The 72089-nt window shown below is 38.7% G+C and overlaps 2 pseudogenes; both read left to right on the top strand.

Moving 5' to 3' along the window:
* Window positions 1–753: 753 nt before the first annotated feature.
* LOC143586850 (fasciclin-like arabinogalactan protein 7 pseudogene) lies at window positions 754–1547 on the top strand (annotated as a pseudogene).
* A 951-nt stretch (window positions 1548–2498) lies between these two features.
* LOC143586851 (fasciclin-like arabinogalactan protein 7 pseudogene) lies at window positions 2499–54102 on the top strand (annotated as a pseudogene).
* The last annotated feature ends 17987 nt before the right edge of the window (window positions 54103–72089 follow it).

A 72089-nucleotide genomic window follows, 5' to 3' on the forward strand; every position in this document is an offset into this window, starting at 1 on the left:
GGAATCTCGGCAAGAAAAGAGGCTCCTGTGAATTTCTTGTCGGATCCACGTGAAGGAAGGTCTACTCTCCGACCAAAGGACATTCTTGTGTTTGGATGGGCGGGGGGGGGGGGGGGACATGCTTGTGTGGACCTTACTGGGGTGTCCTCTCTTGTCGGGCTTAGGGACACCGGGTTTGTTGCTAGGCATGCCGTGCTAAAGGCAGAAACAGGAAAAATTGCTAAGCACGAGAAGACGTGTGTGGATAATCAACACGCCTTCATTCCTTTTGCTTTTGACACATTTGGGTCTCTTGCCCTCGATGCTGTTGCGTTTCTAAAAAGAGTTCAGCGGGTCGTGCACAGTAACTCATCGCACAGTAACTTTGTTATTTTCTATATCAAAATTTAGTTGAAAATGGCTACTTTTTTAAACCAACTCGTGGACCAAAAGTCATTCTAATCTTAAACTGTTTTGGCATGAACAATGTTTGATACTTTAATCGGTTAAAGAAACCCACCCGTTTCGTATTGGTTACTTATAAAAATTTAATATTAATAACTAATGCAATATATTTCATATTAAACAAATTAACATATTTATGATGGTATTAATTCTTTTAAATTAAGATGTTATTATTGAAAATTGAAAATGGAATATTAAAAAGAAAAATGTATTTAATATGAGAGAAGGGAGGGAAAATTTTGTAAGGATTAACATGGTGATGACATGTGGCATAAGAAAACCTTTATTTATTAATTAGTATAGATTGAAGACAATCCACTCTCAAAGATGAACAACGTCAAGATTTTTACAACTTGTGCATTCTTGCTTTTATGTTGCACATTAGTGCATGCTCAAGCAGGATATGGCGCAACATCCAATTCTGCATACGGTTCAGCACTACTAGTTCTTTTATCCCCAGCCACTGAAGAACCGCTACCCCCCACACCAGCACCCGCACTTGTACCCGAATATGTTAACCTAACCGAACTCCTAACCTTCGGGGGCCATTCTCCACCTTGTTACACTACCTAAAGTCCACCAAACTCATTGAAACACTACAAACACAAGCCAACGACACCGAAGAAGGCATCACACTTTTTGTACCAAAAAACAAAGCCTTTTCCAACCTTAAAAAACCATCACTTTCAAACCTTACATCGGACCAACTAAAACAGTTATGTCTTTTTCATGTCTTGCCACATTATTATTCCGTATCCGATTTAAAAAACCTTAGTGGGTCTGGTCCCGTTAACACGTTGGCTGGTGGAACATATACGTTAAACTTTACTGATGATTCGGGTACGGTTCGGATTGGGTCGGGTTGGACGAATACCGTGGTTAGTAGTAGTGTCCATGCTAAGAACCCGGTGGCGATTTATCAGGTGAATAAAGTGTTACTTCCGGAAGCAATATTTGGGAGTGATGTTGCTTCGGTGGCTGATGGTCCGGATGGTGATGGTGGGAAAGGTAAAGGGAAAAGTGTGGGTTCGGATACGGCAATATCCTCGACTCAGTCGGGTTCTTATCGGGTTAACGGTTGGAGGAGAGTGGTGATGGACTGATGGTGGTGGTTTCCGGTGCATCCGTGGTGGGGTTGTTGTCTTATTAGATGGTTATGTATTTTCGAATTTGAAGGATTGTTTGTTAGTTTATGATTATTTTTTAATTTTGATGTTTATTGTGTTTGTCTGGATTTGAATAGAAGAAATAATAGACAACGGAGCTTACAAGGGTATTCGTAGTGGTTGTGAAAAACGTCCCACCACGTTACTACATAGTCATTGGGGCGTATGCGTAGTGATATGAGTTCAAATTGTTGTAATAGTTAAATAACATTTGAATTTGTTACATGATCAAAGTTTTAAGAAACTGGAAATATGTGATCGGCTTATATAATTCATTACAAAGCTTGCAAAATTTTGATTGGCCCTCACATATGGGCAACATCGTCATAGAGAAAACGTCGGGAATAAAAAAAAAGAGAAAGCCAAAAGCGTCCCATCCGTAGCGATGTTGGGGGCATTTTGAAGACAAAAATTGGTTAGCAGTGTCCCATTATGGATGCTTTAATGTTGTTTAGGAAAAGATATCGATTGACTTTGATAATTGATATTGATTCCTTTATCAAAATGATCGAGTTTTGATCTAAACATTAATTAGATATTGAAGACTTGTTAGAGGTAATGGAATGGGAGAAGGAATGGAATGAACAAATAAATGAAATGGATCATTACCATTCATTTGTCTTGTTTGGTTAACCTATGGGAATGAAATGAATAATTACTTTATTTTGTTTGTTATCAAAAAAAAAATTGTATGAATGGCATATAAATAATAAAAACACTTTTCTCAAAGTAAGTTTTTTTACCAAAAAAAATGCAATTGCGACGGTGATGGTGTGGTAGCTCCGGCGACAAAAATGGTGGTGGTAGTGGCGGCCAGGCGTCAAGGGCGGTGGTTGTGGTGGTGGTGGGAGGGGTAGCGGTGGTCAAGCGATAGTAGCATTGGTAGTGATGGCGATGGTAGGGTGGTGGCGACGATGGTCAGAAGGTGACAATGGTTGCAGTGGTTACAGTGACAATGGTTGTGGTGGTTACGGTGACAATGGTGGCGACGTCGGCGGTGGTAGAGTTAGTGGTAAGGTGGTGGTGGCGGCGGTGGTGGTGGTGGCGGCAGGTGGTAGTGGCTATGGTAGTGGTGGTTGATGTTGTTAGGTGGTAATGTTGTTGAGAAAGTTTGATGAAGGAGGAATGGAATGAAAAAAAAGAAGCTGGTGGGAAGAAATGGTTTTGATGGAATGAGATTCCATGTGTAATGGATGATTCAATTCCATTGAGCAACCAAACATCATTTTTTTCATTCTCAAGCAATGAATCATTCCATTCCTTATGTGAATACTGCATACCAAACACTACCTTAGTTTATCACACATATATCAGGTGTATGGGCTAATTTGGGTGTGTCTTGGGTTAAACCTAATCAAATCCAAAATTTGATTGTTTGATTTTAATAAATCCATATTCATAACTTAACTTCTAAATTTAAGAAAAAAAATCAAATTATACATGAAATAAATTGTTAAAGAATAAAAATGAAATTTTAATGATGACCAATAAAATGATGTCAGGCGCTAAAATAATTAAATTGAAAACTTGGTGACCTTAAGTTCTCACACTAACTGGGTTGTGAAAGGAAACATGTCATACCCCGACCAAAGGCGGCGGAACACGTCGAGGCACAACGGATTGATCAAGAACACAATGACACTATTAAAGTAACAATATTTACTCAACTCATTTATTTCATTGAATAACTCAAATACAACTTTTTCAAAGATTAAATCCAAACAATAACTAACTCATTAAAGTATCTTAGACATATAATCTAAGTGATAAGTCCTCAATCTTTATAAGCATCCTAAAATTAAACATGTAGCATACATAAAAATAGATTTGATCAACACGAATGTTGGTGAGCAATACACTAGTTTTTGTAATATGTATATAATGAGGCAAAAATCACAATTTATATGTGTAAATAGAAAATAACAACAACCATTATAAATGTAAATAACTGAGGATCCTTTCTATTTGGTAACAACCAAAATACTCGGATAATGAGACCCTATTCTACGAGTACAAGGCTAAAGTAGTTAGGGGTGCGTATGATCATACTTATTGAGGCTCAACAACAACATTAAAATAAACACTCGTGCACATAATCAACTTGAGGCATACAAAAGATCAAGCAAATATTCATATAAACACAAAATGTTGAATTGTGGATTTAGTAATAAGGTCTTAAAAGTTAAAACATGTAAGTTTAAATATCGTACGCATGCCACCCCCAAAAGTATAAAAACGTAAAAAGGGGTAGTGTGATTACTCACTTGGAATAAGTGACTTTGGTGAAGAGTTTTTTCAAGAGAAAGCTTTGGGAAAACGAGCTCAACAAGTTAGCGTGCGAGTTCTAGGTTAAAAGGTCCTTAAGTTAGTAGGATATCTTGAGGAAACTTAAAGTAAAATAAAATGATAAACAAAATAAGTAAACAAAGTTTTGGGGTTTAAAGTGTAAAAGTTTAAGTAATTAAAGTGATGGTTTAAAAAGTAAGTTAACCCAAAATCGAGTCTCGGTGTTCTATCCATATGTTTTACTTAACCTTTGTTAAGCATATATGAGGAGATTGGTTTAATGTAATAGTGCACGACCCTTTGATAGATAAATACCACAACAGAATTTTAACGAGTGCCCAGTTTAGTCGGTTTGGGTCTTGATAAGTTGTCAAGTCCGAACCCGACATTCCAAAGTGATAAATATCATGAGATAACTCATTAAAAACAGAAACTTAACTAAGTTAGAAACTTCTATTAGGAATAACTCCAAACGTCAATGTTAAGCGAGTGTTCGGTTTTGTCGGTCCAAGTTCCGACATTCCAAGTATTTTGAGAAAAAATTTATAATCGGTTTATAATAAAAAGACCTTAAAAGAAAATATGAGATTCGGTTGCTCGAAACACAACTAGTGTGTTTTAAGCGAGTGAACTCGGTTTAGTTTGGTTTGTTTGGTTCGGTTGGTTCAAGACTTTGTATATGACCAAGTTTGGATCCAAAAAATCCATATCATAATAACAAGTACAAAAGGTAAATAAAAGAACTTAAACATTTGAATCTTACATACAACTTATTTTAAAACAATCAAATAAAGAGTTAAACGAGAGTTTGGTTTCGGTCTGGTCCATGACTAGGTATGAGATCGAGGTTGGTTGCCGCATGCCCAAAACTATGGAAATAATATAAAATCTTAAGACTCGGATCTTAAACAAAAACATAAAGTTTAAATAAATCAAAATGGTGAAAATGGACTAAAATAGCCTTTCATATAAATTTGCCTTATGATGGCATAAACACCTAATTCAACCATTGTTGAAGAAGGGAAACAAAGAAGAATGGTATTATAACATAAAGAAATTGGAAATACAAGACTTAATTACCAAATACAGATTCAAATCAACGATTAGATTCTGTTTGACTTCAAAACGTCAAATTGTCAAGAACAATGGAAAGAAGCTTATAACTCTAATTTGAGAGAGTTTTGAAGTGATAGCAGCTGAAAATGGGTGAGAATGGGTTGGTATTTATAATTAAATGGTTAGGGGGTTGCCACCAAGTCTCACCAATAGGATTACATGCATTAAAGATGGTTGGCTGGGGTTGAATGAAGTTATAACATAAAAACGAATTTGAAAACCGGTGCAGGTAGCTGGCCGCCACGCGTGACCAGCTTGCTTTCCTTGTCCGCGCGGCGTGGCGTGTCTGGGGGGTAGGTCAAGTCCCGACCGGTAAACAAACCCGAACTAAACGAATAAATCTCGTTTATTAATAATAAGAAAATATAACTCTAAAAACTGATTACAACTCTCAGACCCTAACTCGGTTTGACTCTTGATGAACCCTAACTCGGTTACATCTCGTTCACCCTCTATAATGCCTAACCATAACTCGGTTTATATAGACTAACCTAACTTGCTAGCCAATACATTACCTATTATAATCGTAATACAATTAGGAAACATAACGTAATTAGGAAACACAACCAACTATGACCAGCTTGTCAACATTGGTCCCTCAAGTTCACCGACTTGTGACTTGGAGTCTGAAATTACGTCCAACAAACACCCCCTAATTTCTGACTCAGAATAGGTTATTCTTCAATTTCGAGCATGTCTCTTTTGCCCTGTTTGATTTGACCCATGAACTTGAGCATCTCGGCTTTCACAACAGTCTTGGTCCTTTTCAACTAGGTCTTGACCTCCCCGGAACTTCTCTTGATCCATAGATGTGTTCTTCGGCTCCCCCGAACTCTACTACCTCTGTGACCCTGTCCCCGACCATTCACTCGGCCGTATGAAAATGCATAACCACTCCTTTGGCTGCAATCCCGGTCATCTAATCGAGCGAACAACAATCTTCCTTGATCTTCTTTTGTTCCCGAATCAAAACACAATGACATCATTCAAATCAACACCTTGGTAAGAAACATAACTCGTTCAAACCTTATAAAAACGAACACTGAATTGAACCGGCTTGTTCAATCCAAATAAAACCCAACGATAATTGTTAAACCTTATTTAACCAATTATTATACCAAATTGATGATTAAACCTACTTGTATAATCAATTAATATTGAACCAAATTATTAATTCCCTTTTCTTTGAATGCTCTTGAAAAACAAAAACGAAGTATTTGCAAAAACAATATTGCAAAAATAATTATTCCTTGTTTTTTTTCCTGTGCAAGCCTTAGTAATCAAAAGAACATACGTTGACAATTGTGACCCCTTTTTCACATAACCATATAACCACCGAAATCACTTTCGATCAATAAACTTACACGAAACTCCGATCAGAAACTTTGATTTGGAAACCCAACTTGTTTCCGATACGTGCACGTGATAGCTCCTCCTCAAGCCACCGCTCACACCGATCTCCGTTTACTCAATTATCGATTTCTTGAACTTGGCTTTGATACCAATTCTAGCCCCTATCGATAAACAAACACGAACTAAACGAATAACTTTCGTTTATATTAATCAGAAAATATAACTCTAAAAACTGATTACAACTCTCAAACCCTAACTCGGTTTGACTCTTGATGAAACCTAACTCGGTTACATCTCGTTCACCCTCTATAATGCCTAACCATAACTCGGTTTATATAGACTAACCTAACTTGTTAGCCAATACATTACCTATTATAATCGCAATACAATTAGGAAACATAACGTAATTAGGAAACACAACCAACTATGACCAGATTGTCAACATTGGTCCCTCAAGTTCACCGACTTGTGACTTGGAGTCTGAAATTATGTCCAACAGTGGGTTGGTTCCCAACTTTGGTTCTCTGGCGAGTTAGGTCCTTGAAGTTCGTTTTAAGTCGTTTTTAGCCATAAAAGGTTGTTTTAAAATCCCGTAAATGGTGTTATCGCGATCCAACAAGTGTGAAGCAAGTTTGTAACATAAAAACCACTATTTTATTAATATCAAAGGATCTGGAAAACAAAACGGGTCGGGTTCACCGTATAAATACAAATATGAATTAAACCGAAAATGACGAATGTCACAAAACACCTCTTCTTCTTCTTCTTCAATTTTGAAAATCGACTCAAATGAAGGGTCAACAATGCAGATAATAAATCGATTGTTTTAGGTCAGGTTTTAATTAAAATACTTATGTAACACACAATCACAAATTGGGTATATAAACGAACCTCCCGCTGAACGGTTCACGAACATGTCACTAAACATTCAGTCCATTTACAGGTTTAGGCATGAAGCAATGCTTATGTTTTTAAACAATGTAGTTCACATTGTGCTTATCAATGTAAAGATACTCAGACTTTCGACATGTATCTTGTCTACTTTTACAAGCTTGAATATATCTGGCCGTAAATGTCATAGATGAGTATCGATTTTGAAAAATTAATCGTTTTCTTTCCCAATATGAGGTGGATTAGTTGCCATAGTGGAAGCCTCAAAACTTGTACAAGAAAAAGAAAAATAATTACAATTATGAAGCATTTTTATAGTTTGGAGATATCTTATTATAAAAATATTTTGTAAAGAAGTTGTTTTGGGGACTGAAATGACGTGATACCAGGGGACAAATTAAGGACTGAGCTTTATTGTATTGAAGACTGACCGTTTGTCCTTGTCGATGCCATACAACAGGGACAATTTTTAGTTACTAAAACCACTATCTAGGACTAAGCATATGTTACTGGTTGGGGACTGACAAATCAACCCACAATAACCATTAGATACTGATTAGGGAGTATTAGAGACTAAAATATTTCCAGTCCCAAATACCAATGTTTTTTTGTAGTGCCTCTAGTTTTATGTATCTATTGCTTAGAATTAGATACACGAACGAGATAATAAAATGTATCATAACTCGGTTTAAAACTCTTGGTTCGGTCATTTTCTATTGTCCTCTTAAATTTAGCTCTAGACTTATGCCATACTAAAAAACAGATTGATATATAAAATCATATGATTTCAGACTTTCAGTATCTTCCAACAACTACTTTTATTATTTAGTTGAAACAAGGTTGATATTGCACCTTTCTGATCTGCATGTTCTATTGTTCTTAATGAAAGTATTAACTAACCATTAAGATTAATTAATTATGTTTTAGACCCCAATCTTCAATGCATTTGCACATGCCTAATTTTTATATTATTTATTTACTATTTAACTTAAATAATTGATTGTCTTCCTGATTATTTTAATTTCTTAATACTAAACATAGATGATGGTTTATGGGATAAGAAAATAAACAAGTTAGTTGAACACAGTGGAAACGAAGGACTGCATTAGAACACAGTGAAAAATATAAGGATCCACCTTCATAGTTTATAGAAACTATAGGTGACAAATTGACAAGTTAGTTGAAGATGATGGGTTAACATAAACAAATAAAGTACTTTTTTGAGAATCGGAACATAAACATTTTTTCTAGAGCCGAAAGATATCTATTTTTTTTATGTTGTGTTATTGTTATAAATTTTACGAATTTTTAAGAGAAAAATACACTTGGTGATACTAAAAAGAAATTCAAGTGTATTTACAAAAAATATATATATATATATACCAAAGATCATACTCCCCGTATGTTCCTCATACAAAAGATGACAAAGTTCTTGTTCCTAGTTCATATCTCCATGATCTCCATCTTCGTTGAGTCCATCCTCGCCTAGAAAGGGGGTTTGGGGGTCCCTATATATATGAATAGGTGGATTTCGTGTAGTCTTTGTTGATCAGTTCTTCATGTAAATAATATAAAACATGATAAATATTAAATCTATGAACTTGTTACAGCATGAAGAGTAGTAATCGCAACAGAAAAGGATATAGACGACATGGTTGTCAGCTTGGTCGAGTTCCCCTTTAGGATGTATAGTTAAGAATGGTGTTAGGGTTCTTGAGAGGAACCCGGTTTAGGAGAGAGAAGGCACACAATATTGTTATGTGTGTGTGATTAGGTTATGATGTTAATTTATTCTCTCTATATATACACCCAAGGGGAAACCCTTTATTAGCCATTAAGAGTAATATGGCCCATCAACAATTACCAAGCTAATATATAATAAGGTATAATTAATTATTTTAATCTATTATTATATAAATGATAATGATGGTCATATAAATAAATATATAAAATATATTTATTCTTACATTCTCCCACTTGGCCGAGTAATAATTTATTATAAGTATTAGATAAGCCTAATCAGGAGTTAACACTCATTTTAGCTTTAAACTTAAACTGCAGCAGAGAAATACAGTCATTGAATTGAACATCAGCTCAAGACCCCCATTAATCATACTGCAGTCCTTATTTAAAAACATAAGTAGTTATGATCAAAATTTTCAAGTAAGCCCTTCAGAACGTTTGATTTGTATATTTAATTCATCTATATGTCATTATGCATGCAGAACATATTAAGAGACGTACAAAATCCAAATTGATGAGGAAATTTAATAGTTAATCATTCATAGTACGATATGCAGTTGTACGTGGTCATTAATAAACCCCTCATGATTATAAGCGCTTTCATAATTCTTATGGGTAATAGACCTTTAGTTATAGGATCCTTAAGCATATCATGAATGTATTCGATATGAAAATTTATATTCCTCAATTCATTCATAAATGAATAATTAATTTCATATCAAAATTTAATGCAGCACCTATCAAACTGTTACTGTTTGAGAAAACATGGTAGCTGACGTTATCACAATTAGTCTTCAATATATAAGTTATTTGGAGTTTAATTACACTTATGAGTCCACTAATAAATATTCAACAACATTTATTGACAACAACGTTGTAATTAATCAACATATTATGTTGTTATGACTTAGGTTGTTGTTATCAGTTCGTTATGACTCCTCCATGAGATAGATTTATCTACAATATATCCCGAAAATTACATTTTCTTATCTCTGAAGATGACAAAGTTTAGAGTAATCTACCGGTTTGAATTCTCACTTCTTCTTTTAAATTAAGTCTTTCGTTTCTTTTAAAGATATCTTAGTACTCGTTTAGATGCTTCACATTAATCTAGACATATCTAGTGTGTTGCAATTTTGAGTAATATCTAAACGAGTATAGAGTTGAACTTATATAAGGCTTCTACTTAATGAAGCATAAGGAAATAATCTATGTGTTCCTATTATCCTCTAAAGTAGAGAAGTATTATTTGTTACATGTGTAAGGTATATCTCTGAGATCTATAATATCAAAGTGTGTGAACAATGCTTTGACTTATGTAACATATACTTGTCAGAAGAATGTCATCTATATAAGGACAAGTTTGTTTTTAGTTGCTCCCACTCATCTTGAGGTAGGTGCATTAATCCACTTGATTTTTGATAAAAATAATGGTAAGATTCCATCACATTTTGATGTTTTTATTAACCCATATATGGATTTTATTGACTTATAGAGTAAATGTTCTTTGACCTTTAGTTTATAACTTTTAGGTTGTTTTATGAACATATAAATATGTAAGCCAATTGTTAGGGAAAGTTGTTTTAATGTTCATCTAATGTAGCTCTTAACTATTGTAAGCTACTAGAACAATAATGATCCTTAAGAAATCTTTTGTAATATAGGTACGAAGATTCTTTGATAATTGGTTTATCCTTGAATATAACCTTTAACAATCAATCGTGCTTCTTATTGTCTTAACGTTTCGTATTGGGATTTAGTTTAGTTATGAACACTCTAAGGTGATTCAACCAAATCTCAAAAAGTTATCCTGACTTATGGAGTCAATTATGATTGATGCTAATGGTTTAATTATAAAGGGTAGAATCATTAAACTTTCCAACATCCATTTCAACTTTAGTTAGGGAGGTTACATAATCATCAATATTAGTAGGTTTTAAAACCTAGATGGCCTCCTGAGTTGATTATTGGGTAATTTTAAAAGTCTCGGTTTTATGGATTAGCTCTTGGTTAGGTTGCTATCAGTTTAGGATTCTAATTATATAAGAGTTGGTGCAGTATGGTGTACAAGAGGTGTAATTGGAGTTTAAATATGGAGTAAAATTTAATGACTCTCTTCCCCCTCCTTTTGTACTTCTTACAAGTCATTATAAAAACTTTTACTAGCTCTCACTGACCTTAGAAGCCTTTAGGAAAATTTGCATGCTTAGGGTCAATATTTAAAGACCAATATATTCTAATAGAGAAACAAGTTAATAATATAAGTTGTAGTTTCTCTTGGTAAGGATTAGTTTATTAAGAAATCTGAATATGCCCACGTTTAAGTAACAATTAAACTTTTGTAAGAGGAGTAGTAGTAAATTCTAAAGAGATAAGTTTTGATAAAATAGTGTTGTGATGGAGCAGTGCCTTGTACAAGAGGTGCAATTGAGATAATATCAAGTTTTCACTCCCCCACCTCTTGCAAATCTTGTAAGTTATGATTGAGACACTTAAGGCTCCCAATAATATTCGATATCTCTAGGAAAAACTACATGAGAAGTTTCAATGATGTACGTGATGTGGGAATTTGTCATACATATGTCAGACTTAATTTGATTTCCTTTATGTGTCATAAGAAACTTAGGGACATATTTAGAAGAAATCATATTAACTATATATGAATGGATCTCTTTAAGACAATGAATGATAGAACACAGACTAGATACAAGTAAATATCCTTTTAAATGATAAAATAATTATGTCTGAATATTCCGTTTGAATAAGTTCCACGAATGTACGTGAAATATAACTTCTGGTGGACCCATACTTATTTCTTAAACCAAACAATGTTTAGGGCATCTAACACATGATTTAAAATCACTGAGAATGAGATTATATGAAAAATCACCTTCATTAACCATGTCATGATTTCTCATGAAATTTGGTTTAAAGGATGAATTTTATATGTCTCATTTGTCTTTTGTTACATTTTTATTTGCATGATAACAAAAGTTGTGAAAGTATATAATATTATCTAGTTCTATTTTATAAATGTTTCAATCCAGATATTGATAACAAATCATATGAGAGTTTAAGGTAATAGTGACTTTATGTTGGCTATGCAAACCTTATAACTGTCATAATGTAGCTTAAGTATTGATACTAAATTCTGATTAATCTCCAGAATATTTAAGGTATCATAAAGCATAATTTGAAGACAGTTTATCATGGTTCTAATAACCTTAACATTTAAAATTGTCACTAACCCTCATGTTAGTTATTTGTTGATTTTTGGGTAAACATATAGAACTAGACTCAACCAATCATGTGTTAATGAGAATATTAGGTTAGCAGACTTAAATATCATTAATATATAAGTATCAATTTTAGCCAGTTGTTCTTTTGAATTATGGATAATCTTGTAATGCCTATGCCTAATCTAATGGCATATTTTTGCAATGAGACTTTCCCTTAGAGAACTTAAAGCTGGAAGTAATACTTGTATTTTGTCTATGAACCTTAGAATATTCCTCTTTAGGTTTTAGTGGTAGTGAGTTGAATAACATCTTATTTTCCAGTACCGGATGCTTCTTTTCTTGTACATATGTTGCTGATCAACACACTCATTTTCCTTTGGTACTTCTGAGTATTATAGTTGATTTTTAAGACATCAAATTGTACTATTGAAAATTTGAGTATGCAATGTACTAGAATACTGTACTTAATATCATGTGTGAGCCCTTAATTTTATGGGTCATGTTTATACATTATGATATATTTAATAATACCATCTAACCTTATAGTTAGAATTTTTAAGGAATGCATGAATCTTGGGAGTTATTTTGATTAGTCTTAGGAAAAAATCTAGAATAACTCTAGTGACAACATTTATTTATATAAGTTCTTGATTATCATTATTGTAATTGTAACACCCCGACCAATGGCGGATTATACATCGGGGCGCTACGAATTGTTTCATTACTCGCGACACTCAAGCCTTCTCGCGCTAGACACTTAAGTCTTTTCTCCAGTTTAAACCAGCCTGTATGCTTTTGAAATATCTTATCTTCTGTGTTATACCTGCCAAGGTATGGGCACAGTAGGCCAGATCTGACATCTGTCCGAAAAGTCACTTTCGGCGCAGCTTGCTTACCAACCCTCTTGGTTGTCAGAAAAAGTAACTGGCATAATCTTTTAAAATCTTCTTTTCCAGGTCTTGAACAGTACTTTGTCTGACCCCTCCCATGCTTTGAACAGTAACCTGTCAGCCTTCCCCATCCCCTGCAGCTGCCACCATATCTTTTGCTTGTGATATCTTTTGCTTTTGATATCTTTTGCCTTGATTTGATAAGATCTTTTTTCCCCAATTCGAGGGATGTGTTCCCTAGGGTTTTCCTATAAATAAAACTAATTTCTTTGATAATTAAACACTTCACTCAAACACTTAAACACTCCCCAAAATCTTTCTCCCTTACTCTCAGCCGGAGATCCTCAGCGACGCCTCCACTCCCCTCTTTGCATCCGTCTTCTCTTCCTTTCTGCCCAGAAATCTCGGTAAATTTATAATATATAATTTTCTTTTTTTTTATATAATTTGTTTAAGTGACTTGCATATATTCAAGACATAAAAACCAATCGTTAAACCAATAACCTCTTATTTATAGGTTAACTTTCGCTTGTTTAAAAGTTGGTTCTTGCATTATCTTTCAACGCACCCTTTTACAGGTGAGTAATCTCGTACCTAATCCCCTTTTATTTTTAACGTTTTGGGATGTTCATGTGTTCGTACAACTTGAGTCTTAAACTTGTTTATGAAATTTTGTGCGCAAAACCCATGTGTTATGGACGTTTACTAGTGTTGTATATTTGTATGTGTGGATCATTAACCGCTTTGATCGGCCTATTCCGAAGTTTTCATGGATCCATTAGATGAACACGGGAGACCTATTGTTACGATTTTCTTGATTTGTTTGCACATACACGAATGATTATTTGTTTTTGCTCGATTTGGAGCACGCTATGAACTATGAGCTATGATCTATTTAGGCTTGATCACAATCTGTTTACACACTATGTTGAACACCAGTTATACACATGTTGCGCGCAGTGCTTTGTTATTATCTATTTATATCTATTAAACTTGATTTCTCACCGACACGCAAGTGTTGACGTTTTATTTTAACACATGTTCAGGTTTGCTGTAGCTGCTTTTGGAAACTCGAGGACACGTAGGATGTTTTCTTTTACTTTGGACCTAGTTTAAAATATAACAAGACAAATTTATGTATTTGAATATTATGAGTTATGATATGTGATTTGTTACTTTATGGTGTGTTATGCGCATGCGCAATGAAATGTATTTATTAAATATTGACACCCAAATATAACACAACATCGTCCCACTCTTAGGCTATCCCACATCGGCCGTGGACAAGAGAGATCACTGGTTCATAAGTAATGTCCTGCCTCTTAACATCACCAACGCGTTTTGGGAAACCAAAAACAAATCCGTGAGTTCTTCGTGGGCAGAGCGGACAATATTGGTGGTGCGAGGGGCCGGATGTTACAGTTGGTATCAAAGCCACTCTTGTGCCGTTCGGGATGTTGGGACACGCCTCATCGAGGACGATGAGTACAAAGGGGGGTTGTCTGTAACACCCTTGGCAAACACAACATCGTCCCACTCTTAGGCTATCCCACATCGGCCGTGGACAAGAGAGATCACTGGTTCATAAGTAATGTCCTGCCTCTTAACATCACCAACGCGTTTTGGGAAACCAAAAACAAATCCGTGAGTTTTTCGTGGGCAGAGCGGACAATATTGGTGGTGCGAAGGGCCGGATGTTACAGTAATAGACATTATGATTGACTCATTCCATTTGTTAGGCTCTAGTTTTTAATGGAATAATTGTTATTAGAAAGAGCAGTAGGATAATCATATCATGTCTTAATGGATAATTAAAACTGAGAAGAGCTAAATGTTATTAAAACTTTTTATGAGACAAAATTCAATTGTGTTTTGAGATTAGAGTGGATGATTTGAATGAGATAGCTATTTATAGGAGAAAATTATAGTGAGTAATGTTATGGGATATTAAGATAATACATATTAAAATTTATGATCATTAGATTAATGAAGGATCATTAATGTGAGGATCATTATATTTTATTGAAGATGTGATATGTCTATTATTAACATCAAACTAATAGACTATAATTAAAAGTTCTACTTAAACAAAAAACAAATCATCTATGGGCAGAATTAAATTTTATTTAAGTATGTGTGCAAAACAATTGTAACACATCATCTTTGGGCAGAAGTGAGACAATTATTTTAATTATGCACTGGCTAGTTTTGCTAAATAAAAATGTAACAAATTGATGTGTGAAAATGTATAATATAAATAAAGAACGAATCACAATTAAGCTTTAAATTTATAGAAACGAAAATCCTATAGAAACCACACAAAACCGGCAAGTGTACCGATCATAAATAGTATAGCATCAAGGAAGTCCGGATGTCGAACTCAAAGACACGTGGAAACGTTTATGATTAAGAAAACTCTAACCAAGACTTACCAAAATAATATTTATTTAATTTTTAAGATTTTATTTAACTACTTAAATTAATTTAACTAAACGAAAACGTTTGACAAAACACTTTTAGAAAACTTTGATTTAAATTCAATATGTAAAAACGTCTACCTAGGAATGAATCATGTTGAAAGAAATAACAAGACAACGGATTGAAAATATTCAAGACACCGGTTATAAAAGATGACACAACCAAAACTTGTTTAAGAAAGTCAAATTACCTCTCAGTCTCTCTAACAAACTTTAACTTATTTTAGTTGATTTTAAAGAACAAACCGGAAAAACAATTATTAACGTGTTCAAATATCGACTCACCTCTCGGTCTCCTCGACACACTATCCTAATGGAGACGAATACTATGCAACCAAGAATAGAGGAACAATTTAACTCAACCCAAATTAAACCAACTAATTGCACATAAACACTCAAACTTGACAAGACAAAACCCGCTCTCGCGCGGTTTTAATTCTAACAAGTAAAAGCAACGAGACAATGTTACTTCTTATCACCTCTCGGTCTCAAAGAAGGTGTATTTTAACTGATTTTAGATGATATATTACCCACTTATCCCTACGGTTGCGCATCCCGCAAATAAACCCAAAACACCAAGTAAAGAGCTTAACAAGCAATCAATTAATCAAAACCGATTCAATTAACTAATGCAAGAGGATTATAAGTAATTAGAAATAAAACACAGCCATCACACACAATCTAATTCATGGTTTAGTTAAACTTTACATCAATAATTTAAGTCTTGAACATTAACAATCCATTAAACAAGTTAAAACTATTCAACAATCATCTATCCTAGGTAGAACAAACAAGTTTAGCCTAACATAACTTTTGGACAGCCATGCACACTTAATAAAAACATCACAAACATCATCATAAACATTATAAAACTCATTCAAGATCCAAACTCAATCAATTATAACTCAAACTATCAAACAATTGCAAAACAATTCAAATCAAAAGACCAAATCAAGATAGTTAGGGTTCTTGAACAATAACTAAAGTTTAAAGATGTATACTCAAGGTTTATGGCTGAGATTTGTGAGTGTTTGAAGCCCCTAGCTGCAGCCCCAAGGTCCCTTGATGTTCTCCTTCTTCCTCAGCCGTCACAACAGCCCCTGGCCGCCTCCTTTCTTCTTTTTTCTCTTCTTTTTCTTCCTGCCGGCAGCGATCGCAAGGGGTGTTTGGGATTAGGGTTTTGATGATTTCGGGTTATTGGCTGGAATAATGACTGAATAATTATTATTTTAACTTAATATAATATTATATTAGGCTCCTAACTTGTGGGCTTGGACCGGGCCTTGATTAAATTTTGAAACTTTGACAATTAAGCCCTCCAAGTTCTCTTTTTCTTGCCTTTTTTTCCACATCTTTCCATAACCTACACAAAACATTTCAACTTTGTAAAACTTTGCACTTAACCCTCTAAACTTACATAAATTTGATATTAAATCATTAAAACATCAAAAAATTGTAAGGAAATATAAGTGTGTTATTCAACACATCAAACATCCCCACACTTAAGACTTTTTCGTCCCTGAAAAAGATTTTACTGCCGTTGGATCAGAATCGGAAAATCAAAGTCAAATCAAACATATAGGTTAGATTTTAAAGCTTAGAAAAACGCAAAAACCGCGATCATCGATATTGTTGTTCACCTAAACCCATGCCTTAATCTTTACCGGGACAAATAAGATCCGACAATATTACTCAGTGGTTTACACAATTAAGACCCGCTTATTTTCTGCTTTTACCGGACCAGACCACCCCAACTTGACTTAAACCTCAAAATTAGCAGAATTAAAACTTTGTTGCTCAACATTTATGAATAGTTAAGACGATCAAGGGTATTGTTTATCCACCTAAGCTTAAGCATCAAAGTCTACCAAGCAGCCATTAGATATGATTAAGGTTCAATTATTTATAGCCAGTGCTCCCCACAACATGACATACCCCCGTTATCAAGCAATACCCCAAATCCATAACCACAGGTGAGTATGCAAAATTTTATCTGTAGGGCTTACATGTAGCGTGTCCCTTGTGGTCCGTTTCTTAATGGTAATGAGACGCGAGCAAGGGGACCCCACATGACTAACAGCGTGGATGATCAAGTCTGTAGTGTATTTGTACTTTCGTACTGTTGTGATCGGGTTTGCTCTTTGGCTTTATTTTAAATATTCACAACCCCACTTAGGAATTGTGAATACCCAGCTAAATAGATTGCATACAGACCCATGGTCTCCGGACCCGAAGCATCCCATCAATACAGGATTTAAGGTTATAAAACCATACGCCGATGAGGTGTAAAACACTAAACTATCATTTTAAGATTTATATCACAGGCTACACGGCATACTCTAACGTTAAACCTACCCAAGCATCATATGATAACGTATTCAGATTTTTAAAAACTCATGATATTTCCACTCTTTCATACCAAAATTTGAGGTTTGAGTATGGCCCGACCTTTCATTGCTTATTTTCCACGGACAAAACGCTTTACCCACAAAAGATTTCCGTTTAACCGTTTTATCACATTTGCCCTTTCATTTTCAAGGCTGAGCCTACCGACACATCCCAAGTTAAGTGCGTTTTCTTTTATTTATCTCATATTATTAATAGTTTGAAAAACCGATTTCCGAATAAAATCATCATCTCCCACTTTAACGCAAAAGAAACTAAAAACAAGGGACATTTTTTCTTTTGTTTTTTTTAAACATGATACGAAAACGAAAAATAAGTGAAAAATTTTTATTATTATTTTTTATTTTTTAAAAAAAATTTTTTTTCTACAACTAAGTAAAATAAATTCCCATCCCCACACTTAGAACGAAATCGTTCTCGATGAGAACAAGGAAAAGAAATAAAAATAAAAATAAAACGTAAAGCATAAAATTAAAACTTTAAAGAACAGAAATTAAAATAGAGAACGGGTTACTCCCCTGGTTTAGATGCAAATTCTTCATCAGCTGTGTATGCCTCAAACGAACGACCGTATAGCATTTCATTCGCGGCCGCAACCTCGGGTGAACCAGTTCCAAAACGCCATCAGAGCTACCATGCGCATAATAAAACCTGTAACAACTCAAACTCGCTCGCATGTAGCGGCGTACAAAACAGAAAACAGAAACATAAGAAATAAACATATTTTTGTGTTTTTGAATTTTTTTAATTTTTTTTTTATTTTTATTAAATATTTATTTATTTTTTTTTGTATTTTTATAAATATAAATGAAAACAAATAAAAACAGAAAGTGAAGTGAATCATAATACAAACTCTACAACTCGGGCTGTCTCCCGAGTGATGCATCCATCACGACTAATCCTCGGTGAATGAGTCAAGGTAGAACACCTCGACTGTCTGATCAGTTATCGGCTCTCCAATGTAGTGCTTCAGTCTATGGCCGTTCACCTTAAACTTCCCGCTTCGATCTTGTATCTCAATAGTGCCATACGGGAAAACCTCAGTGACCGTGAACGGTCCCGACCATCGGGATTTCAACTTTCCCGGGAATAACCTCAACCGGGAGTTATACAATAAAACCTTATCCCCACACTTGAACTGCTTAGTACCCTTCAGCTTTCTATCATGCAGTTCTTTCGTCCGCTCCTTATACCGAAATGATTGTGCTTATGCGTGATCCCGGAGCTCCTCCAACTCGTGCAACTGATGGAAACGTGTACTCTCAGCGACGGATAAATCAAGATTAACCCTCTGAAGGGCCCATGAAGCACGATGCTCTAACTCAACTGGAAGATGACAAGCCTTCCCATAGATCATCCGAAATGGTGTGGAACCAGTCGGAGTCTTGTAAGCTGTACGGAAGGCCCACAGAGCGTCATCTAATTTGTTGGACCAATCCCGACGATTCGAACCAACTGTTTTCTCAAGAATACGTTTTATTCCACGATTACTCACTTCCACTTGCCCACTGGTCTGTGGGTGGTAGGCGGTCGCAAGACGGTGGGTGACCCCATAGCGCTGCAACGCCTTCTCCATCGGCGCATTGCAGAAGTGAGTACCTCGATCACTGATCAAGGCCTTCGGGACTCCAAAACGGGAAAACAAACATTTTAAAAATCTCACTACAACTCGGGCGTCGTTAGTGGGCAATGCTTTGGCCTCGACCCACTTGGAAACGTAATCAACAGCCACAAGAATGTACTTGTTCCCTCTAGACGACGGGAACGGGCCCATAAAATCGATACCCCAAATGTCAAAAACCTCGCATACCTGAATCGCATTTTGGGGCATCTCATTCCGGGATGAAATATTACCAACACGTTGACATCGGTCACAATTTTTAACAAACTCATGTGCGTCTTTGAAAATAGAAGGCCAATAGAATCCAGAATCAAATACCTTCTTCGCTGTCGAACTCGCACCGTGGTGACCTCCTGTCGGTCCCACATGACAATGGCTCAAAATCTGCCATCCCTCCATTGCATCTACACATCTCCTAATTAACTGATCAGCACCAACACGGAAAAGATACGAGTCGTCCCATAGGTAGAACTTAACATCAGCAAAGAATTTCTTCTTTTGCTGGTAAGACATCTTCGGGAGGAATCCATCAGCAAGATAGTTTGCGAAGTCAGCGAACCATGGAAAACCCTCCTCCTGTGCCTTAACGAACATGAGACTTTCCGTCGGAAAACGGTCGTTGATCATGCCCCCCGAATCTCTTAACTCAGCACCTTCTAGACGTGAAAGATGATCGGCCGCAACATTCTCGGCCCCCTTTTTGTCACGGATCTCAATATCAAACTCTTGAAGCAACAGGATCCAACGGATAAGACGAGGTTTGGCATCCTGCTTTCTGAAGAGATAACGAATAGCAGCATGATCCGTATAAACAATCGTTTTGGACAAAACCAGATAGGACCTAAATTTGTCGAAAGCGAACACCACAGCTAAAAGCTCCTTTTCGGTGGTGGTATAGCTTTCCTGTGCGCCGTTTAAGGTCCGGCTCGCATAGTAGATCGGATGGAAATATTTATCCTTCCGTTGTCCAAGAACTGCTCCGACTGTGAAGTCGCTCGCGTCACACATCAACTCGAATGGTGACGACCAGTCGGGAGCCACCATGATCGGGGGATTAACGAGTTTGTCTTTTAGAAGATCAAACGCCTCGATACACTGTTCGGAAAAAACAAATGGAGTATCCTTCTCCAAAAGTTTGGTCATGGGTCTCGCGATTTTTGAGAAATCTTTAATGAACCGGCGGTAGAACCCGACATGACCTAGAAAACTACGAATAGCCCTCACAGAAGTAGGCGGGGGAAGATTAGAAATGGTCTCGACCTTCGCTTTATCAACCTCTATCCCCGCACTCGAGATCCGATGTCCTAGAACAATGCCCTCACGAACCATAAAATGACACTTCTCTCAGTTAAGGACTAAGTTGGTATCAACGCAACGGGACATCATCCTCTCAAGATTAGATAAACAATGATCGAAGGAACTCCCAAATACGGAAAAATCGTCCATGAATACCTCCATGGAGTCCTCGATCATATCATGGAAAATGGCCACCATACACCTCTGGAATGTGGCCGGAGCGTTACAAAGTCCGAACGGCATACGTTTGTAAGCAAACGTACCGTAAGGGCAGGTGAAAGTGGTTTTCTCCTGGTCATCGGGAGCTATGGGAATCTGAAAATACCCGGAGAAACCATCCAAGAAGCAGTAGTACTGCTGACCCGCTAAACGCTCCAACATTTGATCAATGAAGGGTAAAGGAAAGTGGTCTTTCCTGGTGGCATCATTCAGTCTGCGATAGTCGATGCAGACTCGCCATCCCGTCACAGTCCTCGTGGGAATAAGCTCGTTCCGCTCGTTGGTGATGACAGTCATGCCACCGGTGACACAACAAGAGCAGCAGGTATAGCTTGAGGTGCCCCTGCCTGTTGTGGTGCCGGGTCCCTAAACTCGTCCCCACGAGCAGGCACATACCCCGGGTTGATCAAGTACCCAAAAAGTGGAGTATGCCGAGGACGGAGCTCAGGTTTGCTCCTCGCACTCGAAGATCTGCATTGGGTGAAGATTCTTTTGTTCACACTCTCTACATATCTGATTGGACGGCGCTGAGGTAGCGTAGGAGCAACATGACTCAAGATCATTTGAAGGAATCTTGGATACATGATGAATCTCTCACGCGCCATCGCCCTTCTCTGACGATCAATCTCATAAAAGACCATCTGACTAAAGCTGTATCGCTTGTTGTAAGTCAGAGCAGTCATCGCCGACTGCATGGTCGCACCCATGTCATCAGTGCTCGCCTTTCTCCCTGACATGCTTACAATCATGACATGCATGAGAAAGCGCCACTGGTCAAGCAAAAATCCTTTCCTTCTCTGCGTATCCCCCAAGGGACCAGAGTATCCCATCCTCAAAAACGCTCCATCACGGAAAGGAGCCACAAACTCTGTCGAGTCATCCATTGTCTCATTTCCAAACCGTAAAGCCGCCCGGATTTGTTCAGAAGAGAACTGAACAATCTGATTGTTTACTGTTGCGCGCATCACCGGGGGTTCGACTCTACAGTCATATTCCACAGTCTGCCAAAAATCCTCAATGTTGGGCTAGGATATCGGCAGGGTTGTTGTAATCGCGAGGAATATCCGCGAGCATAAAAGAAATGTGATGATTTCGCGGAAATCATCAACTCCGCTCGCCTCCGGGTCTAATGTTATGTACATGTTGTGACCCGGGAAGAACTGTCTCTGGTTATCACCTCCGTCATCACCGCCTGCACCACCTGCTCCAGCAACAGCAACCATATCTGCAACAAACAGGCTAAGTTAGATAAACGTCAAAGCAAATCACAAGTTCGCCTGTTACCATGAGCGAAGTTGTGATCTATTATGTAAAGGCGAAGTTAAAGGTGGGGCGAAGTTGGGAAACAACTTCGCTTCAACTTGAACTTCGTCTGATAACTGTTAAGTAAAATGGTCCAGGCAAAGTTAATGATAACTTCGCCTAACCACAACATCGCCTCATAAACTGTTTCAAAATATATAATCAGGCGAAGTTAAACCTCAGGCGAAGTTATGGATAACTTCGCCTAAACTGTAACTTCGCTGAATTTGAATCGGCAACAGTTAGGATAATCGAACGACGTGTAGATGATGAAATTGGAGATCGAGGACTCCGTAACACATGATTTTATGAAGTTTTAGACGTTCAAGTAGTTTACGAACACGTGAAAACAAGTTTGAAATCGGGTGTTTAAGGTTTCGAAAGACGAGGTCGAGAATCGAGTCGAAACGACCGATGATTAACCTCAAAAACATTGATTATACGAAACTAGAAACCTTACACACCTTTAATCACGGATTAGAATCGAAATAAGAACACAGATGATTGAGATCGATAAGTTCGCTAAGGTTTCGGAGGATAAGTTCGCTGAGGTTTGAAAATAATGAGCAATTTGACCTTTAAATTCCTTTATATAGGGTCACAGATGTACCGGCGAAGTTATGGATAACTTCGCCTAATGCAGGCGAAGTTATGCACAACTTCGCTGATATTAAAATGTTACAAAACAAACCCCATAATTTGAACAATTTGCAATTAAGTTTTAAAACATCCTTTAAAGCGTTAAATGATACGATCAAGACCAAGTAACCAGGTATAAAATCAAACAATTACAAAAGTAACAAAAATTTGAAAAATTAAAGTACACGGGATCAAATTTCAGTCTCGACAGGGACTACCATGTTTTAGAAAAGATCCGAACAGGAATCATACTTATTACGTGATTGTCACACAGATCCGTGTTTAGCTGTATTATGACATAAAGAAACAGGTTGTAAGCAGGTAAATGACTTAGAATGGTTTTCATTATTTCTGTGATACGGGTTAGGTTCAATTAAGCTCAAAACTTAAGTGGGCAACAACTCAGAGATTATGATGCCTCCTATCTATTCTCGCATATTTGGCTTTCCCCAAGTCACCCCGAATTGACCTCGACCCGTGGTGTCTGATTAAGTAGTAATTACTCTTTGATCTTAGACTCTGCTTCCCGTTCACCTTCTTGCGTCTTGATTGATAATCATTAACATTATGAACTCTAGAATTTTTTTTTTTTTATTTAACATGTATATACACAACTTCAAGTAGAAAACAACTGCAAGTCCCGAATCTGGATCACTGCAGTGTCTTGACACGCTATCTTCACGGGAATCAGAACACTCACGGGCTCGTGTATGACTGGGTAATCGCTTTTCTGCCTATCATTCGGAAAGATATGTATGAAGACATGCACAACTCTTAAGGAGTTTCCACATAAAATCGAGTAGATTTAGTTAGTATCACTTCTACTTTTACGCACCATAAAAAGCTACCATGACATACAATGACTGTTCTAAAGTCTTTTAGGCCTAATAACTTCACTAGTTAAGCACACAGAATTAGTATATCTATCACTTTCCAAGGTTGGATCAATTTTCTGTTAACATAGTAAAATAACTTCTTACGAAGTAGTAGACTTGAAAAATAATTTCATCTCCCTTAAAGAAAAAAATTTAATTTCAATCGCCCCGACCAAATCAAAGTCTTCAGGGAAACGGCTATCCCGAAGATCCAATGGATCAGCTGGACCGACCACATACTAGTATGTGTCCTTCTAACTAAGTATGATCGACTAATTTTCAGCGAAAGAATGAAAACACATCATAAACCGCCCCGGTCACTTTCAGTCATCTGGTTAATGGCTATCCTCATATTCTACAAGTAGAAATGAGGACCAAACATATCCGAAGACATGTCCTTCAAACTGAGGCAACCGACATAATTCTAAGCGATAGTGACGTTTTTTTTTTTTTTTTTTTAAATTCAAACACAAACATATGACATGGTTACTCAGGATTGATCATCCCATTCAGCTCAACAAGGTTTTGAAATCTAGTTTTGTCAAACGCTTTCGTGAACAAGTCAGCGAAATTATCTAACGTGTCAACCTTTTCGAGCACAATCAGTTTCTTCTCAGCACAATCCCGTATAAAATGATGACGAATGTCAATATGTTTAGTTTTACTGTGCTTTACGGGATTGTTAGTTACTGAGATAGCAGCAGTGTTATCAATGCAAATAGGAGTAAGTGAGAAATTCAGACCATAATCGCGCAACTGTTGTTGAATCCAAAGAACCTGGGAGCAGCAGTTGGATGCTGCCATGTATTCTGCTTCACAGGTTGAAATGGCGACTGAGGTCTGCTTCTTGCATTGCCATGACACTAATCTGCCACCAAGAAACTGACATCCACCTGTCGTTGACTTCCGACTCTGATTGCACCCTCCATAATCAGAATCTGTGTAAGCGACTAGCTCCAAGTCTCCTCCTCTCGAGTACCACAACCCCAGCTTCGGCTTGCCTTTGAGATACCGCAGTATCCTCTTCGCACCCTTCAAATGAGATTCTTTTGGGTTTGCCTGAAAGCGTGCACAAAGACAAACATTATATCAGGCCTAGAAGCAGTTAAGTACATTAAAGAACCTATAATTGCCCGATATTGGGTTGGGTCCACGTCTGCATCGTTGTCTGAATCAGCACCCAATTTGTGATTGACGCAGACTGGAGTATCATATGGAGTGCTGTCCTCCATCTTGAAACGTTTGAGAACATCATGAACATACTTCGTCTGATGAATGAACATACCATCTTTCTTCTGATCAACCTGCAATCCTAAAAAGAAGGTTAGTTCACCCATAGCACTCATTTCAAATCTCTTCTTCATGACGGCCTCAAACTCCTGACACATGGCGACCTTTGATGCAGCAAAGATAATGTCGTCCACGTAGACTTGCACCAGTAGAAAGTCGCTCCCTTTTCTCTTAAAGAACAATGTGCTGTCAATCTTACCTCTTTCAAACTCATTCTCAAGCAAGTAATCGGATAACGTTGAGTACCAGGCACGAGGTGCCCGATGTAGTCCATACATGGCTTTACTTAGCTTGTACACGTGATCGGGAAAGTCAGGGTCAGGAAAACCCGGAGGTTGCTCAACGTACACAACCTCATCGACTTTACCATTTAGGAACGCACTCTTCACATCCAACTGAAAGACCTTCATCTCCTTATGAGCAGCAAATGCCAAAAACAGCCGAATGGCTTCCAATCTTGCCATAGGAGCAAACAACTCATTGTAATCAATCCCCTCTTGCTGATTAAAGCCTTTAACAACCAGCCTCGCCTTGTTCCTGATAACAATCCCTTTCTCATCTCTCTTACATTTGAAAACCCATTTCGTGCCTATCGCAAGCTCATTCTTCGGATTTTCAACCAAATTCCATACTTCCATTTTCTTAAACTGAGCTAACTCTTCTTGCATGGCTTCGACCCACGAGCTGTCCTTAAGAGTCATTTGATAGTTCTTTGGTTCAATCTGGCTGATGAAGCAGGTGTACAAGCATTCGTTGATAATGCCCGTGTCTTTAATGCATGTGTAAACACAGGTGTGCTCATTCAAGCCTTTTCTTGTTTGTACACCGGCGGACAGATCACCTATCACGTTCTCCAAAGGATGATCTTTGTGAATTCTCGTAGTCGGAACCGAACCGACATTCAGATTATCTTCCAAGTTCGAAGATAGCTCATCAATGGGGGATTGTTGTTGAGAGTGAAACAGATTGATGAATTCCTCTTCAGTAGAGGCAGCAGGGGTATTGACAGCATTTGACGAGGAAGGCTGACATTCATCATACTGTGGTCGTTGCACCAAAGTGTCTTCCTCATCGCATATCATCTTCGTAGCAATTCTTTCCTCAACTTCTGCAAAATCCAGATAAGGTATGTTAAAAGATTTAAAAAGTCTATCATAGTCGAAAACCCCAGCGGGTCCCGTGCTTGGTTTTGGTGATTTGTAACTTGTGATATCAGTGTTACACACCACCTCAACCTTGCTGGTCGATGTATTAAAGACCCGTCTGTTGGGTGTCCCAACAACGAATCCGACTAAGATTCCTTCGTCGGCTACTTCACCAAATTTAGAATTGGTCTTTAATATCGAACACGGGGACCCGAATGGTTCAAGACCACTCAAGTTGGGCTTTCTCCCATGCATAAGTTCATAACAGGTTTTATTTAATCTTTTAACAGTTAACACTCTATTAAGGATATAACAGGCTGTTGCAACAGCTTCAGCCCAGAACACCACGGGAAGTTTCGAATCAGCCAGCATGGTTCTGGCTCCTTCAATTAAGGTTCTGTTCTTCCTCTCAGCCACTCCATTTTGTTGCGGTGTATACGGTGCGCTGTATTGGTGTTCTATCCCCTTCTGTAAGCAGAGATCTCCATCTCATAGTTCTTGAACTCAGTTCCATTGTCACTCCTGATGAATTTAACCCGTTTCCCCATGATATTCTCAACCTTGGTAATCAAATTCTTTACCATCTGCACTGTTTCATCCTTTGACTTCAGGAAATATACCCAGGAATATCGAGAGAAATCATCAGTGATCACCAAGCAGTAAGATGTTCCTCCTAGACTTTTTACATTCACGGGACCGAAGAGATCCATGTGAAGTAATTCTAGGGTACTGACAATTGAATTGACCTTCTTGGTGTGATGGGATTTCTTGTGTTGCTTTCCCTTTTTGCATGATAAGCATTTGTCTTCAAAGTTGAAATTCTTCAAGGGAACACCCAGCACAAGCCCATTTTTGACAAGGTAGTTCATTTTCCGAAGATGAATATGCCCCATTCTCCTATGCCACAACTCGGACTCCGATTCAGTTGCTTTTGACAGAAGACACGATTCTTCTGTGGCCATCTCAGTCGACCTCATATCCATGATATACGTATTCTTCACTCTTGGAGCCTTCATAACAATCCAATTCTCTGGTATCTTGAAACCAGGATATAGCACGATCGCCTCATTCTTTGTAAAATGTACGGTGTACTCTTTGTCACAGATCTGCGAAACACTCAGCAGATTGTGCTTCAGTTCTTCAACAAAATTTACTTTCTCCAAAGTCATCTTTCCATTCGACACCTTCCCTATTCCTGTAATCCTACCACTGCTCTCTCCTGCGAAACTCACTCTTCCTCCTTGAACAGGTTTCCAGTCGTGTAACAATTTCTTGTTACCTGTCATGTGTCGGGAACAGCCGCTATCCACAACCCATTGATTGTTGGCAGCCCTGTTCAACTGTTCCTGCACGATTAAAGCAGATGATTAAAATCTGGGGACCCAAGACCGATTGGTCTTGGGTCGATACATTCCGTACCTTGGCTGTCCAAAGTTAGTATCATAATAATTTCTGTGAGTTCTAACAGGAAACCTTCTTGTGATTGTCTATGAGGCCATTCAAACCTTCGTGAATTAAAAGAATTATTACTTATGGTTTGGTTGTTAGCAGTGAAAAACTGAGATATTTTTCTTTGAAAACCTGAATTAGACCAATTTCTGAATTTTGATGGGTTTTCAGTTTTAACATTTCCGTTAGTTATATTCTCAGTTCTCGAAGGCCTCACATCTCTGAGTCTCTGCTTCAGAGGGCAATCAGCAACAAGGTGTCCTAATTGATTACATCTGAAACAACTCCTGAGTTCAACTTTCTTATCAAAAGTTGTCTTAGATGTTGAGGCTGTATTACTGCCCGTTTTTCTCACATATGGTGGGACATACGGGTTTAGTGGAGACTTCTTTTCAGGTGTTTTATTTTTCTCTCCACTTTTTGGTAACACTTCCTCTTGTTTTGTCTCACTCGACTCAGATGACTTGTCCGAGTTTGATGAGACAGGACTCGGAGGAGAAATCTTAGCACTAGTAACAGGCTTACTTGTTTCGCCTTTACTAACTTCTGGTTCTTTAATCGTTACTTGAACCGGAACTGTCTGACTATAGTCAACATCGACAGATTTCTGATTACTAGGGTCATAAGTGTAATTATGATTGAAAGGTGGTGGAACTTCATGATAACCAATTCCTCCCCTTTTAACTGGGGAACCTTGATCACTAACGAGGTGTTCAAGTATAGCGGAGGAATTTCTGAATTGCTCAAGTTTTCTGTTAAGTTCCACCACTTTCACCTGGTGATCAGCTATCTGTTTATCCCTTTCAGCTATTAGTTTGGTTTTCTCTTCTAGAACTTCATAGCTAAGATCAATCACTTGAATTTTTTCAGCAAGCTTTGCTTTAAGACTTTTAATATCTTTCTCACTAGCTTTAATTTTTACTTTGTAACTATTTTCTCTAGCTTTAGTGAAATGATGATCTTCTTTTAATGTTTTAAATTGCGCATCCAAACTAACAAACTGATCAGTTATAGTTGTCAGTTGTTCAGACAGATGTTCACACTTAGTACAAGGGAGTTCGGTACTTACCTCGGAGAGCCGGTCTGCCACATCTGCCATGTAAGCTTCATTTTCGCCAGTTCCCTTCTCACTATCTGCAGTTTCGATGTTTGCCAAATTGGCCTGTTCAAATACTTCTTCAACATGCAGATTCCAGTTGTACTCCTCATTCTGTCTGGAAATCATGGCTCTATAGTCATTACCACTACCACTCTGCTGTGTAGATCTGTTTTGACTGCGTTCTACACGTTCATTTTTGCACTCTTTTGCAAAGTGGCCATTCTGCTGACAGTTGTAACAGCGAACCTTCGACTTATCAAACCCTGGCCTCTCACCGACAAACTTCCTGCCAGTCTTCTTCATGAACCTCTTAACCCTTCTGACAATCATAGCCATCTGCCACTGCAGATCCATCTCCTCCAGATCATCAGCATCGATCTGATCATAGTCTTCATCCAAAATTGCAGGATCAACAATCTTACCCTGAATGTAATTCTCATACGAAGCAATAAAAGATGCATAGAGAGCAAACTGCTGTTCAGCAGATTTAACACTCATGGGCATCTTCGAGTAGTTGTTGTTTGAAACACTTGGGGAAAAACTACTCTTGGTCGCTTGAGGTTGAGAAGCATTTGATCCTCCAGCTACAAAGCACACATCACCGTTCATGTTGAGAGATACATGTCCTTCATGTGTTGAGCTAGCGCCTGACTCTCCCTTAGAGTAATAAGCAGATGATTCAGTTTTCGAACTTGATCCTAAGTTAACCTTTGCACCATACATACCCGGATCTTGAACCTGATCGGTAGGTGTTTCCTTTCGTACCATGTTCAGTTCAAACGTTCTTAGCTTGTTAACTGCTGTCTCCAGGTCATAGTCAGCAAAGTCTTTGTCTTCTCTCATCAACACAGTATACATCTCCCCTTTCGGTGGGAGAGCATCAAGAAGCTTTTCAACTATCTCATCTTCTTTGTAAACAATTGAATAGTTACTGAGTTCAGTCATCAAATGATAATATCTAGTGATGATATCATCAAGTGATTCATTCTTCAGATACTTGAAGACCGAGAATTGGGTTTTTAGAAGTTTAATCTTCGATGCACGTATTCCCACATTGCCCTCAAACCGGTTTTCAAGCGCTTCCCAAAGCTCTCTGGCAGTTTTATACTTTCTGAAAGTGTGCAGAATCTCTTGTGGAAGAGCCATTGTAATTGCTGCATGAGCTTTGCTTTCGGCCTCATACATTTTCTTCTCTTCTTCTTCCATCTCTTTGTATTTCTTGATCTGATCACGACCCTCATACTCAGTATTAGGTGGAATGTAACCATCTTGTATGCACACCCACATCTTAGCATCTTGGTACTTGACATATTGTTCAAAACGATCTTTCCACGCTACATAATCGGTTTTCTTAAGCATCTTCGGTGCCTTTGTAGCCGAACCCGCTTCCCTTTCCATCTTAACTAGTTCCGTAATGTTTATTGAAGACATCTTTTACGAAACCCAAAGAAACTCGAAAAATAAAAATTTTATTTTAAAAAGTACTGTAGGCGAAGTTGTGGATAACTTCGCTTAAGTCTGAACTTCGCTGATTCTGAACTTCGCTTCCTTTTTAAATTCGCCTGGTTCGGCGAAGTTGTGAATAACTTCGCTTGAGGTAAGTGAACTTGAGAGGTAGGCAAAGTTATGGGTAACTTCGCTTGAGATAAGCGAACTTGAGAAGGTAGGCGAAGTTGTGGATAACTTCGCTTAACCTTATATCTTCGCTGAAACCCTACGAACAGCGACGGCAACTTCGCCTGATGAACACGATGAATATGCAGGTTTGATTTCTGGATTTTACGAGGTTTGTGAAGGTGTTATGGGTTGTTTATGATTGTAGGAGATGAGTATGACACAAAAACTCAGAAAACTCGTCCCGCGAATAGTCGAACGGAACGATTTCTACACCCGCGTGATAATCCCGAACCACACAATAGAGCAAAAGCTCTGATACCAATTGTAGGTTACCAGCCGGATCTACACGAGATATCGCGTTCTACGTAGGTGCGGAATCCCTACGTAAGACGTTACGAGTATAGAAAACAATACGAGCTAACACACAATACGATAATCAAACACACGTTGTATTCCAACTGTAAACACGTGATACTATGATCACTAAATACAAACTCTCTGACTCGAATACACAAATAACAAACTCAATTTTCTCTTAGCCGTAACCTAGCTAAATATATAGGCGACAACTTCGCCTGGTAAGTTCAGGCGAAGTTGTTCCTAACTTCGCTTGTTCCACAAGTTCGCCTATAACTAGCGAACTTGTGATAACTTTGCTTACATACAAAACTCAAATCTAACTAACACGATTACAGACACTCGACACTGAACTACTGACATCTTGCACCAACAAGACTCGCCATCCCGTCACAGTCCTCGTGGGAATAAGCTCGTTCCGCTCGTTGGTGATGACAGTCATGCCACCCTTTTTAGGAACCACTTGGACTGGACTCACCCAAGCACTATCAGAAATGGGGAAAATGATCCCCGTATCAAGGAGTTTAATGATCTCCTTCTTTACGACTTCTTGCATTTTCGGATTAAGCCGCCGTTGCGGCTGGACGACAGTTTTGAAATTATCCTCCATGAGGATTTTATGAGTGCAAAACGAAGGGTTGATACCCTTGATGTCGATAATCTTCCATGCAATCGCCTCTTTGTGCTCTCGTAGCACCCTCAACAACTTCTCCTTCTCGACCTCCGTAAAAGCAAATGCAATGATAACTGGAAGCTTCCTCTCTTCATCTAAAAATGCGTACTCAAGATGGGCAGGCAGATCCCTAAGCTCTAAGGAAGAAGGAGGACTCTCGACCGAAGGTCGGTCCATCGGATCGTCTCGTACGATCTCGGCAGACACGCCAGATTCAGGGGTCTGCGACTCGGTGTCGTCATCTAAGGATTGATTGGTTACGGCAACCATCTCAATCTCTGGAATCTCCCTATCAAGAATCTGGGTGTCGGAGGCAAATCCTCCATAGATTTCGCTGAGAAACTCCCCAACATGCTCCATGATGGTATCGATGAAGTATAAGGAGTCATCAGCAGACTTGGGGTGTTTCAGTGACTGTCGAACGTCAAAGGTGACGTTCTCATCCCCAACTCTCAGAATCAACTTACCCTCGCAGACATCGATCAATGCCTGTGCAGTGGCAAGAAATGGTCGTCCCAAGATGAGTGGGACACTATCGTCATCGTTCATGTCCAGGATGAAAAAGTCCACCGGGAAGATGAACTTGTCGACACGAACAAGCATGTTCTCGACCACCCCTCGGGGGTATTTTACAGAACGATCAGCAAGCTGGATACTCATACGGGTAGGCCTCGGTTCGCCTAAACCCAACTTGCGATACACGGAATACGACATGAGATTAATACTGGCACCAAGATCTGCCAGTGCATGAACAACCGTATTATCACTTAAGATGTAGGGAATCGTGAAACTCCCAGGATCGGACATCTTTTCCGGTAACTTTCTCTGCAAAACTGCAGAGCAACCAGCACTCAGCGGGATGGAAGAGACCTCAGCTAACTTATCCTTATTAGAAAGAATATCCAGGAGATCAAGAAATTTGGTGTTCTGCTCCTCATCTCTCTCCCTGCGGACTCTCCCGGGAAATGGGAGTCTAGGTTTGTAGACTCTCGGTGGTGTGTTGGGTAATGGCTGGTCCTCAGCCTGTGCTGTACTTCCTGGGCTTCGCCTCTGATGCACCTTGGCTGGTGGAGACTCCATATGGATCTCCTCGTCTACCTGCTCCTCTACATCTACCGCAGGCCCCTGATTCACTGGCTTACTACATGCCCCTGCACCGCTCCTCGTCGTCACCCGCCTTCGCGAAAGCCTTCGGATTCTGCTCAGTGTTACTCGGAAGTGTACCTGGCGGCCTCTCATTCAGACGATTCGCTATCTCTCCCATCTGCCTCTCAAGATTTTGAATTCACGCCCCCTGATTTCTCATGAATGACTCGTGTTCCCGAAATTTCTCTTGAGTCTCTTTGTGACGGGAATCCTCTCGAGTCATAAGCTGCGACAGCATCTGAGTCTGCTGTGCCATCATCTCCTCCAGCGTGGGCTTCTTCTCCCCACCACTCGCTCCTTCACCGGAATCCTGGAATAGACTCTGACGCGGCTGGAAGCCGGAATGATTTTCGTTCCTCCAGTTAGGATTTTGGTTACCTCTCCAACCCGAATTATAAGAATTAAAAGAATTAGGGTTTCTGTTTGGATTGTTAACATAGTCGACTGCCTCCTCCTGGAAACCTACGGGGCATTGAACGGTATCGTGTCCCCCTCTGCAGATCTCGCATAACTTACTTTTTACCTGCAGGTCCTTCACAATCTTCGCTAACGCCTCAACCTGTGCCGCAAGGGCGGTGCTCGTGTCGACTGAATGCATACCGCGTGATAAAGCGTCGACGGTTTTGGTGCTCTTAGAAGGTGGTCGCTGGTATCCACTCATGGCTAAACCGTTAAATAAGGCAATGCACTCATCGGTATCCTTTGTCGTCAATAAGTTGCCTCCTGCAGCAGTGTCAAGCATATTCTGAGTCGCGTACGTCACTCCGTTATAGAACTTTTCAACAACCGCCCAGTCCTGCAAGCCGTGGTTCGGACATAAAGCAAGTAGGTTTTTGAATCTCTCCCACGCCTCGTAGAAACTCTCAGTGTCCTCCATCTGGAAAGAATGAATCTGGTTACGCAAACGAGCGGCCTTAGCCGGAGGATCGTATTTTTCCAGGAACTGGGTCTGCATGGCGGCCCAAGTAGAAATGGATCCCTGTGGGAGGGACTCAAGCCACAGACTCGCCTGGTCAACGAGTGAGAACGGAAAGATGCGGAGTTTGATGGCGTCTTCGGATACGTTGGCAAGGTGAAACGTGTCGCAAATACGTGCGATGCGAGTGAGATGTGAATGCGGGTTTTCGTGGAGCAACCCGTGAAATTGAGCAGAATGGGAAATAGTTTTCAGAACGTTCGATGGAATCTGCCAGGTCATTTGAACTCCTATAGCTGGTGGAGCAATGCTGGATCTCGCGCCAGCATCGACCGGACGGGCCCGGTCTGCGACTGTCCTCCTCGGTGGTGCGTTGGCCATAATCCTATCCCTAACGATGAGTTCAGATAAAGTAGGAGAAAAGAATGTATTACCGACGGATGTAGATGAACTAGAAGACGGTTTTGTACGACGTCTCTCAAGAAGCTCTCTCTCTGGTTCGGGAAATCCTTCAACTTCTGGTGGTCCTAGAGATCGAGTACGTCGCATACAACTATTTAAAATAAATAAAATAAATTATAATTATCTAAACTATTTTAAACTAATAAACAAAACAAATAAGAAACACAAGTAGTAAACAAGGAAAATCTTGACTCGAGTCGTTCTTAAAACGCTTCAAACCGTGTCCCCGGCAGCGGCGCCAAAAACTTGATGTGTGAAAATGTATAATATAAATAAAGAACGAATCACAATTAAGCTTTAAATTTATAGAAACGAAAATCCTATAGAAACCACACAAAACCAGCAAGTGTACCGATCATAAATAGTATAGCATCAAAGAAGTCCGGATGTCGAACTCAAAGACACGTGGAAACGTTTATGATTAAGAAAACTCTAACCAAGACTTACCAAAATAATATTTATTTAATTTTTAAGATTTTATTTAACTACTTAAATTAATTTAACTAAACGAAAACGTTTGACAAAACACTTTTAGAAAACTTTGATTTAAATTCAATATGTAAAAACTCTACCTAGGAATGAATAATGTTGAAAGAAATAACAAGACAACGGATTGAAAATATTCAAGACACCGGTTATAAAAGATGACACAACCAAAACTTGTTTAAGAAAGTCAAATTACCTCTCAGTCTCTCTAACAAACTTTAACTTATTTTAGTTGATTTTTAAAGAACAAACCGGAAAAACAATTATTAACGTGTTCAAATATCGACTCACCTCTCGGTCTCCTCGACACACTATCCTAATGGAGACGAATACTACGCAACCAAGAATAGAGGAAAAATTTAACTCAACCCAAATTAAACCAACTAATTGCACATAAACACTCAAACTTGACAAGACAAAACCCGCTCTCGCGCGGTTTTAATTCTAACAAGTAAAAGCAACGAGACAATGTTACTTCTTATCACCTCTCGGTCTCAAAGAAGGTGTATTTTAACTGATTTTAGATGATATATTACCCACTTATCCCTACGGTTGCGCATCCCGCAAATAAACCCAAAACACCAAGTAAAGAGCTTAACAAGCAATCAATTAATCAAAACCGATTCAATTAACTAATGCAAGAGGATTATAAGTAATTAGAAATAAAACACAGCCATCACACACAATCTAATTCATGGTTTAGTTAAACTTTACATCAATAATTTAAGTCTTGAACATTAACAATCCATTAAACAAGTTAAAACTATTCAACAATCATCTATCCTAGGTAGAACAAACAAGTTTAGCCTAACATAACTTTTGGACAGCCATGCACACTTAATAAAAACATCACAAACATCATCATAAACATTATAAAACTCATTCAAGATCCAAACTCAATCAATTATAACTCAAACTATCAAACAATTGCAAAACAATTCAAATCAAAACACCAAATCAAGATAGTTAGGGTTCTTGAACAATAACTAAAGTTTAAAGATGTATACTCAAGGTTTATGGCTGAGATTTGTGAGTGTTTGAAGCCCCTAGCTGCAGCCCCAAGGTCCCTTGATGTTCTCCTTCTTCCTCAGCCGTCACAACAGCCCCTGGCCGCCTCCTTTCTTCTTTTTTCTCTTCTTTTCTTCCTGCCGGCAGCGATCGCAAGGGGTGTTTGGGATTAGGGTTTTGATGATTTCGGGTTATTGGCTGGAATAATGACTGAATAATTATTATTTTAACTTAATATAATATTATATTAGGCTCCTAACTTGTGGGCTTGGACCGGGCCTTGATTAAACTTTGACAATTAAGCCCTCCAAGTTCTCTTTTTCTTGCCTTTTTTTCCACATCTTTCCATAACCTACACAAAACATTTCAACTTTGTAAAACTTTGCAGTTAACCCCCTAAACTTACATAAATTTGATATTAAATCATTAAAACATCATAAAATTGTAAGAAAATATAAGTGTGTTATTCAACACATCACAAATCACCTTTGGGCAGAAGTGAGACATTTGTATCATGTTAGGAAAACCTAACAAAAGCTTTTCAGTTATACTTGAATGATAGGGTAAATGTAACTCATCACCTTTGGGCAGAAGTGTTACATCAAAATTTCATTCAAGTTAAGCCTTTATGTTTTGTAAAATTTTATAATATTTAAGGTTTACAAAACATCTAATTAGTTAATAGCGAAAAATGTTTAGAGTAATGATTTTTAAGTTTCAGGTAGGACCTTATTTTGCGGAATTAGTTCTCGGAAATTTTGGGTTCCCGAAAATCGCCAGTTTCATGCGTTTAGTGGGTTTTTCAGTATTTGGGTGTTTACATGATTTTATGGAGTTTTATGGAAAATGTTGATTCCGATATTAGTGAGTTTTCGGGTTTATGGGTTATGACCCAAACCATTTTAGAAACTCATAAACTCTTAGAACACATAAGCTATTTTAAGCCCATAATACATGATTTTTAAATAGTACGTGAACCCGTAAACTGGTTTAAGCCCTTAACTCATGATCTTTATTAACTAAATTAATAATGATAAGATTTGGTTCAAATATTTTTAATGATTAATAATTATATTTGTTTCCTATTTTAAGGGGATTAAATCTTTTAAGAACATATTAAAACTTCTAAGTTATCAAAGATTTGAAAAAATATTTCACTAAATAATCATTAACAAATTTTAATCTAGATTTTGAACCAACATATGTATAGTTTTCTATAATAATGATGAACACGAAGAACATCATCGAAAATTTTAACAATTAAACATACAAAAAAAACTTGGAATCAAAATCTTTAAACATGAAATTAACAGATTTCGAAAATATTAGAGTTTACTAAATATGAATTTTAGCGATTTTAATCAGTTTCATGTATTGTTTTCGTAATAGAACATGAAAAAAAAGAAACCTAAAAAATTAGGGTTTATCAAGTTTTATTCCATGTCTTCTGATTCAATTCCAGATTCACACACACACAATATTGTTATGTGTGTGTGATTAGGTTATAATGTTAATTTATTCTCTCTATATATGCACCCAAGGGGAAACCCTTTATTAGCTATTAAGAGTAATATAGTCTATCAACAATTACCAAGCTAATATATAATAAGATTTAATTAATTATTTTTATCTATTATTATATAAATGATAATGATGGCCATATAAATAAATATATAAAATATATTTATTCTTACAGTCTTAAAAAACATCTTAATGAATTATAATCATGAATCGATAATTACAATTTTGACCTATTAAGCAACTCAAATAAATCTGCATGATTTACATAATCTAATCACAAAACTGGCACAATATCAAAATAAATTTTTTTTTTCAAAATAGGAAGAAGTTAAAGGATAAAATGGCTTTTATGAGAGAGAAAAATTGTATTTAGGAGATCCGTCATTTGAAATGGCAGATGTCAACAAACACATAGGCTTGTCAGATATTGTCTGATGAGGTGGACGACTACCAGGTGCTCCGCCATTTGAAATGACGGATGTCACTTTTGGTGATCCGCCAGTTTGATTGACAAGTCACAATTTCCAATGTATGCTACCCATATATGTGTATTTTGATGGACATCCGTTATTTGAAATGGAAGATGTCATCTTGACATCCGCCATTTCTAATGACAGATGTGAATAGTGTATTTTTTGCTGATTTGACCACACTAGTCCTTTTTCTTATTATTATTACTTATTTTTGAATATATAATAACTTTATTTAAAAAATTAAAAATGTATTTAACATTAAACACTAATACATGTAACTTTGATAGATTTCGTTTTTTCTTTTTATTATTTATTAGTTTTCGAAATATTATTATTTAAAAAAACAAAATTTAATATTAAAAAGATTTTTTTTATTAAAAACAACATGTGTACTTTCTAATATTAAATTTTGTATTTTTTTAAATAAAGATATTTCGAAAACTAATAAATAATAAAAAGAAAAAACGTATTTTATCAAAATTACATATATTAGTGTTTAATGTTAAATACACTTTTTATTTTTTAAATTACGTTATTATATATTATTTTAAAAAAATAACGTTATTATATATTCAAAAATAAGTAATAATAAAAAGGAAAAGGAATAGTGTGGTCAAATCAGCCATAAAGTACACGATTTACATTCGTTATTTGAAATGGCGGATGTCAAGATGACACCTCCCATTTTAAATGACGGATGTCCATCAAATTACACTTTTACATATAGGGGTAGCCTACATTGGAAATTGTGACATGCCAGTCAAACTGGCGGATCACCAAAATTGACATCCGCCATTTTTAATGGCGGAACACGAATAAAATATTCGTGATCCGTCATTTGAAATGCGGAACACCTGGTAGTTGTCCACCTCACCAGACAAGATTTGACAGGGCCTACGTGTTTGTTGACATTCGTCATTTCAAACGAAGAATCTCTTATTTTCCTAATACAATTTACTCTCTCCTAAAAACCATTTTACCCTTTAACTTCTTATTTTAAAAAAAAATTCTATCAAAATATACTGCCTATTGAAATCACTTAGTACCAAAGGTTCAAAGCAATGTATCAAGTGTGTATCTTAAGAAAGTTTGACAACAAAATTGAAAAGTTTCATACTTTCTCAATCACTCAATGATAACCAAGATTTTGGATGGCAGCATGCCATCATACGATATGCTATGGACTGGGACATGTGGTATGGTAGGGAGCAAAGATTGGAAATTTCACATTTATAGTATTGTTATAACATGTTGATCCATATCAAAAGAACAAGGCACCACATAGTAAAACTACTAAAGCATAATAAGATGTTTACTAAATCAGTTTCATGTAAAATACTCTATAAGTATTTGTATATAGTGTTGACCAGATTTAACGAGGGAGAAAGCAGGAAAATAATGTGGTTACATGACTGTATGACGTAGTTAAAGTAACACATACATTTGTAATAACTCACTGTCATGTTAATAATTCATTGGAAAGTACGTAAATGGTTAATATCGAAAGATAATTCCTGCACCAGCTCTTAGGCTATGTGTAGTGAAAGGGTTACAAAATGAGTGTTTTGTGTCATGTGGCGCCCAGTCAGCAAAGGGTGGGTTTTTGTTTTTGAGGTGTAACAGCGTTGTAGCCCAATATTGTAACATCCCGAAATTTTCAAGAATAAATAATTAATATATTATTTATTTAAGATGAAAAAGTTTACTAGAGTTAATAGAAAAATAGTAAAATAATAAAGATAGATGGATAAGTAAGCTAATTAGATGTAATTAATTATGGACCAAAAAGAAAAGATGGGCCTAAGGTCCATGGGCTTAAGGGAGTATAAATACCCCTTAAAACCCTAATCCTTTTCATTTTCATACATCTCCACACCATAGCCTACACCATCAAAACACACACTTAACCCAATTCCCGTTTTGAGAAAACCACCCACAAAGACACAAAGATTCCCGGAGATCTAGCCGTTGGATCGGCCTCAAATTTTAACTGAGTGTTCATGGTATATAAATGAAGATTTCCACCGATATATCTTCGATCAGAGGTCGGGAAGTCCGATTTTTATCAGCAAAACCATAGCAGCTCAAAAGTGAAGATTCCGGCAACTGTTCAACTATTCTGGCGACTGTAGCGGCGGTTTCCGGCGAATGTGAGCTGATGTGTTTGTAGATCGGGATGAGAGGGTTTCGTGGCTGCTTGAATCACTCAAATCGAAGTTCGTTTGATATGATTTTGAGCAATGTTGCAAAAGTCGTTAGGCGGTCCCTAGGCGGCCGACCCCCTTGGAGGGAGTACTCGGAGTACTCGGGGAGTAATCGGAGAGTACTCGGACATGGTAAATATAAAGAAAATTAATATTTGGTTATTATATATATGTTAAATATAATAAGTTTACTAATATTTATAACAAAATAGGTGAATATCAATATAAATAAAAGAAATACATTTTTAAATATAAAATATTCTAAAAATTACTAATCATTAATTAAAAAAATGATATTTGTTATTTAATATTATTGAAATAACAATTATGTTTTATATTTTTGAGTCAAAATCGGTCCAAGTTCACCGATAAGATGTGATTCTGACTGAAGTTGACCACATTTGACCGATTCTTAGTAACTAGGCGGGTTTACGGAAACTCGCCTCGGTGACACACCTTTTAGCGAGTACTCGGAGAGTACTCGGCCTTGTAATCCTACTTTTAAAACATTGGTTTTGAGCATCTCGAGTGGTTTCATACAAAAACCTCAAAGGTACGTTTTTGTTAAAAATGCTTACTTTTCATGAACGGATTTACATGAAAATTGGTAGGATGATAGATCGGGTCATGATTATTGATAAAGTAATGAACTTGATAATAAACGGGTTAGTTGGTTCGTTTCGGGTAAAACGAGTAGTGTTCGGTTTGTGAAAAGGACGGGTAAACGAAGTCGGTTTTGCATGAAACTTAGTAGGATAGTAAAACGCGTATAGCTATACCATAAAGTTGCCAACTTGAAGATTAAAATGGACTTAACAAACTCATGGTTATGAACGGCTCGTTAAAATAAACCCTAGATCTAGTTATGAACGTTTTAGCCATAAAGGTTCAAGCTATATGAGAGAAACGGGTTAAATCTTGATAATGGGTTGATAACGGATGTAAAACGGTTAAGGAGAATGGAAAATAAGCGATTAGAAACGTAATTTTGGACCGATAACCGTTATGTGAGCTTAAAATGGATTTTAAGATAGTAAAATAGGAGCTGAAAGCAGCAGACAAGGGTTCTCGGTGACTTGAACATCCACCTTGAGTTCTCGGTCAACGCGAGAACCCGGTCAACGAGAGTTCTCGGTCAATGAGAGTTCTTGGTGACCTAAGTTCTCGGTCACCAAGAGTTCTCGGCCACCTTAAGAGTTTTCAGTCAAAACAGTGTTTTCGGTTACGAGATCTCGGCTGAGTTCTCTGCCTTAGAGTTCTCGGCCAGTTGGTGTTATGTTGTGGGTCTGGCCCAACTAGGCCCACAAGCCAAAATGAACAGTGGCCTGAGTTTACTAGTTGGACCATCTATATAAGTTAAACAAATGAGCCCAACTTAGAAAGTGTGTTGGTTAATTAAAATACCAACTTAAATAATTATACGGTTAATTAATATGTATGTATTTAACAGTTAGACGGGCACAGTTAAAGAAGGGATTAACCATTAACGGCGAGCGTAACAGGATCCAGGTGAGTTTCTAGCCCCATTCCTTGTTATGTTTTTCGGGGCTGTGTGCATACTCGACATGTTTGTTAATACACTTATCCTAAGTGATAAGTGAATGCCTTATGTGATGATGTGAGATGTAGGAATGATTGCTTGTTGGTACGTGAACGATCTTCGGATATTGCACGTACTGTCAGGTTGTAATGCTATGTATAATGTATGTATGACATGTATGCTTATATGTATGAATGTAATAAAGTTAATAAAAGAAGGAAAGGTATGTTTGTATGGTAACGAAGAGTCGTGCCCTAATAATACTCGAGGTATGATGTATGATTGTATGGTTACGAAGAGGGTACCGAGCCCTAATAATACTCGAGGTATGATGTATGGTTGTATGGTTACGAAGAGGGTACTGAGCCCTAATAATACTCGAGATATGATGTATGGTTGTATGGTTACGAAGAGGGTACCGAGCCCTAATAATACTCGAGGAAGGAGGGAATCGAACCCTACTAATATTCGAGAACTAGGGAACCGAACCCTACTAATATTCAAGGAAGGAGGATACCGAGCCCTAATAATACTCGAGGAAGGAGGGTACCGAGCCCTAATAATACTCGAGGAATGTAGGGCGTAATGCTCTTTATAACGTAAGATATGAAAGTATGAGTGGATGTATGAAAGTAAAATGATAGTATGAAAGTATGAACGAAAGTGTATAAGTATGTATTTATTGTATGATGTATGATTAACTAGAACTCACTCAGCGTAGCTGACTTTTAGTATGCACGCAGGTGAGTAGGATGAGGCAGCTCACTTGAGGGGAACGCGTGTCATTAAATAAGAGGCTGGCATCTGAAGACTCAAGACGCTTAAGTTTATTGTTTTGTTTATTTTTTGAAAGACGTGATGTTGTTCTAAGACAAGTTATGGTTTGTTATGATATGTATTATGAAAGTTTTTATATCCCGCGAACGTTTTTATTAACTCTGATGATTATAACTATGTTGATGAGTAAATCCAACGTCCAAACGTGAGGCACCGGTAACGGGGCGTTACAAATATATATATATATATATACACACACACGTGTATATATATACCACACACAATCCATTATAATAATAATAAAATCAAAATGGAAGCCGGCGGCAAATAGATTCCCCCCCCCCCCTATCGGCCCACATTTCGGCGGGGGGAGGGGGGGTGCTAGCCCATTTTCGCCGCAATTCGCCCCAAGTTTACGCCCACTACGGGTGGCCTTACCATCCACCCCACCTACCACACTCCCTAACAAAACCCTCTTAATTTATATATATACATATACACACACACTCCAATCTACACTGTGTTATCTCCACACTTCACTTTTGTTGTCTCTTCAAGTTCTTCAACCAAAAGGTCAGTTTTTACCTTTCAATTATCTACCCTGTGTTATCTCTTTTATCACATACTATTATCATGTATGCTTCATTTTGATCTAGATCTACTTTTATATCATACATTTATATACTGCATTGCGTAATGTAGGCTCTTTGTACATGTTCTTCAAATGGATTTGCAGATTGACATTTTAACGATTTTAGCGCCTTTCTGTTGTATCGAAATTGTAATATTGAAATCTAAGAACATTGCTGTTCAAATGTGGGTATAACTTTATGCAATCATGACATCTTCCACATTCACTGGTCACTTTTTGAAACTATTAGACGTAAATTTTATCCATTGCAAACTGTTTATAATTATTTGATTATAATAGGTTAATTTCGAGTCTTTGAATAAGGTCATCAGGATCCAGGTTATCATTATAGGGTCACATTTGAAATAAGTGTTAGCTTGAACCATTCAGATTAGCTTAGCCGATATGTGAGTGGAGGGTATTTCTGTAATTTACGTAACACAAGCACATTACACTTAACTACTCTGAATTGAGAATCTTGAGATCTAATATAAGGTCAAACATGATATACAAGAAGATTCCTATAATAAACAAGAGTAACTTACTTGGTTAGTCGATGTCAGTAGTTGAGACTTTCATAAATAGTCATTTAGTTAGACTAACATATTTTAATCGGTTCACTTTTTTTAACATTAAAATTTCACATTTACCTTCTATTTGCACTCATGATCTATTGGTACAGTGGTATGGTGTATTCCCTCACAAACATGAGGTTGTGGGTTCAAATATTTGCAATTGCAACGTAAATGTGTAAATTTGCTATTAAAAAAAAACAAAACTTACATTTGCAAGGATTTGAACCTACAACCTCACACTTGTAAAAAGACATCATACAACTAGACCAATATATCTTAGTTATATTCCAAACAACTACAAAAACAAGAATAACATGAATCAAATAACCAACTTCAAACAAATTATGAATTCAATTTATGCTTTTATGTAGATTTATAGTACTAATAAAGCAAAAGGCTTTAATAAATAAAATATATACTATTATTTATATAATAATTCAGTAAATGTCATTATAAAAAAACAACATTTAAAATAAAAAGATTTTGAAATCCGGCGAGTTCGTTAATATGGTCACGCTCGGTGTTACAACATCCACAATGGTGAAGCCCCCTCCATCCGTTTACCCAACTTTACATCAATATCACCTCATTCTCTCTCCTCTCACAACTTTCAGCCGCTTGTCAATCCAAACAGTTTGCTCTCTCTCTCTCTCCTTAATGTGGCCATATTCAGTTCGTGGGTTTCGTTTTGAAATCCAAACCGTGACCACATGAGCATCTTTGGAAATGATCTTAGACTGATCGTGACTAAACCTATTCAATAATGTGACATGGGTTTTTAATATTATATTGCAGTAATTGGAAACTATCCACTCTAAAAGATGAACAACACCAAGATTTTTACAACTTGTGCATTCTTGCTTTTATGTTGTACATTAGCACATGCTCAAGCAGGATATGGTGCAACATCGGATTCCGCATACGGTTCAGCACTACTTGCTCTTTCATCCTGAAGAGGTAGGTCCCAGCAGAGCCCAGTTGGACCCGCAAGACTCACCTTAAACAGGGACGTCTGCGCAGAAACCAACTGGATCCGCAGGACCAACCATGCTCAGAGACGTGACGTCCTCACGCGCAGTACGCAAGCTGTTCCCGCAGGAAATGCCTCCCAATGGTGAAGGACTCCGCCTGTCCCCGCAGCCTCGGATACAAGCCATTAGGGAAGGCCACCCGCGCAGCAAGGCTACACGCACAAGGCACTTAGCTCTCAATCACAGTGTCACCTGAAGGAATGAGCGAAGCCGGGAACAATCCCGCACAAGGGCGGGAGGGGGAATACTCCCGCCCAAATAAGCCAGTCCGTACGATACGGGAAGATCTTCTGTACTGTACCTGACGAGGTATGGGAAAAAGATCTGACTAAAGATACGACAGCTTATGGACAACAGTATGGCGACCAGCATGCTCCTATACTGTATGTCACTATTAGCCGCTGCCTACTCACCAACTCTTGTCATACCACGTGCGCAGCCGGCAGTTGGTGGGAAAGGAATAGTATACAGCAGGCCTGGTCGCTATCAGCCGCTGCCTACCCACCAACTACCAACAGGCACGTGGGTAGGCTACTGTTGGTGGAACAGGATTACTGTTGCAGCCGGCCACACCTCCTTGGAAACCTACCTTCGGCTATAAATACCACAAATGGTATGACCATCTCATCTTATCTTGTATCATCATATTATACCTGATATCTGCTCTAGCAATCTCTTAATATACATTTATATTTAAAGAGCAATCTAGTCTGATTCTCACGCCGGAGGGTGGTCACAAGGAGGAACCCCCCCCCCCCCTTCTCAGTGACAAGCTCACGGTGTCTGTTTTGCAGGTTCAGAAGAACCATCTTCTCGGGGTCTAACCCCTCGTGGGAAACATCTAACCCCCAGATTATCTATAATCTGTCCGGGGACCGGTTAGTGTTTCTTCATTGGCGCCATCCGTGCATAAAGCTAGAACTACATTTTTCTCCAGTTTTTTCAAACTTCTACAAAGATGGTTAGAGAAATTCCGGTAACCACAACCCCAGCTACAGGGGGGAATACCGGCAACACAGTTTTTACAAACACTACCCCGGTTACCCAAGCCGGGGCAAGTGAAGTAAATTTTACGAACACTACCCCAGTTACTCAAGGTGGGGTAAGTGCAGTAAATGATCGCCTACTGGGATCCACCGATACCCAGTTTGAGAAACGAAGACTCCCCCGCCAAACTCTCGATGAAGTTAAGGCATGGGCGGAGGCACGACAAAAGGAATTCCAGGCTGAGTTGGACGAACGCTTGCGTTCCGTATAACAGGCCGACGAATTCGAATACTTGGAGGATGACTCGGAAGAATCCGACTCCGACGCGAACCCTCGCCATAGGGCAAAAGGGAAGCGTAAGGAAACGGAATCCCAACCGAAAAGGCATTTTGGACAAGCCTTCAAACCAAAAAGCACAGGTGGAAGTCCACGAGACTTCTCCAAAACGTTCAGACCAAACGTTGCAAATGCGGGAACGTCCAAATTTGCAAGGGACATTGCGGAAGCAATTGCCCCAAAAAGTGCCAAACAAATGTCAAGCATAGGCACATATGATGGTATATCTGACCCCGATGATCATTTGAACAGATTCATAGCGGGGGCAACCGTCAGTAGTTGGACGGAACCTACGTGGTGTTACATGTTCCAAATGACACTGGTTGGGGCTGCTAGAGCGTGGTTCGATCGTCTACCGGTCAACCACATCTACGATTGGGCAGACTTCCAACAGAAGTTTAGCCAACACTTCAGCCAGCAAAGAAAGTATACCGAGGAGCAATGGACAATCCTCAAATGCATTCGAGAAACAGATGAATCTTTGCTGGACTTCATCTCTCGCTTCAACTCGAAGAAGCTAAGTCTGGGTAACATTAGCGAAGACCTTGTTCGCGCTGCTTTCATACAGGGCGCGAACGACCCAGAGCTCATCCGCACCTTAACAGGTAAAGATGGCATGCCATCCACATGGGATGCCATCATGACAGCAGCTAAACGCTTTGCGGAAACGGAGAAGCAACTGGGTAGAGATCTCCCACAGAGCACAAACCTCTACACCCAGAAAACAAGAGAGGACAACGTTCTCACCGCCCGATTAAACAAAAAGCGGAAGCTAGGCATTTGGCAGTCAAGGGTAAACTTTGACACCTCATCCGGCTTGCAGCATCGGTTAGGCGGAAGGGATAACATACAGTCCAAGAACTCCAGATGGACGCCGCTCACCAAAAGCGTCACCGAGATATTCGCCACCGAGGAGCTCCCATGGCCAAAGCCTCAAATAATCCGACATCGTCACAATGCTGATCGGAGCAAGTACTGTGACTTTCACAGGACAAAAGGCCACACCACCGAAGAATGCATAGACGTGAAGGATATGGTCGAAGCATTCGTCAGAGATGGGACGCTTGCGCACCTCGTGGCGCAATGAACGCTGAGCAGGCTGATGCGTGTAGAACCCCAGCTGGGGGAAACACGAATAAAATTCCAGCTTCAAGGTGGAGACTACACGCTGCGTAAAGAACGAGATCCCGAACCAGGTGCGTATCGGCTCGATGGCACTCCCATCCCAACAACATGGAAGGGAGCTCATTTACACAGTTTGCATGTAAATCAATTCCAAATTTGTAAAGAAAAGGCCAAGAGCCACTTCTAATGGAAATGATTCTCCTTAAAACATTGACGCTGATGATTTTACATTTACATTTTTATGAACACTAATATGCCGGTTTTCACCGCATAATTACGTAAAAAGTCGTTGCATAGGGAAGGCGGCAAAACCCGCATAAACCCAAAAAACGACAAACCTTCACGCAGGTCAGTTGAAGGGGAAAAGTTCAGTTATCCCATCAAATGAAAGTGCCGGTCTATCCGCATGAATCATGAAAGGAAACTGAACACTAACCTATTGACAACCGCGCGTCGAACGGTTCAAAACAAATTTCTTAAAAGGATGAGGAAAACCTACACGCAGGTCAGATATGGGTAAAGTTTAGCCATCCTACTAAGTGCAAGTGACGGTTCTACCCGCACAATCACGAAAGAGGAAGCAAAACTTCACACCTATTATCAACCACGTTCAAAGGTTAACTTATCCTCAAAGGATGAGGAAAACCTACACGCAGGTCGGATATGGGTAAAGTTTAGCCATCCTACTAAGTGCAAGTGACGGTTCTACCCGCACAATCACTAAGGAGGAAGCAAAACTTCACACCTATTATCTACCACGTTCAAAGGTTAACTTATTCTAAACACTTGGAAAATTGCTAATTTAAACTAAAGTATGCAAGTCATATAACGTTTATAGAGCAAGGAATCCAATAAAAGAAACGGTCTTACCCGCACAAAAGATTTATATTTCATAAATATTCGTTACAAGAATGGCCGGGTAACTACCCGCCTACAAAAGTAAATCTATACTATATCTATCCTAGCAGCGGGAAGGGATCTTCAGGATCAGGCTTCAAGGCCACTTCCACTTGGACCAGCCCCATCAGTAGAGCGTGGCAGTTCAAGGAAAGCTTTGAGGATAGCTAGCCCGTCATCAGCAGCGGCAACTTCTTTCACCTTCTCCACCACTGGATGCGGGAAGGCGGCGTATTGATTTACTGCTTGGTCGTATACAGCTTCGGTATCTACATCGAATAAAGGGAAGTTGGAAGGCGGGATGCCTTTCTCAACGAACCCTAGACCAAGCAGAAAGCCGGCCTTTTCCCCATCCTCGTGAGAAGCGTTGAGGGTTGCGCTCATAGCATCGTCGTAAGATGTCTCTGAGAAGACCCGATGCACAACCTACAAAAGAAAATATACAAGTGTCAAACCTTTTCTATTTGCAAAGAAAAGCGTAAAGACATGAAAACATACCTGAGACAACGCTTCTCGAAGAAGCCATTCCTTGGCAGCCAGAGCTTCTTGGAGGGCAGCTTGAGCTTCGTTACGGGCGCGTTCGGCTTCACTCTTGTTGAGGTTGGCAAGCAACACCTCTTTAGCCGCAGCCTCTTCGACGCCCTTTAGCTTACGCTCGGTATGGTCAAGCACCCCCCTCTGGTCCAGGATTTCTTGAAGCTTCTTAGCATCCTCCATTGCCAAGGCATCATGAGCCTGCTGGAGAGCCTCTAATTTTGCTTTAAGCTCTTCATTCTCCACGCGTAGAGGCTCAGCAACAGCTTCAGCCTTGGTGGCCCTCTCGGTTGCGTTCCTCGCAGTTTCCTTAGCCAGCCGAAGCTGTTCATTAACAGCTTGGGCAGCCTTGGAACGGGCCTCGAGTCGAGCCTGAACTTCAACCTCAAGGGCCTTGAAGGCCTTCTCCTTCTCCGCAGCCGCTGCGGAGAGTTTTTGGTTCTCCTCCCTGATAGCCCGCGCCTGAGCTACTTCTTTAGCGCGAGCTGCTTTTAACTTGTCGTTTTCACGACAAAGCAGCTCGACGCGCGGCTGCATCCGGGCGAGGAGAACCCGAAGCTCATTGCTTAGCCTACCCTCCTGGTAGCTAGCCATGGCTTCCCCCAACGCACCACTGGGAGCAGCGTGACGAGCCCATTCCACGCACTCCACAGGGGTACGAAGGGTTGTTCCTCGGCGTATGTTCAATCGCGGAACATACACTTCATTGGAATCCGACACTGCAGAAAACAAAAAGCAGTCAGGAAAAGATGATAAAAAATATATATATAAGTGAAAAAGGGCCAAAGGAACCCTACGCACCTGTAGGGTCTATAACAGGCCGATAGCCGCCGAACCCATCACCTGAACCCAAAGGAAACCCATCCAAAAGGGCAGGCAGATGGGAAGGTAGCAAAGATTGGCGAGAACCCCCACGCGTACCTGATGGACCGGCCGTCGTTGCCGATGGCGGGGGCATAGTAGCAGCCGCCGTGGTCGCCGCCGCGGTCGCTGCCACAGATTCCGCAGCAATGGTAACCGCCGGCTCGGTGAAGGATGCTGTAAAAATCGCACTCACGGCCGGCGGTGACGTCATCTCGGCTGGAACAGTCGGCTCAAAGGAGTGAGCAACTGAACCAGCGGGAGCAGGCGCAGGCGCCTGGGTCGACGCCTCAGGTAGGCTGACCAAGCCTACCGTCATCGGCGGAGAGGTACTCCTCTGCGCTCCACCCTGGAATGCGTCAACATCCACGCCTGCGTAAAGAAGAAAAGTGTTAAAAAGGATAAAGCTATGAAGATAAAAGCTGAAGGAAGTTGTACTTACGGGTTTTCTTGAGCCTGAAAGTACGAACGGGCGGGGATGAACCCGATGGAGCCGGCCTCTTTGCGCCGGTCACCGTCGTCTTCTTGGGCTCTCCGGAGGTGACAGTAGCAACCTCCGGAGCCGTGGTCTTATCACCACCGGGATTCCCCGCCACCTCCTCGCTCTCAGTCTCCGAGTCAGACAGAGGCACCGGATCGGCAGTGGAGGCCACCTTCTCCTTTCCCTTCCCGCCGGCAGCCTTCTTCTTCCGCACCAACGGAGGACCATCTGCGGATTCCTCATCAGAACAGACGATTAGAGGAATTCCGGCAGAGGTTTCAACATTGAGGGGTCGAGGGTTGAAGAGCGCCTTACCTGGCCGCCTGGCGCTAAGGATCTCATGGCCTAGCGGATAGACCTCCACGAACCGATCCGCAGTTTGTTCGAGGATGGGCAACTCGTTCTCGTCAAGAGCGCGAGTACCCATCCGTACGGGACCGTCAGCCTCCCGCGGGTTAAGGAGCGACTTCAGGTCGTTCCCCTCTGAAATAAACAGGGAAAAAGTTCGAAGAAATTTAAAATCAACAAAAGGAAAGAAAGCATACCGTAAGGAACAGAGTTCGAACCGTATTCGAGGACGATCGGAACCTTCTGCGCGTCCGCCGCCTTCCAGACCCGGCTCATCCCCAACATGACCATCCCGGACTCCGCAAACCGGTAAACCGGAGATTGGATCCGAGATATCCTTGAAAACCATTCCGCCTCCTGGTAGTTGGAGGCGTGAAGGCTTGGGAGAGCTTGCCCATTCTTAAACTTCATGGCAAGGGGAATGGCGCGAGCGGAGATAAAGAAGAACTCCCGCTTCCACGCGCGAAGACTGCGCTCGGTCGCGCAAATCTTCAAACCCTTGATACGGGTTGTCAGGGTATACCACCCCTGGATGCACCTCCAAGTGTAGAAGGTCATCAGGCGGTCAACATGGGGCTCGATGCCCAAAATCCGGCACACCCACTCAAAGTGGCGAATCTTGGCGACCGCCATAGGGTGCAGCTCGGTCAAATGAACACCGTGCCTCTCAAGGACACGGTAAACAAACTTTGTCAATGGGAACCTAAGATTCCCATAGACAAAGAATGCTGCATAAACCCCGATCTTGCCTCTAGGGGCATCGTACACGGTCTGATGGGGTTCAGGAAACTCAGGCTCGAGAGGATCGAGCATGAACTTCCTAACAACATACCGGTACAGATCGCCGGGCAGAGCACACTGGCACTCTCCAGCAGTACTCTTGTCATCGGCTGTAGACTCGAGATCACGTGAAGACATCTTGCAGAAAGAAGAAAACGATTTCGGGAAAATGCTTGCCTGAAAAGGTGAGTATTTGCCGGAAATCGCTAAGAGGAAGAGAAGGGTGAAAGTGTGGATTACAAAGAGCCCTCTCCCCCTTTATATACTAATCGCAATTAATGCGATGAATTTAATGCGGAGGAGAGAGAAATAGAAGGTGCAATGAAACTATGACACGTGGCAAAAAGCAAGCTGGCAACAGCTGTTGACAGGACGCGTACCATTAATTTCGCGGCCACGCGCCCGAAAAATCGCGCCCACGCGCTTGTAAAAGCGTCTGGAATGACCATGTACTGTCACGTCACCATAACTTCCTGCACGTCCTGACACAGTCAGAAGAAACCGTCGCACAACGTTTCAGAGGTTTGGACTGTTCCTATCTTTCCACCAACCTTTCGAATTTCAAAAATTCAAAATTTAAAAATGTTAAAAAGTAAGCGGGAAAATACCCCTTACCTTGGCGAACAAGTAACCGTAAGACGGATGCGGGTACAGTGTAAAGGCAAAACCCTTCACATACCTAGCACCCGCAGGGAATTGAAGCCAAGTAAACCTTGGCGAACAAGTAACCGTAAGACGGATGCGGGTACAGTGTAAAGGCAAAACCCTTCACATACCTAGCACCCGCAGGGAATTGAAGCCAAGTAAACCTTGGCGAACAAGTAACCGTAAGACGGATGCGGGTACAGTGTAAAGGCAAAACCCTTCACATACCTAGCACCCGCAGGGAATTGAAGCCAAGTAAACCTTGGCGAACAAGTAACCGTAAGACGGATGCGGGTACAGTGTAAAGGCAAAACCCTTCACATACCTAGCACCCGCAGGGAATTGAAGCCAAGTAAACCTTGGCGAACAAGTAACCGTAAGACGGATGCGGGTACAGTGTAAAGGCAAAACCCTTCACATACCTAGCACCCGCAGGGAATTGAAGCCAAATATTCCTCGGCAACCAAGTAACTATAAGACGGGTGCGGGTACAGTGTAAAGGCAAAACCCTTCACATACCTAGCACCCGCAGGGAATTGACGCCAGGAATACCTTGGAAGTAAAGTAACCGTAAGACGAGCGCTGGTACAGTGTTAAGGCAAAACCCTTCACGTACCTAGCACTCCGCTGGGAATTGAAACCAAGAAGGATCTTCTGGGCGATGCTTGCGGAAACGGAAATAACATCCCCGCATAGCGGGAACGTCGAGAACTACGTTGTTTGAAGCTCCAGGATGGAATTGGTGGTTTTAACATAATTGATCACTATGTTCAAAACTACCAAAACCTCATGGAGAATCCACACAAGTGGGACTCAACGCTCCTGACTTGCGAGGAGGTTACAGACCTACCCGCATCATACCCAAAGACCAAGCAGGAAACTGGGGAATTTCTACAAGTGACAAGGACTTCCGCGGGAAGAATCCCCATGGAAAACCTTAAAAAACCCCTTTTCAAAAACCCTTTGCTTAAGTCCAAAAGTTCTCCTCACTTTATTAAACACGCATGAGAAGAACATTGGACTGGGGGGACTTGAAGAGGTAGGTCCCAGCAGAGCCCAGTTGGACCCGCAAGACTCACCTTAAACAGGGACGTCTGCGCAGAAACCAACTGGATCCGCAGGACCAACCATGCTCAGAGACGTGACGTCCTCACGCGCAGTACGCAAGCTGTTCCCGCAGGAAATGCCTCCCAATGGTGAAGGACTCCGCCTGTCCCCGCAGCCTCGGATACAAGCCATTAGGGAAGGCCACCCGCGCAGCAAGGCTACACGCACAAGGCACTTAGCTCTCAATCACAGTGTCACCTGAAGGAATGAGCGAAGCCGGGAACAATCCCGCACAAGGGCGGGAGGGGGAATACTCCCTCCCAAATAAGCCAGTCCGTACGATACGGGAAGATCTTCTGTACTGTACCTGACGAGGTATGGGAAAAAGATCTGACTAAAGATACGACAGCTTATGGACAACAGTATGGCGACCAGCATGCTCCTATACTGTATGTCACTATTAGCCGCTGCCTACTCACCAACTCTTGTCATACCACGTGCGCAGCCGGCAGTTGGTGGAAAAGGAATAGTATACAGCAGGCCTGGTCGCTATCAGCCGCTGCCTACCCACCAACTACCAACAGGCACGTGGGTAGGCTACTGTTGGTGGAACAGGAATACTGTTGCAGCCGGCCACACCTCCTTGGAAACCTACCTTCGGCTATAAATACCACAAATGGTATGACCATCTCATCTTATCTTGTATCATCATATTATACCTGATATCTGCTCTAGCAATCTCTTAATATACATTTATATTTAAAGAGCAATCTAGTTTGATTCTCACGCCGGAGGGTGGTCACAAGGAGGAACCCCCCCCCCCCTTCTCAGTGACAAGCTCACGGTGTCTGTTTTGCAGGTTCAGAAGGATCATCTTCTCAGGGTCTAACCCCTCATGGGAAACATCTAACCCCCAGATTATCTATAATCTGTCCGGGGACCGGTTAGTGTTTCTTCACATCCCCAGCTACCGAAGAACCGCTTCCACCCGCATCCGCACCCGAATCTGTACCTGAATACGTAAACCTAACCGAACTCCTAACCGTCGCGGGCCCATTCTCAACCTTCCTGCACTACCTAGAGTCCACCAAACTCATTGAAACACTACAAACACAAGCCAACGACACCGAAGAAGGCATCACACTTTTTGTACCAAAAAACACAGCCTTTTCCAACCTTAAAAAACCATCACTTTCAAACCTTACATCGGACCAACTAAAACAGTTGTGTCTTTTTCATGTCCTCCCACATTATTATTCCTTATCCGATTTTAAAAACCTTAGCGGGTCCGGTCCCATTAACACGTTAGCTGGTAGAACATATACGTTAAATTTTACTGATGATTCGGGTACGGTTTGGATTGGGTCGGGTTGGACGAATACAGTGGTTAGTAGTAGTGTGCATGCTAAGGACCCAGTGGCAATTTATCAGGTAAATAAAGTGTTACTTCCGGAAGCAATATTTGGGACTGATATACCTTTGCCGGCGCCAGCTCCGGCACCGGTGGCGGTGCCAGATGTTGCTCCGGTGGCTGATGGTCCAGATAGTGATCGTGGGAAAGGTAAAGGGAAAAGTGTAGGTTCGGATGCCGCGACAAGGTCGTCGACTCCGTCTGGTGCTTATCGGGTTAATGGATGGAGGAGAGTGGTGATGGTGGTGGTTTCCAATGGATTGGTGGTGGGGTTGTGGTTTTACTAGTGAAGGGGTATGCACCCGCCTTAACATCGAGCGGGGCGGGTCAACCCACAAGATATAGACAAGAGGTTTGAGATCAGGATGTCACGAAGACACAAAGCCAAAACCTATGCGCGTGGCGCATATCACATATGCTCACGCATCACATATGCTCACGCATATCACATACGCTCACGCATCACATACGCTCACGCATCACATACGCTCACGCATATCACATCTGCGTGTGGCGCATATCACATATGCTCACGCATATTACATATGCTTACGCATATCACATGCTCACGCATATCACATCTGCGCATGAAACATCTGCGCGTGAGAATAAAGAGGAGACCTTGCGCATCCCCGGGATAGGCGCATAAAGGACAACACAACAAATGAGACAATAGTCTAATCCAAATCAGGATAAGGAAACCATGATTGTACTCATCAGACAACCTTCCAGAAGGTATCTTTTAAGGAATAAAGAATGTGCTGATGTTGACAGCTGCCAATGAAGGGTGGACAACTCAGCAAAACCCATGTGCCACCACATGATGGCACATGGGTCAGGTAAAATACCTTGGTCAGAGAATAATCAATGAAAAAGCACCAGGTGTCCTAATTACACGTGGCGCGAAGCAATAGGAGGAGGCCAAAAAGGCCCTAATTGGGTCTGAGCCCAATCATTGGAAACCCTAATACTATAAATACCACACCACCTCCACAGTTGGGGTCAAGCAAGAAATATATTCTGAATCCTTTACTCATTTTCACATTCTTATCTTCTCCTGCAATATCTTATTCTCACACCGGAGGGTTACCCCAAAGAGGACCCCTCTGTCCCTTTCTGAGGGGTAAGCTCACGGTGCTGTTCGTTTTGTAGGTGGAAGAACTCGTATCTCGGAAAACCATCGGTGATATAGCACACTCATACCCGAGGAACGTAGATCGAATACAAGTAAGTCGATCCACGCTTCTTCAACTAGATAGTTGGATTTTAGTTATGCATGTTAGAATTTGATGGACTGTATGTTAGTTTATGATTATTTGTGGATTTTGATGTTTTATTGTGTTTGTGTCTGGATTTGAATCAAAGAGATTACAAAAGGTGGTTACGAAAAACGCCCCAACACATTACTATATAGGTATCGGACTTATTCAAGTTTATGCGTAGTGGTTCCAAACTCATGTAATTATAATCTTTAAATAACGTTTCAATTAGTTAAGCGAATAAAAATTCAAATAAATGAAAAAGTGTGATAGGCTTATGTAACTAAATACAAAGCTTGCAAATATGTGATTGGCCCTCACATGTGGGCAACACCGTCATGGTGAAAATGCTGGGAAGGGAAAAAAATGGGCCAAAAGCGTCCCACCCGTAGCGATGGGGCGTTTTGAAGATGTAAATTGGTGAGCAGCATCCCATTATGCATGCTCTAGTGACTGTTCAGGAAAAGATTTCTATTGATTTCGATAATTGATATTGACTCCTTTATCAAAATGATCGAGTTTTGATTTAAACATTATTATGATTCAACTGATATTGAATACTTATTTAATCACACTTATATTAGGTGGATGGGCTCATTTTGGTGTGTTTTGGGTTCAACCTAATCAAACCTGAAAATTGATTGTTCAATTTTAGACCATCCATATTCATATTGTAAGGCCCCGTTGCTGGTGCCTCACATTTGGACGTTGGATTTACTCATTAATATAGTTCTAATCATCAGAGTTAATAAAAACATACGCGGAATATAAAAACTTTCATAAGCATTACATTAATCCATAACTTGTCTTAGAATAAACACATTGTCTTTCAAAATAACATAATATTAAACATAAACGTCTTCCGATGCCAGCCTCTTATTCAATGCCACGTGCTCCCCTCAAGCGAGCTGTTTCATTCTACTCACCTGCGTGTATACTAAAAGTCAGCTACGCTGAGTGAGTTCTAGTTAATAACATACTTTACATACATACATACGTACTTCCGTTCATACTCTCATAAATCAAATTCTGCTTTACTCTATTCTATTCTGCATCGGATATTATTAGGGTCCGGTCCCGTTTCTGCCTTGGATATTATTAGGGTCCAGTCCCTTTTTCTGCCTCGGAAGTTATCAGGGTCCATTCCCTTTTTCTGCCTCGAGATTATTAAAGGGCTCGGTCCCTTGTTCTGCCTTGGATATTATTAGGGTCCAGTCCCTTTTCTACCTTTCTATCTCTTACATTCATTCATAACATACATACATATCATTCATAGCTTATACATAACATTATATCTTGACAGCACGTGCAATATCCGAAATTCCTTCACGTACCGACAAGCCATCATTCTTACCTGTCACATAATCACATAAGGCATATACTTATCACTTAGGATAAATGTGTTAACAATCAAATAGAGTATGCACACAGCCCCGAAAACATAACACATAAATGGGGCTAGAAACTCACCTGAATGCGGTTACGTTCACCGTTAATCGTAATCCCTTTCTTGAGCTGTGCACGGCTAACTGTATAATATTCACATGTATCAATTAACTATTACTACTTATGTCGTATTTCTATATTTATATAACCCACAACGAATGGGGGTCCGGGGGCAGCGCCCCTGGCAGCGGGGTTCTAGGGGTGGCAGCCCCTAGCGGGGCCAAGGGGCAGAGTCCCTGGCTGTGCTTATTTAAATCAGGTCCATTAACTGGCCCAATTTCCATTAGACTGACCCAATTTTCATTAACTGCCTTAACACATTTTCCATTAGACTTTTTAATTATTTTCTTAGCTGGGCTTATTTAAATCAGGTCCAAATATCCATCATCTGGTCCGGGGGCAGCGCCCCTGGCAGCGGGGGTTCTAGGGGTGGCAGCCCCTAGCGGGGCCAAGGGGCAGAGTCCCTGGCTGGGCTTATTTAAATCAGGTCCATTAACTGGCCCAATTTCCATTAGACTGACCCAATTTTCATTAACTGCCTTAACACATTTTCCATTAGACTTTTTAATTATTTTCTTAGCTGGGCTTATTTAAATCAGGTCCAAATATCCATCATCTGGCCCAATTTGGGTTCAGGCCCAACAGAACTGTGGCCGAGAACTCAAGACAGAGAACCCTTTTTGACCGAGAACCCATATGGTTTGACCGAGAACTCGTGTGTTGACCGAGATCTCATATTTGGCCGAGAACTCTTTGGCAGAGAACCCTTGCTGACCGAGAACATGGGTTGACCGAAAACCCGTGTCTGACCGAGAACTGGTTCTGGCCGAAAACCCGTGCCTGGCCGAGAACCCTCAGTTCTTGCCGAGAACACCCAGCTCAGTTCATCCTTCCACTTTTTATGTTCTTACCATGCTCTGCTACTGTTCTAAGGTTCAATTCATGAACTTTTACCCCTTTTTGCCATTTTTCAAAACTGTTTTACACCCATGACCACCACGGCTGCAAGATCTAACCCTTTTAGTCATAAAGCTCAAACCTTTATATGGTTAAAACGTTCTAGGCTAGATCTAGGGTTTCCTTTACGAGCCGTATTTAACCATAAGTCCATTTCATCCATTTTAAGCATCAAGTTTGCTACTTTATGAACTAATTAGACCCGATCTACTCTATGGTCAAGTTTCAAGGAAAAACGTTCATAAAAATGTAACCTTTAACGTAAAGAACATACCTTTATGATGTTCCTAGGTTACGGCTTGGCTTGATTGTCAATCTTTATTCTTGTATTATGCTTGTATATTAAGGATCTACCCGGATTTGGTTTGGTTTAATCTTGGATTTCACCTTCTATCTTGCGGCCGAAAAAGGAAAGGGTTTGTGTGTGTTATGGAGGTGTAGAGAGAATAAGATGGAAAATATGGATGGAAATAGAAAGATTTAGGGTTTAAGGGGTATTTATACTCCCTTAAGCCCATGGACCTAAGGCTCATCTTTCCTTTTTAGTCCATGATTAATTCTCTCTAATTAACCTACTTCTCTATCCCTCTTTTATTATTATTTTATTTACCGTCTTAAATAACTTGTCAACCATGAGAGATAATATATAAAATATTATTTATTGCAAATTTTGGGATGTTACAAATAACTCAACTTCTTAATTTAAAAAATAAATCTAATTTATCACTTTTTCACTTACACAACTCAACCGAACTTAAATTGTATTATGAAAAATAATCAAATTATATGTGAAATAAATTATTAAAAAGTAGAAAATAAAGAAATTTTAAAAATGATGTCACGTATTAAAATAATTAAATTGAAAACTTGATGACCTTAATTGTTACACCAACTTGGTTGTGAAAGGAAACACTTATGTTTTGTTTTTTTAATCAATGTAGATGATCTTAATAAAACAATTGTTTTAGGTTAGGTTTTAAATAAATATTTAGGTAACACGCATAACATCTATTATCACAAACCTCTCCAGACTCCATTCCAGTCTTCGGTCAATCTATACCTCTTGGTGAAACTATCAATTGACTCTCCAACAACAAAAACTTACATTAATATGGGTATCTATCAGATTTGGTTTTTATGTTCTCTTTGAATTATTACACTTAGGAGTAGTTATGATAAACAAAAGAGTGAAACCAACATAATCAAACATTTTACCACGAACACAACTAATGTGGGTAGGCAATTTAATAAGAGGCGTGAAAAGAAGGAAATGAAGATAAAAAACGAAGAAGAAAAGAATAGTATAAGTGATTGTTCGTCATTTGTTTTCAACTGTCTAAGACTCCAAAAGCATTCTCATTCAACCCCCTATTTTATGTAATGAGTGTATTTATAATTTAGAGAGTGTTGTGAGTGAAGAGTTTTTATATTTTAGAAAACGTAGTGATTTTTCTAGTATATTTGAAAAACTACCGTTCACCCCCTATTATTTTTTAATATATTTTGAAAGTGGTTGTGAGTGAAGGAAAAAAAAAACAGTAACATAAATGTATAAAAAAGTATTATTTAATTGAAAAGAAGAAAGAAAATGTAATATGTTTTAGTTTAATTTTAGATTTCAAGATAGAAAATAGAATATGAATGCTCTACGTTAGCTCTATAAAAGTATAAAACTTACTCCAACGAGGAAACTAACTTCAAGTGTGTTCTTTATAATTTTATAATTCATTCATTCCAATGTAGTGAAAGATTGATGAATTAACTTTTTTTTATGTATGTATACGTATGTTCATTGCAAATTCAATATTTATTATTTTTGTTTTTGAATATAAGAATATTTATAACTAATAACTATGAAGCATTTTTATAGTTTCGAGATTTTTTAATATAAAAATATTTTGGAAAGAAAGAAAATTCAAACCAACCTCTTTAGGTTTCTATGTATCTATTGCTTAAAGTTAATTATCATACACCAACGAAAAATAAAATGTGTCATGACTCGGTTTAAAACTCTCGAATGTGTCATTATCTATTATCCTCTTTAATTTAAGCTTCGGATTATGCCGCTTCAAACACACGTATATCTCCTTGGAGCCTAAGCCAACTGACACACAATAATGCGGCAATACACCATCTTGGAGCTTATAGTGCTCTAGAGTTCCATATCCTATATGACCATCTCTCTTTCCATAGTATAGGCTTTGGATGAGTAGTTATGCAAGCTAAAATATCAGTTAAACTCTTCGTATAAGCACTTCCTCTCACATTACCTAACATTGGGAGACCTAGATACAAATAGTTTTAAGGGCATGTCTAGTGCGAACACTTGCGTACCACTGACACCTGCAAACTATAATGCAATGCTCCCCACATGATCCGTGGATCAGAAGCTTTAGGACAATAAACTTTATCCTTGTAAATTAATGTAAGTGTTAAAACTTTAAACTAACTTTCTTTATTTTCATAAAAATAATGTAATTTTAACTTTGTCTTTATAGTTTAGTGGTATTCACGATAGTTCGACAAGTTTTAAGAAAAAAAAAAGATGGATCAAACTTGTAACAAAATTTTGAAAAATAACATTCTAAACCGACTAGGTTGGGTGGTTTAACAAGTTCGATAGTTTATAAACACATTACTTCACACCAATCAGATTGAGCTTTCATGCTTAAGTCATACTCAATTTGAAATGCAAAGTAAATAATCAATACTACAAATCCTTTAGTATGAAATTTAATTATATATAGAAATATAGATGTAAATGCAATAAGGTAAACGGTTGTCTTTTCAATTTTTAATTCATAGTTTCTTACCGAGAAAACAAAGATAAAGGGTATGTTTGACAGGAAGTTTTTAAGAGCTTCAAGCTTCAGGCTTTTAACAAAAAATTATACTCAATTAAAAGCTCTGCTTTGTTCAAGGAGCTTGAAACTTTTAGGTTAATAGAAAAGGCTTAAAGCTTCTACTAGTAGCGTTTAGAAAGAGCTACAAGCTTTTAGTATGTTAATTTACTTAAATAACCTTCCAAAATAAATACGTTTACTATTATTGTTTTTAATTATGCCAATTTTAGTAATTTTATACGTTTTATTAAAAGCTCCAGCTACTTTGTCAAACATTTAAATTTATCTAAAAAGCTACAGCTACCAGTTACAACTTCCAGCCACCAGCTATCAGCCAATAGCTTTCAGCTACAGCTATCAGCTAGTTTTGCCAAACATACCCAAAAAGAGAAAATTCTAGTTTACCAAATAGATGTGGCCACTAAAAAAAGGTAACAATACAAACAAATAGTACACAATCCATAATAAGGTAACATGATGAATTTAACAATTTATTAAGATGCTTAATTAATAAGAGACAAATGGTGGATAATTAGTGAGGCAAATGAGAATTTCATAAAGGAGACAAATTGGTAGATACTGATTAATACTTTGGTGGAAGATTAACTATTAATTAAATATTCATCTGCATTTTTGGTCCCTATTTAATAAGTTGGTGGAAGAGGCAAGACGTTGTTGGTGGATTAATAGGCTCTAATGCAATGGCGGATCTAGAACCAAATGTCAGTGGTAACGTTCAAAATATTTTTAACCGTATTTCATATTGTCTAACTACACAAAAACAAAAGCACGATGATAAATAAATTTAAACACGTGGGCTGCATATTTTTCTCATTCAGTTTTTAAAAGCTTGAAATCGAGCCATTACATCCTCTTTTTTTTACTTTATCAAGAGTTTCTCTTTCGACCGCACAAATTAAAACATTGTTCAAATACTCATAACCCATTCGATTGCGCAAATCCGTCTTGATAAACTTCATTTTAGAAAAACATCTTTCAACGGTTGCGTTTGCAGCCGGTAAAACCAACATCAATATACGATAAACCAAAGGAAAAGTGAAGCATTTTCCGGTTTCCACCATTACACGAGCAAGGTTACATATTCCACAAAATTTTGCAAATTTATCATATTTATTTAAAGTGTGATAAAAGGTCATGAGATCACCCGAAATACTGATTAACTGTGGAAACCCAAAATACTGATTAATTGCAAAATTGTGTGGAATATGTGACCTTGCTCTTGTAATGATGGAAACCGGAAAAACTTGAAAGTTGGTAGATACTGAAAATCTTGAAAGTTGGAAACCGAAATACACATCTTTCTTCATTACTAAAGTCATTCAGATATATATTAGAAAATGCCACTATCTTCGATATATCAAACTTAGAAAATGGATCACAAGGATTTAAACCGGACATAATTTCTATCAAACTAGTTGAGACCTCACTAAATCCATTTCCAAGTTCTTGAATTCGCATATCCAAAAGGTATTAAAAACTTCAATCTCAAAATGATGTTGATTAGTAATTTCGGTTTCGTTGATTACCATAACTTTTTGTCATATCTAACATCTTAATCTTGTTTTTTTCACAAAAAGATGTCACTCTAGCTAACATATTGTCAAACCCGTTTTGTCTTAGATTATTCAATGTTCAAGTCGTCCTGCTTATCAGCATAGACGCCTCTAACAAGGCTTGATTTTTTTAAGAGGTTTTGATAAAGCATTTGTGAGGCCTAAAATATCATCTAACAAGTGTATATATGTTATTTTAAGTGTAGCATATTTTAAGGGTTAATGAGTTTTATTGGTTGGGCTTTACACATTTGTTTGGACTTTAGTTGGGTTGAATTTTCAAATTGGTTGGGCTTAAAACACATAAGGGTAACGTTATTTTTCTCAAGGGGTAACGAAACACGAAAACTGACCTAATCTTTTCTTTACACGCTACCGACGAGAAGTTGAGGGGTAGCGGAGGCTATCCCTAGTGTTAACATACATCCGCCACTGCTCTAATGCCTCTACATTGTAAAAAGTCAACTTGTGCAGAAGTTGGTGATATTTATTGAAGCAAATTAGCCATTCTTGTGAAAATTGCAAAAGGTTGAAGAAAATATGTATTCATTTTCTCGTCAAAAATGCAAAGTTATTAATGGAGAGCTATGCTCAAGCCATATGGAGAAAAAATCAACTCTTACCATCAATCTACCATTTCTCAAACCATTAACTCTTACCTTAAAAAATCTTATTTATCAAACGCCCATCTACCATTTATCAAGCATTCAAAAAAAGAATTGAAGTTGTATTATCATTTAATGAAACTTGAATATGGAATTGGGTGGGATCCCGTGAGAAAGACGATTGATGCATCGAATGAATGGTGGGATGAAAAAAAAAGGTAATATTTTATTGTTTTAGTTTTTTTCTATAGCTCATTAAAATAAGTTTTGCTAAAATGTAGCATATATGATATTTTTTAGCTTACAAATTATATACTTTTATTTGTACAGGGAGACAAGATCTTGCCAAACTAAGAGGGTAAACTTTAGAGATGTATTACGAGCCTTTATTTCGAGATTGTGTTGCAGTTGGAGATAACACTAAGACTCCTTCTAAGTTTGCTAACAAGATCGATAAAGATGAAGAGTTGATTGAAGGTAAAGGTGATAGTGACGAGATAAATGTGTCTAGCGATAACCAAGAACCTATCTTCTCTGAAAATAGTTCAACCAAAAGGAAGAAGTCTAAGAATGTCGCCTCTTCTCGTTCAACTAAGAGAAAGACTTCAATAACTTCTGCATTTGAGGACAAACTTGCTAATGTTATGCAGGCACTATCATCGAGACGTTTTACGTCTTCCTCGATATAATTTTATCCAAAAATGATGGTATAACTCATAAAAACAAAGTAGAAACATATAAAATATAAGATATGTGATAATATGTAACCATGCCCCTTTTGGTCATTTTACTAACATAAGCTAAATAAAAAAAACTAACACAAACACTTAAAAAAAGCTAATCAACTTGTAGAATATAAGCTAATCAAAACACTTAAAAAGAGCTTATCAAGTGATAGAATATAAGCTATAAGCTTCAAAAAAATATATGCATTAGCACAAAAATTTAAGCCGGGCCAATTACCCCTAATACTAAGAACTCATTTAAGGTGGATCGGCTTGTTTGGTGCATTATGTGTTAAGCCTAATCGAAAACGATTTTAGTTGTTCAATATTAGAACATTCATATTTATAACCCAACCAACTCAAGTTTTCAATAATAAAAAGAAATAATTTATCTCTTTTTCACTTAACTGAATTCAAATTTCAATAAAATAAAGATTCAAATTTTCATGATTAACCCAAAACAATTTATATTATTATTTAAATATAATTTTTGATTATTTGAAGTATAAAGAAAATGCATATACGAGTAATAAGTTTACAAACCAATAATATTATATTGAAACTATATAAAAAGTACAATAATATCTTTGTTTTTACAATAAAATTTATATAGAAATGTTTATAACAATAGTAACAACACTACTAAAGAAAAAGATTATGTTTTCAGATTAAAATAACTATTATTACAAGTTATTTGGGAAAAGAATAAATTATACATGAAATGATTTGTTAAAAAAGAAAAAAGAAAATTTAATGATGAACAATAAGATGTGTTTGGTTGGTCGAATGAATGAGATGGACCATTACGATAAGAGGCAGAATGAAATGAACCATTACGATAAAATGAAAAAATATGTGTTTGGTTGGTCAATGGAATGGAATCACCCATTATCATATTCATTTCATTCCTCCTAAAACACCCCAAATTCATTCCATCCACCCTTTTGTTTTCTTTCATTACATTTCTCTTTCACACTATATCACCTCCACCAACTTCCCACCACTACCCATTGCCCTCTCACCACCACCGCCTCTACCGCTACCACCACCCACCGCCGCCGGCCACCACCCACCGCCGTCGGCCACCACCCCCACTCGCCTCTGCCGCCACCGCCACCACCACCCACTATCATCACCACCTACAAACCAACAATCGCTCCCGGATCCCACCCATCACCACCGCCGCCATCCACCGTCACCACCATTACTGATCGCTGCCCACCACCACCATCTCACTACAATTTTTATTTTATTCCGGTTTTTTCTAGCTTACCAAAAAATAAAAAAAAAATCATTTCATTCCACATGGTAACAAAACATGTCAATGGAATGGTAATAAATCATTCCATTACATCGTCCATTCCATAGCTCATTCCACTATCCCATACCAAATAGACCCTGCATTTTAAAATAATCAAAATTTAACACTTGATGGCTTTGAGTTGATACATTAATCGGGTTGTGACTTGTGAGGGAAAACAATTTACTTTTTCTCTTTTTCTTTTTATTAAAATTTGATGGCTAACTAGACGAAGGTTAAAAATGTAGATTTTTTTAGAACGAAACTTTCTTGTATTTAGACTACCGTATTCTCTGAAATTGGAGAGTCCCGATGCCCCACTCTGGCCAGACTATGTTTTCTTAACCGGGCTCACGCTGGCTTGAGAGTTTGGCTTGGGCGTTCCCCTAGGAAACAATATCGTCGACTGCCACTTGACAGTTGTTGTGATGCCACAAGAGCAATTCTCTAGTGTAACACGCGGTGGGACGAAAACCCGGGTGGGCTCCTGGTTCGAACTGACAACTTTTGCACAATGTCTAGTTTAAATCATTCATTATCAATATCTATCCAAATATGACACAAGTGAAATTCGAATTTAGGTATCAAAAAATTCAAGCCCCCTACCATTATGACACAAGTGGGGATGTCATCAATGTAGATGGTCTTAATAAATCAATTGTTTTTAGTTATTTAAATTTTATTAGATATTTGTCACAAACAAACAGTTCTATGTTTTTACATATCCATTGTTTAAAGTTTATTATCATACACCAACATGAAAATAAAAATGCATCATGACCTGGTTTAAGATTTTTGGTTCTATCATTATCTATTGTTTACTTAAATTTAGCCACCATGCTTGCGCCTTTTCAAACACTCAAATATCTCTTTGGAGCCTAAGATCCAAAAGACACACCAATGCGGCAATATACAATTTTGGAGCTAGACATGTGGGACTCTAGAGTTCCATATCCCGAAAGACCCTCTCTTTTTCGATAAGTTAGGCTTTGAACGAATACTTATGCAAGATAGAACATCGGTTAAACTCTTCTCATAAACACTTCTGCCATATACTTGGCATTGGCATACCTACATGTAGATAGTTTTAAGAACACATCTAGTTTTGACATCTGCGCACCGCTGGTATCTGCAAACCATAACACGGTGCTCCCCACACTATCTATGAAGGGAAGTATTAGCAATATAAACTTTATCCATGTAAAATAATGTACAGGTTCCAAACTTTACACTAATGTTTTTATTTTCATAAAAATAATGTAATTTTTAAGTTTTTCTTTATAGTTTATCGCTATTCGCAGTCTGGTTCTGCCAGTTTTGACAAAAGATATTGGATCAAACATGTGATTAGGTTTTGAAAAATTACTTGCTAAAACCAACTAGGTTGTGTGGTTCGGCTAGTTTGACGGTTTGTAAACACACCACTTCTCACCAATCAAATTGAGTCTACGTGCTTAAATCATACTCAACAGAAAAGACAAAGTAGAAAGAGAGAAAGAGGCGTGGTTCTATTTAATTCAAAATTGATTCGATTTGCTCGTCAAGGTTGTCAATTACCTACTAGTTACCATATAGCACGGAGGCGTGTAGGTTAAGGATCAATCCTTAATGAAATTTTCCGGATTTCCTGGCTTAATTGAATGGTTGGGGTTTCGATGACAAGAGGAAGAAGGGAAGAGGAGGGAAAATATTGTTATTTTGAAATATGATCCTTTCAGTTCGACTTGATAATTAAGAGGGCGTAAAACAATAGTTTGGGGGGTTGAAATGCGTAAATGCGATACTTTGCATGTCTCGTTTACGAATGATAATAGTCGAAATGAAAAGAAAATAAATAAATAAACAAAATAATACTTCGACGATTTTATTGAATATGATGACCCGATTGCAAATGGGTACGTAAAATAAAAAAACAACTATTAAACCAAATTTGAAGAATTTCACAATACCAAACTTAGGTGTTTCCCTTTATCATATATGAGAGTTCCGTTAGTTCTGTTAAGTTTCCTCTTGAGTTGAGTTACGTAAGTTAGTTAAGTTAGTTTTAATTTATTAAATAAAAATCAAATAAAATATAAGTTATTAGGCAGGACTTGGTTACGGTTAGTGATCTAAGCCACCTCATGTATCTTTGTGTACGATACTCCGACTTACTAGACTGTGCTGCTAAGCGACCGATACACTTTCCGTTTGTGTGAAGCTTAGTTAGGTTATCCGTTTTATTTGAAAACTTAGTGTTGAATTCCAAAATTTAGAATTCATATTTATATATAGTTTTTCGCACATCAACGATTTAGTAGAATAAATCAAGCGCGTTTGTCCATGGATCGATACTTGGTTCTTATCTATACTTTACTACATATACGATAGGTACATTTTCCTATATGTGTATAGTTTAGTTAAGATAATAATCATTCTATAAATTTAAAACTAGACAAGCAAACTATTGAAAAGCTTAACACTTTTTCTGTACCATCCCACGTCACACCACACTTTTTCCCAAATTAACCGACATTAACAGACCTAGATACAGATAGTTTTAAGGACATGTCTAGTGCTAACACCTGTGTATCACTAGCGCATGCAAACTATAATGCAATGCTCCCTACATGATCCATGAATCGGAAGCTTTAGGACAATAAACTATAATGCAGTGCTCCCCACATGATTTGTGGCGGCAACAACGGTGGTGGTGTCAGTGGTTGGAGGAAGCGGTGGTAGTGAGCGGTGGTGGTGTCACACCCCAAACCACGGCTTAGGTGTATGACACATATGTTGGTACCACAATTGTAATTAAATTAGAGTTACGTTTTTAATAAAGAAAGTCTTTAAAACTTGTGGATTTATAATGTAATATTTACATACAAAAGACGGGATTTAAAAGTTCCCGTATTTAGTTTGAAAGGTTACTTGTTTAAGTTTTACAAAACAAACCACCATTAACATTATATATTATATTTAACAAAAATATTCGAGCCATCGGATTCTTGCACTTCGTCATTACAAGTGCTAAACTTGATCACCTGCAAAATGTAAGAAAATACGTCAGCAACGAATGCTGGTGAATATGTTGACGCTAAAAATATTTTCATTACTTAATCACCCCTCGAGACTACGTAGGTCTCGGCCCAACGTGGCTTAGGAATAATCAAGTTAAAACAACACAATTCATAAACTCAAGTCTCTATACTCGGTTCCCCCAGCAAACACCGCATCGTTCGACTAGTTGAGTGTCTATACGTATACACAAGGTCATACTCCCCGCAGGCGAGCGTAATTGTGACCAGGTGTGATGTGCCCACCACATATGTAAGGATCCAAAAAAACGTACACAATAGCCTGAGGCCAGTATTTATACTCTTGTTTATAAATGTTTTAGAGGCACTTAGTCTCATGTAAAGTTTTTCATGTAACATGTTTGACTCGTTTGAAAACAAGTTTGTAAAAGTTGGGGCGTGTTCACCTTTTGATTTGGATCGGCTTCAAACACCGTCCGAGGGTCTTTACCGTTGCTATCTCGCACCTTAGTACGAGTATAACCAATTGTTAGTCGGATATACAATCCGGCTTAAGACCTTTAGTCTTATTTTATAAACTTTACGTCGATGAACCTTTAGTTCAAAATCTCTTTTACTTTAAAAACTTTAAAACCCTACGTTTCTTCTTTTATAAGAAACGTATTCTTCTCTTTCATTATTTAAGAATAGTTATTTATTCCTTAAATAAGATTTATAACAAAGAATATATATATATATATATATATATATATATATATATACTTACACACATATATACATATTTCTAAATATTCATAATCTAGTTTTTTATTATTTCTTTGTTATATTTTCTTTTCTTTTATCGAGGTATCGAGTATAACCTCGACTTAAGGTTTAAACCTTTTATAATATTTTATTATTATTTTCATTGGCGTTAAGCCTACCTTTGTTGGCTTATGGAAACCCTAATTACTCGAGCAGCACTCCAACACCGCTTCACCTTCTTTTTCCTTCTTGACCAACCCTTCCTTTCGTTGTTCTTCCTTAGCACGCCAAATGACTAACACCAAAACTTTCACCACTTGTCGACACGCTTTCCAATACTAATAACATTGATGGCGGGGAATAGCACACTCCTCCTTGGTTGGTACGCCGATGGAAGGTAGCACGAACTTCGAGGAAACGATGGCACGGAAAACAATGAATCTGGACACGCTTTTCGAGGTGGATCGAGTATATGGATATGGGATTCTAGAGAGATGTTAGAGAGAGATTGATATGCTGAATTTTGGAGTGAAAATATGAAATCCCGGACCTGCTATATTGTCACACCCCCATCTTAGGCCTAGGAGTGTGACACAACAGTTGGTACCATAATTGTAAATACACCAGAGTTGCGGGTTTTATTTCAGCGGAAGTCTTTAATAAAATATTATTATATTGAAAACTTATTAAACTCTCGGGTTATAATACCCGTTCAATGTTTCAAATACATTTCTTTAGAAATTATAAATCTTTGTAATATTTTGAAATAAAATATCTGAGCCATCAGATAGCATCTAATGACTATAACTCCAATCTTCTATTCCTTTTTTGCTTGTATGTTCTAACCTTTCTTGTTTCCCTGTCACATGGGTGGGAAAATACGTCAGCAGAAAGCTGGTGAATAACGCTGACTCAAAATAAATATCTTTTCAATACCTTTGTTAAACCAACAATAATACCTTTGTGACTACTCATTAGGCACCCAACTAATTTGGGATCAAATTACCCTAAGTACCATGTACAATTAATTATATACACAATATCATTTCTCTGAACAGTCCCGTAGACCTTCAGTGGCATGTTGATGATATGCATGGCCTCGGGGAAATGCCAAATCACCATGTATGTTTGGATCCAGACACATGTATACTCTTAATCAGAGTGTCCGTTTCTTATTATTGTACACAAAGTTTTAAGGATTCGTAAATCCTATGTAAATATTCAGACTCATTATAAAAGGTTTGGGGCGTATTCACCTTTTCTGTTTATAATAAGTTTCTGTTACTGATTCCTGTTTTATGTTTCCTTCTTCTTGTTTTGTTACCTCGGACCTATGGTACGAGAATAACCTTTATATAAATAACTAGATCAACAATCTAGCTTTAGACCTTTAGTCTATTTCGTATAGCTTTAACCTTGATAAAAACATTTGTTTATTCAAAACATTTGGACCTTTAGTCCCTTTGTTTGTTTATCATTTTCATACTATGTTTCTTCTTCAAGAAGAAACATTAACTTTATATTCTTTCTATATGAATATTATATTTCTTAATTATAAAGAAATACTATTTTAACTATAACCTTTGCTTAAGAAAATTTATATAACTCTTAATCATAATCAAGGTTCGGCTATACTTCCGACTATGGTCTAAGCCATTTATAATAATAAAATAATAACTTAGGCAGAACCCCTACCTCGCACGGGTATTCGGAGTTAGATATTCCTAAGTTTATACGGGCATCACTTCTACTCTATGCACGTCTATCGAGGCGTTCTAGATCAACCCTCCTTGGCACGCAAATCGAGGCAACATTTGGTCGCCGGGTCGTGCACGTATTTCGAGACGGAATGTCGGGTTTCTTGAGTGGCACGCACTTCGAGGAAACACCGGGTATTTTCCACGGATTTCGAGGTAATGATTGTCGGGTCGATAGCACGCTAAACGATGTTCGGCACGCAAACCGAGGTAGAGAGAAAGTGTAATTCTAGAGAGAGAGTGGTTGTGGTGTGCTGCAAATGAGTCGTAGCCCCTCCTATTTATAGCCAATTTTGGTTCCCATCGCGGTACGCGATGGGTCCTACTTCCCCCGCCATCGCGTACCGCGACGGCTCTGATGTACATATAATTATACATCTTTTCGGCATCAAATAATCTCTAGAAACTGCAATTTCTATCTAAAAACATAGCATAAAAGGCTACTTATCATAATAAAACATAATTTCAGGTGAAACCAAGCCCCAAACAAATAAACAAGCAAAAAGACGAAGAAAAACAGAAGAAAACACAAGAAGACAAAGAAACACGCCCCCATGCTTCTGACACAAGAAAAGACAAAATATGGAAACAAAAGCACGGGGCCGTGCTCATCATGCACGGGGCCGTGGACGAGAATTCAGAAAAGACAAAGAAGAATTGAGCACACGTCACTAAAAACCACGGGGCCGTGCCTACCAACCACGGGGACGTTGCCACCTCACACAAAAGACAAAACAAATTGCCTAGAATTGAGCACACATCACATAAAAAGGCACGGGGGCGTGCTCATCAAGCACGGGGCCGTGCCTCACCATCCAGATTGCCTATAAATAGTGGCTCATGTTGCACTCATTTGGTGTGCCTTGAAAAGAATTCTCTCCGGTTTTCACTTATAAAAACACACACTAACACTCACTTTGAAGATCTAGTGAAGAGTTTGTACCAATACTATTCTACATATACGATATAAACATTTGTGTCCACGGATCGATACTCAGTCTCAGCATGAATATACCGAACTAATGAGGGTGGCGGCTATTAGGCTCAAAGCCGAATGATCCATTAGAGTTGGAAGTTATATTCAGAACAGGATTGAGGAAGAATTGATCCACATCCTCGATAAAACTGGTCTTGACAATCTGACCTTAAAAGAGTCATTAGGTATATAAACTCAAAAAAAAAAAAAAAACTTTCGGAGAAAAGGAGCTAACCATTGAAGACACCTCAAAACTACCCGACAATCAGTGGAAGTTGTATTTACCATTAACCCTTGAACCGCCACAAAATACCAATTCCTACTCACACTAAACTGAAACCCCATTTTACCTTCTGATCTATGAAACCCTTCAAAAGGTGGAGATTTGAACTTGTTACAAGCTTATTTATCAAAGGTTGCATTTTGGCTAAGAGTGTTCACCTACATACATCACAAGTATGATCAGATATAAAACCGAGTGTGAGTGAACATTGTGAGAACGTGACGTTTGGCATAAACGGAAGCTCATTAAAACAAAAGTTCTCTCTTATTTATCACTAACATAAAGATTGGTTATTTTGTTTCATCTTCTTGGAGCTCACTTAAGGAATAGCGATAATCTAAATTTGCTGTTTTTAGAGGATATTTATAATAATATTGCTTGAGGACAAGCAATGTTCAAGTGTGGGTATGTTTGATGTACATATAATTATACATCTTTTCGGCATCAAATAATCTCTAAAAACTACAATTTCAATCTAAAAACATAGCATAAAAGGCTACTTATCATAATAAAACATAATTTCAGGTGAAACCAAGCCCCAAACGAAGAAACAAGCAAAAAGACGAAGAAAAACAGAAGAAAACACAAGAAAACAAAGAAACACGCCCCCATGCCTCAAGAAACACGCCCCCATGCTTCTGACACAAGAAAAGACAAAATATGGAAACAAAAGCACGGGGCCATGCTCATCATGCACGGGGCTGTGGACGAGAATGCAGAAAAGACAAAGAAGAATTGAGCACATGTCACTAAAAACCACGGGGCCGTGCCTACCAACCACGGGGCCG

Source organism: Bidens hawaiensis, unplaced genomic scaffold (assembly GCF_021521415.1).
Source record: "Bidens hawaiensis isolate Kalapana, Puna unplaced genomic scaffold, B.hawaiensis_p1.1 tig00035010_1, whole genome shotgun sequence".
Classification (NCBI taxonomy): Eukaryota; Viridiplantae; Streptophyta; class Magnoliopsida; order Asterales; family Asteraceae; genus Bidens; species Bidens hawaiensis.